The sequence below is a fragment of the Impatiens glandulifera genome, chromosome 6 (assembly GCF_907164915.1).
Source record: "Impatiens glandulifera chromosome 6, dImpGla2.1, whole genome shotgun sequence".
Classification (NCBI taxonomy): domain Eukaryota; kingdom Viridiplantae; phylum Streptophyta; class Magnoliopsida; order Ericales; family Balsaminaceae; genus Impatiens; species Impatiens glandulifera.
The window spans coordinates 3,417,638-3,489,726 of NC_061867.1; the positions used below are offsets into that span (position 1 = coordinate 3,417,638).

The following is a 72,089-nucleotide window of genomic DNA, read 5'->3' on the forward strand; positions in this document are numbered from 1 at the left end:
TTGATTCCACCGAAAATGATGATAAATACTGAAATAATAAAACAATATTTACATTATCTTACACTAGAAAAAGATTGAATTATAAAATGTAAAAACTGTACATCCATGATGTTTTAGTCAACAAAATGCAAAGTATATCCCCAAACCTAAACTGGAGTAGCCAATTTTCTTTATGTTGTCTTATCTCCAACTTTCGTCAGCAGAGCAGTAATTTATGATCCCAATTCCCAACAGCCCCAGAAATTTAAATCATATAAATACAAAATTAAATATATATTATATTTTAGATATAATTAATAGTTTAAATTATATAAATACAAAATTCATAAAGGTTGTCATTCATAGTAAAAGGTTGACAAACGCAAAGAATATTCTAGCTGGAAGGCAGGTGCTTGATTGACGGATCACTAATTGAGAGTTGAAAGGCATGTCCTTGATTAGAGCATCACTAATTGATACTTAAAGGAATGTCCTTAATTAGTCCATCACTGATTGACAATTAGAAAAAATCCCTAAATTAGTGCATCACTGATTGACACTTATAAGGAATGCACTAAATTAGTGTGTCATTAATGTAATAGCTAGAATTAGTCCTATAAATACATGTGAGGTATTACATTGTAAATCACCAAGTATTCGAGTAATATAATATTATTCTTTGTAAGAGTTACTCTCTCTCTAGAATTCTTGTGTCAATTCTATTAAACGCTGGCTGACTAGTTACTCGTTCTTGCGAAGATCGTAACTAGTGCCGCACGAATCGTCAATGAAAAGACTGAGCCCGTGACAATTGGTATCAGAGCTGAAATGACGAAGAGATCGGAAGAAAATTCAAAGGTCGTGGACGAAGTAGAGAATCTTCCCCTATAGGACCGGAGAAGATGGTAGGAACTCTCGCAAAGTTCAGGCGGGAGGAACCAAAGCTACCAAAAAAGAGAAAGATCAAGAGATGTTATCGTTGACATTATCGCCAGGTTGGAGAAGGTAGAACTCACCGTGGCGTACGGACAAGATAATGACGGAGACCTAGAGGAACTCATTACGAGCTTGAGAAGGAGAGAGACGAGCTTCTAGAAGGAATGCAAGGTGCCCTGAACGAAGGCTTGTTCAAATGTCAAGAGCAAACTCAGATCGTGGAGCAGGACCCTCCTTGGTGAAATCAATACCTTGACCGAGAATCTCGAGGTAATGACTTCTAAGTTACAAGCTACCGAAGAGGATGTGGCGTTACTCAAGAAGGCGGTTGCGCAAGAGTGCGGACGCGCGCCTGTAGGAGTCCCCAATCCGATAAGGATAGATGTTCTAAGGCCTAAAACGTATTTAAGCGAGAGGAACGCGAAAGAGATCGACAACTTCCTATGGAGTCTGGACCAGTATTTCAAAGCACTCGGCCTAGTAGAAGAGGCGAGGAAGATAGATACTTCCACGACATACATGGAAGACACCGCGATGCTGTGGTGGAGGCGAAGGAGTAGCGACATTGAAAAAGGTATGTGTTCTATCAATACCTGGGGTGAATTCAAGGAGGAACTCAAGAGACAGTTCTATCCTGAAAACGTCATTCGAGAAGCAAGGGCCAAGTTACGGCGGCTCTCACAAAGAGGGGGTATCAAAGAGTATGTCAAGGAGTTCATCGCTACTCTCCTTGAGATCCCTAACTACTCAGACGACGAAGCCTTGTTTGCCTTCACTGATGGTCTACAAATGTGGACGAAGTTGGAATTGGAACGACGTAGTGTCCAAGATCTAAGCTCCGCAATTGTCGTGGCTGAATCTCTTGTCGAGATGAGAAGGCAAGAGAAACCAAAGTCGACCTATGAGAGGAATGACAATGAGAAAAATGGTGGAGACCATCTCCATAACAATAAAGACCCAGTAAGTTTATCAAATCCAACGGTAAAGGAGATCGGGACGAAAAACGTGGAGAAAAATCCCGGATAGTGTTTCTTTTGTGAAGGGCCGCAAAAAGCAAGAGAGTGCTCAATGAAGAACAAACTATCAGCATTGATGGAGGAGCAAGAACGCCTTCACGATGAAGCTCGATTGGGGTTGTTAAACCTACTTAGTGCCGTTACAGCAAAGTTTGATGAGTCAAAGTCCGCGAAGAAAGGACGACTATTTGTGGAAACTAGAGTAAGAAACCACATGGTTAAAGATTTATTGGATACGGGAGCCAACAATAATTTTCTAGAGGTAAAGGAGGCGGGAAGACTGGGGATTAGGTACACTAAAGAGAAAGGGTGGCTTAAAGAAGTCAACTCGGTACCAAGTGCAACTTATGGGGTTGCTCGTAATGTAAAGATCAACTTGGGGGAGTGGACCGGCCTTCTGGATTTCTCTATTATTGACATGGACGACTACAAAATGGTTCTAGGCATAGAGTTCCTAGACAAGGTAAATGCCATCCTACTACCTTCTGCCAATATGATGTATATTCTAGAGCAAGGTAATACTCGCACAATACCTTTAACAAGAAAAGGCAAGAGAGAAACTAGGCACCTATCGGCCATGCAACTCTCAAAAGGCGCGGAGAAGACCGACCCATCATCTTTTGTCACTGTGAAAGAAGATGAGAAAACTGCGTCTAAAGAGAAGATACCTCCAGAAGTTACATATGTCCTAGAGAAAGGTCACGATGTAATGCTCGCGGGATTATCAGAGAAACTCCATCATAAGAGAGAGGTGGATTACAGAGAAGAGTTAGTCAAATGTACTAAACCATCGGTGGTGGTTCTTTATCGCATTAAACCTCCCAAATTGGAGGATTTGAAGAGGCAACCGGAGGAGTTTCCATTCAAGAAAGAGAAGTGCGAAATAGCCAAGACCGCCAAAAGAATGAAAAAATGAGAGAAAAGAAGAGAAGACACTTGGAGTTCGGAGGAACCGAGTGATAGTAAAATTTCTCCTCCATCAAGAGAGACAATTTTCAAAAGTTTATAAGGAGCTTGTGAGGCAATACAAAGGCACTTTCTTAGAGAAGAAATGGGTTAGAAAGCCAGCATGTCGCTCAAAACTTTATCTTATGTGGAGACATCATCCAGGCCTACAAGGAGGAAGCGACGAGGACGTCGCCAAATTGAGTGGGGGAGAATTTCACAGCCCAATCTTCCTGGCCTAGGAAGAGGAGGCTTAAGGAGAATGTCACAACCCAATATTCCTGGCCCAAGAAGAGGAGGAGGCTTAAGCCCGCTTAAGCCCAATGCAAGGAATATTCTAGCTGGAAGGCAGGTGCTTGATTGACGGATCACTAATTGAGAGTTGAAAGGCATGTCCTTGATTAGAGCATCACTAATTGATACTTAAAAAGAATGTCCTTGATTAGTCTATCACTGATTGACAATTAGAAGGAATCCCTAAATTAGTGCATCACTGATTGACACTTATAAGGAATGCCCTAAATTAGTGTGTCATTAATGTAATAGCTAGAATTAGTCCTATAAATACCTGTGAGGTATTACATTGTAAATCATCAAGTATTCGAGTAATATAATAATATTCTTTGTAAGAGTTACTCTCTCTCTAGAATTCTTGTGTCAATTCTATTAAACGCCGAGTGTTGCGTCGAGTAAGGCTGACTAGTTACTCGTTCTTGCGAAGATCGTAACTAGTGCCGCACGGATCGTCAGTGAAAGACTGAGCCCGTGACAATATGCTTGGGCAAAAATGTGTCCCTAAATGAATGTTTTTGTGTAGTGGAACCTAATTTATTTGTGGCAAATGTCCGTCGCCAAATATACGTCGGTTTAAATAGATGAACAGTGCATAATTTAAGCGACGCTAATATGTTCGATGCAAGTTCAACAACATTTGATTAGTGTCAGTAAATTCAATAAATATGTTTTGAAATTACCTTGAAACTATTGCCTCGTCGTTTTTTTTCCAATTTATATATGTTAAGATTTTCTTATTATAAAATATACCACAATTAATTAATTAGATAAACTAAGAATAAGTAGGGAAATAAAGATCCAAGTAAGGCGGTAAATGAGTCAAGCTAGTCGATCGTGAGCGGCCGCATAATCAAAACTCGACTTAAGTTTTACTTTGATCAAGTTTGAGCTGAGTTTGAGTCCACTCGTTTAATATTCGAGTCGAGCTCGAACTCATATAAGACTTACTCGATGACTTATCGTTATCTCTTTGTTCCTATAGACTTTGCCCGTATTATTATATTATATTATAAAAAATTCAAAAATAGAAACCATAATTCCTTAATCCCTCATAGTTATAATATATTATATATTATTATAATAAAATATATTCTTTAAATATATTCTACAAATATATTTATAAAAATATATTATATTGTACTAATAATATATATTATAACAATCATATATTATATTTGTACATATTTTTTTTTTCACAATTTTTTTCACAGATTCACATATTATATTTTTCTTCTTCCGCTTAAGAGGTGCTTAAGAGGTGGCGCCAGTCATATGCTTACCTGGGCGGGTCCACTTCCTTAATAGTAATATATTATATAATATATAATTAAATAACTTTTAACTTATTCATTTCAATATAATTAGTTCGAGCGCACCATACTGATATATAATATTTTTATTAATTTTTAAATGAATAATAAATAAATAAATAAATAAATAAATAAATAAATAAATAAATAAATAAATAAATAAATAAATAAATAAATAAATAAATAAATAAGTCACCAGTCAATACTAATATATTATATAATATATTTATTATACTAAATAAATAACTCACTTAATAATATATAATATATCCTTCCTTAATCAAATATCTAACTTATTCTTCTTAATTAAATAAATACAAGTTACCTACTATTAAGCTTTATATAATTTATTCAACATAATTAAAAAATATGTCTGACTAAGGACGGCTTAAATTGAAATTTATTCTATCACCAGGTTGGTATAATTTCAGTAATTTGTGTTTAGTTAATCGTTTTTACATTATTCATATTTCGATGATAATTTTCTTAGTATTTAATATATTACAGGTTGAGAATCTTGAAATTCAACAACTCTTTTATTGTCAAATTTAGAGAGAGAAAAAATAACATTTTATTTTTTAAGCCAAGAATTGATAATCCTTTCATTATCTGAACCATTCGAACCAAATATAGTAATTTTCAATGATAATCTAGAATCTTCTTCTAAATTTAAAAAAAATGAGTTTCATGAAACTAACCTTGAACGATGTCCTAAATTGTGTTTTTATGTGGCAATATCATGTAAATTATCATGATAAAAATAGACGAACTTACACTAAAATAGGGTCACATCAACCTATGTTGTCGGAATAGATTCAGATTCAATTATCGATGAATATTGTATTTCAAAAAATCGTAAATCTCAACTTCAATAATATATGTCATGTATTTTGTTTTCTTTGGTCTAAGATATTTATTTTTCCCTATTAAGTATTTTTATTTTTCTGATGTCATGTTTTGTTTTGTTCTGCTTAAATAATTCTTATTTTTTTAATATATCATGGACTATTTAAAAAAATAAAATTGTATTATATTAGTTTTTATGAAAATATTTTTAGCCCGGGTAATTGAAATCCTGGCTCCGCCCTTGGTTGAATAAGTATGAAAGTTTGATATTTTCGTTTTTTAAAATAAATTTTGGTTTGAGTTTGAGCTCGATTTCAAGCTCGAGTTTAGAAATTTAATTTTAGTTCAAAATTTTCGAGTCGAAACCGAGGTTTGTAGGTAAATAGTCTAGTCGAGCTCGTGCTAAAATTTATAAACTGTTTGAGTTTGAATTCGAACCGAACTAATAAATATTTAATAGAGTCAAACTCAAGCTCAAGTTGATTTAAACTCGACTCGGCTCATTTGCCGCTCTACACCCAAGTTTACTAATGATAACGACCCAATACCAAAAATTACAAATTAAATTAGGCCCACATATATGCAACCCTTTTTTTCTTTTTTATATACATATTCAAGTCTCTTCTAAACTAATCATCTTCTCTTTTTTATACATATTCACATCCGGCCTCCAGATTTGGATCTATTTATAAGTGAGTTCATGTGGGCATTATACATAAAACATTGTTTTCACCACGGATTGATTTTCGAATTTTTATTTTTCTGTTATATTATATATGTTATAATATTTGTAAACTTAGTATGCTATGTTTATAAATTAGGACTTTGGTTAATGTAAATAATGTGCATGTTAAGATAAATCAGCTTCTTTTTTAATATGCAATAGATATTTTAGAATGCTTTGTTGGCTTTTAACTGATATTTTTTCTTTTCTTTTTAACTTGGCATACATCCTATTTGCATGTCTGTGTTTGGTTTAGAGTATTCTGTTATAGGTTAATTGTTTAATTTCATTTTCTTCTTGCATTGTCCAGTCTATAGAAGATGGTGCAGTTGCCGGATGAGATTTTAGAAGAGGTTCTTTGTCGATTGCCTGTTAAGTATCTGCTATGTTTCAGATGTGTATCTAAATCCTGGCTTGCCCTAATCAGTAGCCCTTATTTCGTCAAATTGCATCTCAAACAATCAGTACAAGCGAATACCACTATTAACCTCTTCCAAAGGAACTTCAATCTCTTTCGGGTGGATCTTGATTCCCTCCATGACGGCGATCTTATTGGACTGATTAAGATCAATTCCATTCCATATAGGTTTCGAAATCTTGGACTTATGTCTACCTTTTCCTGTGATGGCATGATTTGCATGTCAAATGTCAAAAATGCCTTTTTGTGGAATCCATCAACCCGAAAGGCTATAAAACTGCCATATGAATCGATTGATCTTACAATTCATTTAGGTTTTACGAAAACCACTTGTGATTATCGAATCGGTTACGATAATATGAATGACGATTACAAGGTGGTGAGAATTGTGGTGTTGCAAGATCTTGATGTTGGTGTCATCGATTACGAGATTAAGGTTATAGTTTGAGATCAAATTCTTGGCATAGGCCAGAAAAATTTCCCACTGTCCGAATTTGAATAGTTTTGGAAATTCCATTGTTGGTGGAGCTCTACATTGGATTTCAACTGTGAAATCGGATTTAAAAGAGGAAAGTTTAATTGTTGCGTTTGATCTTAGGACAGATAAATACAGAATAGTTCCACAACCGGAGTATTGCAATCCTATTTATAAATTACATTTGGATGATTTAGGAGAATGTCTTTCGTTAAGTTGTCATTACACATCATCAACTATAGATATGTTTTTGCTCAAGGAATATGGTGGAAAGAATGAACATTGGTCGAGATTGATTACATTGTCACTATCTCCAAGAAATAATTTTGAGAAATGTTATCCTTTGAAACCTATTGTTTATTCAAAAAGTGGTAAGAAAGTGTTGTTGGTCAAGGGCATGGATAATATTACCCATGTTTTGTATAATTTAGAAGAGAAATCAGTTGAGGAAAATTGGGGTTTTTTATTTGGGTAGATTAATTCACCCTATACACTTGCGTTGAAAGTCTCGTCGTCTCTTTCGATGTTCCAGCAACAGATGTAAGTAACCAAATATGTCAAATATGCTTATTGTTGTGCTTCATTGATTTCTGAATTTAATATTTGTGTTTTGTTTTTACAGACACAAACAGGGGGAAGTGGTGTGTAAAATGGCTGTCCGAGAAGATAATGTCGGAGTAATGTTTTAAGAACATTTGGAGATATATAATATTAGATTAGACATTAATATATGACATACTCTTCTCTCTTGCATTATTTTTTTTTTTTGATTATTCTTCTTTCTATTTAGAAATACCTTTCTCCTTTTAAGTCATTTGAGTTTTGTTTCCAATTATAAATATCATTATATATGAATTTAATTTTTTTTTAAATTCTGGCATGTTCTTAGCCTATATGTTATAGATAATAGAGTCAAAACAACATTTATACACACTAAGAATAGAATCTATCACATTTTGCTTTTTCCAATGCCAAATTTCTGATTTCTAACCAAACATTTAAAGGATTCTTTGTCGATTGTATGTTAAGTGTCTGCTCCCTTGTTTAAGGTGCGATTTTAGACCAGCCTTCTTCCGCAATGGTACGATAACAACAGTTACAATTCGTTAAGGCGTCAGGATAATAGGACCGGTTTGGGGCGCTACAATGATGGATTGGTCTGCATGACATATACGCTGGACATGGTTGTTTTATGGAATCTGTCAACCAGTAAATCTATAAAACTTCATGAGGCATAAGTCAAAGAAATATTCTGATCACTATCGGATTTGAAGACATCAATAAATGCAATAGCTGGTGGAGCGATGCACTGGATGTCCGTAGGCGTGGATAAGAAACATTCCATTCTTGCCTTTCATCTCGGGACGGAGACATAAAGAGTAATTCAACACCTTATGTAATGTGATCTTGATTTCTCTTCATGTTTGGCTAACTTAGAAGGATGTTTGTTGCTAACTTGTCACCACAATTCGGGGATTGTAGATGTATGGTTGCTGACGGAATACGGTAGGGAGAATGAATCTTGGTCGAGATTGACGCAAAAATATTCCTATTCCATCACATCATGTGGTGAAATCTGTTGCTTATTCAAAAAGTGGTAAGAAACTACTTTTGAGGATGGATTATAAGTCTTGTTTGGTATGACTTAGAATTAGAGTCGCTTGAAGATATTATTAGCTAGGTTTCATGCTGGCGAGAACAACTATTCATTCAAATTAGAAGTTATAGACTCTTGCTTGGAAAGTCTAGCCTCTTGCATAAGGTGGATAACTATATGGTAAAGTAAAAGTATATAGAAAAATAAGTGATTTTAGTACATGATTGGTCAGGCTTGTAGTGCCAACTCACTTTCGGAGATGTAAAAACATTTCAAGAGATCTTATTAGATTTAGACATCTAAGGAATTATCCAATTGCAAATAAATAATACTTCGAAAATTGGGATGAAGAATGGTAACATATATAGGTCGGAAGATGATTTGTAGTTGAACTTCTTAAAGCCAACTTTTGTGTTTTAACTCTATTCAAATGAAGTGATTTCAAAGATCAAATGAGTTTTTTGGATTTGATATAGCTTAATTGCATTGATTTCATTTGATTTTGAATGATGAAAATGGATTTGGATGTTGTTGACAAGTTATCTTCAAACTAGACAAGAGATAAAGTTTTCAAACTATTTTGCTTAAGAAATAGTCTCCATTGCATGATATTAAACTTATTCAAAGCAAATCCTTTCAAGACTAAATTTGAATACAGGAATTTTAGTGGCGAATAGCAACTTATGAGCCGGTAACTATATACCGACGCTAAAATAGCAACCACTTATGAGCCAGTACTACACGACTAGTAACACTTTTTATTTTTATAATAGATAAATCACTAATTAATTATAATCAAGATAAAGTTTTTCAAAATTTCAGTCGTCAACAATCAACTATTTTCTATTGATTATCAACCAAGATATATTATATATTCCAATATTATTAACAATTAAATGATATGATTCAACAATATGAATCTTGAAAAACAAAAATTAAGAATGTTAATTTCATTATAAAATAAATTTTCTAATTACATCAATTAAATAGAAAATAAAAATCTAGATGTCTTAGTCCATGTGCCTCTAATTATTTGATATGGTGTCCTATATCTTAATATGAAAAATGATAAAATATTATATTTAACAAGTTAACAATAATTAAATTAGAAACAAAAGTGTTTTTTATTTAATTTGAGTTAATTGAATAAACCAGTTGAAACACTTGAAAATCATTATTTGTTTTTTTTTTTAGATTTTCGTACTCGTTAAAATTTGTTCTTTTTGTTTTATTATTGGTGAACAATTTTGTGTTGTACTTTTTCTAAATATTTTTTTTTTTAATTTTCGTAATTTTTTATTGTTCAACTTAAACGACTTTATTTATATCAATTTGCATAAATCATTTTTAAAAAAATTGTTATTTTTAAAGGGTCGTTTTCAAAACAAAAACACTCAACAATAATTATTTGAGAGAAAACACACAAATTAGATCTACTTTTTAATGGGAAGTTTAGTAGGATATCTCTCCTTAATTTGTCATTACTACTCAACAAGTTTAATTAGAGGTACCAAATTTAAATCCGAAAGCAAACTACATTTAATGAAATCAGAGATTCAAAATTATATGTAATGAAATGTTAAATTTTAATTTGAAACTACAAAATATCATTAATCATGTTATTTGCAAACAAACTAAATAGGCTAGTTATTTGTCCATATAAAGGCTAATTTATATTGTTATCTAAATCTATAAATAATTCCATAAAAGGAAGCTAACAATTATACAATATAAATAATACAATAATTTTATATCAAATAGAGTAAAAATTAGAAGAAAAAACAAATCTTTATTGAATCATAGTCTAAAAAAATATATATATTAACCTGAACTTTCAATAAAATCTTGGGGATGTTTGGTTTAAATGCTAGAATTGAAATGAGAATGAGTTTGATAGTAAGTTGTAATGAAAATAAGTTAAGTCATTTCAATATTTTTATTTGGTTCATAAGTTGAAGTGTTGAACTTAGGAATGATTACCAAGATTGATGTTTGGTTTGTTATAAGTTTTCATATACAAATGTGAATATGTGATCAATTATAAATTTACCATCAAAATAAATATAATAATCCTATATAAGTTTTATATATTTTCACGCCCAAATTACTTTATGAAATTTTGAAAAAAATCTTAACATAATATTTTCAATTTCGAATCACAAAATATATACTCAAAATATCGTATTATATCATAATTCCAACAATCGAACTAATCCAAAAAAAAATTATCTACATATTTGAGAAGTGGACGAGTAAGCTAACCACGTAATTTCTTAATAACTTGGAAGGAATATTGAATAACACATCAATTGTGTCCTTATCTATATAGTCAAGGACGGATCTATATAGGGGCTCGGTGAAGCCACCCCGGAAAAAAAAAATTACCGTTCATATTTTACAATACCCGCTAATTTCTTTAAAAAATTCAATATAATTCACTATTTTTTTATCTAATTATTAAAAAAACAGTCAAATTTACCTTTATATACGCGTTTTATTCAAAAACTTTCTTATTATCCTTGTTATGGTGAGCATATTAGTTGTTTTAAAAATATCATCACTAAAAAGACTAAAGCTCATTAGTTCATCCATTACACTGCATTAGGTTTATGGCTTAGGGTATTGGGGTAGAGTTTAGTATATAAGATATATGATTTGGATTTTGGGTTTAAAGTTTAGAAGTAGAAAATTGTTAATAGGTTTTTAATTAAAAAAAAAAGGCAAAAAAAAAATATCTTAAAATTGGTGATGGGTTTCTAAACCCAACATTTTAGGAAATTTTGTTATTCTCTAACAAATAGGAATGATTTTAAAGTAATTATTTATAAACTTATTAATCAAACACTTGTTATTTCTATCATTTGATTTCATTTCATCTCTTGATGCTCAAATCCAAAAATTATTATAAAATATAAGTTTATAGAAGTTTTAATTTTACTTTAGTTATATCTAGTAAAAGGGAAGTATTGACGAAGAAACAAGCAGATTTAGAGATGGTAAGTAAATTTAAAATTCATGTATATATAGAAAAATAACTGATTTTATTACATGATTTGATTTAATATATTTATAACTTTGAATTAGAATGAATTAGGCTTGTAGTGTTCACTTTTTGGAGTTGTAAAAACATTTCAAAATCTTATTAAGATTTAAACATTAATAATACATCAATTATATTTTTATTTGTATATTGTATCACAAATATAATATGATATAAATGATAATCGTTTAAACATAACGACAAAAACAATACAAAAACATGAGTGATCACCTCGTCACCAAACACGCTCAAAACATAACGAGATTGACCATTTATGAGCAACAATGAAAAATAAGTCAAAAATGTTTACCAACGAACAAACATAACATAAAATTTAGTGTTAACGGGGTTAAAGATCCTCAAAAAGATCAATAAGTTTACCAACATTTGTCACCGATTTTTCAGATCTCTCGTGCCGTCATAATAATAACGTTGGAAAGTAGACGTATCCGTCAACCGTAATAACTAAACGATATATGGTGCAACTCTTTTTTATTCTATCTATGATTTTCTAAGCCACTTTTATTAGTGAAATTCCCAAACTCCTTTCCCAACGTTATATAAACTCCAAAGTGCAACCATGGAAATGGTCTTATTTATATATCCATGTCTTATACCCAATGGGCTTATAGACAATACTAATGAAATGCACTTCATTTTGATTTACACCAGTTGCAAAATTAGTTAGACTTTTAATTGTGATGTATTTTCTATTTTAAAAATTAAACAAATTATTTTATAAATAAATATATATATATATATATATATTTATTGATACTTTAGTCATTTTATTAATAAAAAATTAAAATTATCATCAATTAACATTTTTTAAAAAATCTAAATATAATTTTAAGAAATACTATCCAACAAGCTTAACACAGCATTGGGATTGTGTTTGTGATCATGGGACGTTGTTCCATGGTCTCACTTAGTGTGGTCTACCAAAGTGATTCTCAAACACCAATTCATTTTTATGGCTCGCCTTCTGTGAGAGACTCAATACTTGTGATCAGATAAAGAAGTACATGAGCATCCCGGATCCTAATTGCCTTCTTACTTGGGAAATGAGGAGTCCATTGAACACCTCCTTACCATTTTGTCTCCTTGCTTTGGCGCAGATTCTTCGCATCAATGAACCTCCCCAGCTTCCCAAACGAATGGACCGACATCAAGGACTTCGCCATCATAAAGACCAAAGGCAACGACTTCAGCTCCAATACCTTCAAATATTTTTTCGCCAACATTGTTTATCATATTTGAATGGAGAGGAAACACTAGATCCTTCTCAGGTGTCCACAACAATGCGGATACAGTCTTGAACAATATTATCACCGACAGCAACTCCTTCATCCGAACGTGGAGACGTATTTCCACATGCGAGAAGAATTGGTTAATCTGTAAAAATTGAAACATCGCTTACGAAAAAGTCACCCTAACCACTGATTTCATTGCACTTTAATTCTCAATTCTCATTTGTCATCTTTTATCTCTTTTTTACCTCATTCAATTTGTTTTTACTCTGATTTCTTTTGAACTCATGCATTAGCTCTTTTGCCTTTTTATGGTTTTTATTATATTGACGTTACGTCGTCTTTTGGGAAAAAAAAACGCTGATCTCATAAGCAATGAATGTCCTTCAAATATATACTCAAATTTAATCTCAATTTTCATAACAATTTTTATTTGTTACTTTCAACTAATTTTTTAACTAAATTAAATAATATACAGCATATTATTATGTGCGAATAATTTAAAATATTTCTTTTGTTTATCTTCTTGCCTTAAATTTGCAAATAAACATGAAGCTAGCTAATTAGTTGCATTTCATGAAAATTAAATTTCACTCCTTATCAATTAAAATTAGACAAATACATGATGATATATCTTAGGTTGGAAAAATAGTTAATCATTGTCTTTTTATTTGAAATCAGACTTTTCTCAAATTATTTTTCCAATTAAGTTAGTTAAAATATATATATATATATATATATATGATATTTTAATTGTTAATCTGATTGATAAATAAATATGAATTAAATTATTTTTTTAAATAGTACAATTGTATACAAATATATGAAAATCATAGTATATAATTAAAATATTTAAGTTAAATGCACCGTCCTTTGAATTATACTGTCATGCTATTCATGGAAGTCGACATCAAATTAAACTTTGTTGGCCTGCAGCTAAGCTATTGTCATAATTCTCTTATTTTATTTTATTTTCAAACTCTCATACATCAAAATTATTATATTACTCTATACATCTTATTGGATAAATGCTTATATAATTTTCATAGTTTTTAATTTATTTTAATTGTTAAGATTAATTAGTTCAATCTAAGTATAATCCTTTAAAATGACTAATTAAAACAAGATCAATAGAGAAATGGAATTTTGTGTGTTTATCTGAAATTTGGAATAAATTCTATATTTAGATAATACATAATTTGTTTATAATATACTAAGTTTTAAAGAAATTGTTAATTAATAATTTTATGTTATATATATATATATGGACTGATGAGTTATTAATTTTTTCTTTTTCTCAGGAACCAATATCAAGTGATCTTGGTTCTAGACTCTTCATGAATTGCATAAGAGACGATCGTGGCTAACATAATTTATAGTTAAGAAATATTTTTTTTTTGTGAAATACTCTTTTAGATTTTTTTTTTCTTACTATATTTAAATTTTAACTTAAAAAGTAAAAATATTTCAATCTAAAGTTTTTCATTTTAATTTTTTTTTTATAATTTTTATATATAATATACTTATAAAACCAAACGTGAATACAATAGTGTCATGGCACGTCTCCATTTTGCCGTGTTCGTACTGAGATATAAAAAAATGACACGGTTCGTAATCTCGTGTTATGCTGTGTTGACTGTTGTTCGTGTTTGTGTAATAACACTAACAAAATAGATTTCATATTATTATGAAAAATTATAAAGGCTCCAAAATTCTAAATGATATAGTGTGTCTGTATTTGAATCACAACATATGGTTTGATTTTGTTTATCAGTGATAATTTGTTTGTTAAAATAATTATAATAATTTATTATTTTTAATGAAAAATCTAGATGAGACTATATCTATAGTTAACCACATACAATTATATTTTGTCAGATGAGGTCTTATCTATTTAAAATGATTAAAAAAAACATTAATTAATTGTGACATGACCATCTATATTCCAATCACTCCAATGTTTTATTAAAATAAAATAAAAATACTAATTCATTGGAGAGACAGTGGAGTTAGCTCGAATTGAAAGATTTCTATTGTTTAATTTATTGTTTAAAAATATTATTATTATATATATATATATATATATATATATATATATGAGTTAATGTTAAATGAAAATAGTTAGTTTCACATTTTATGAATTGACTAATTATTGTCATTTAACAAAAAAAAAAAACTACATTAATATTCATGGACCAGGGGTCCAATTGATAAGAAGATCAAATGGCCTTTGAACTTCTAATTAATTTTGGCCAGAATTACTTACGAATTAAGACTTCTTATTTAGTGTTAATTGTAATATCGGACCTCTTATTTAAAATCTCACAAATTGGGGCTTTTTATTGCCAATTTTTATAAAATAAGGCCTCTCACTAAGGAAATTGTTGTCATTTAAAAATAAATGATGTGACATTTATATTTATAAAAAAATAAAGGCATATATACGTGACAATTTAATTTTACTTAATAATTGTTATTATCAAAAAAATTTATTCTTTCAAATAAAAATAAAAATAATTTTCAATCTTCTCTCACAATACACACGTCTTCCTTCAGGTAAACCCTCATCTCCATTTCTCCAGGTAAACCCTCGTCTTCATTTCTCCATTATTTCTCAGTCTATCCCATTCTTTTCAGTAAGTCGCCCGCCTCCCGCAACCTGCCTCCGTCATCGACCATTCCTCCAGGTAAACCATCATCTCTTTTATGATTCGTGTTTAATTTTTCACGTTTTTCACATTTCTTCCTTTCTTCAATCTCTTAATCGCAAAAGCAAATGTAGGTATGTATGATTTCTAATAAGTTTGTACTTTTTTTACAACCTGTCATAATTTTTGGTGTTATAAATAGAAGAACCTTTATTTAATAGCACATTACTTTAACATAGTACTAACATGTATAGAATTTAAAATAAAATTATTTTGCGATTTAATATATAAAAATATAAGACAAAAAAATATCCGATAATTTTCCTTCATTAGATAAACTAAAGTTAGAATTCATAAAATTAAATGAAAATTTCAAAGGTACAAGTCTAAAAATCAAAACCATTTTTTTTTTAATTTTTTTTTACAAATTTGAAATATTATGTCTTTTCCAAATATAAAATAAAACTAATATTTAAAACCAATTTACATGGGTTGTTATTTTCCATATGTGAACTCATCCTATTATCCGACTAGATATGATTATTCACTTTTTATCGATTACCTTAGATTTTACATACCCATTATAACCAATCAACCATGTATTATGATTAACTATATTGAGTGAGATTGTACAAATGAAAACTTTTGATGAGACTATATATATAAATTAACCAATCAACCATGTATTACATGCAAAACTTTTGTCATTTCTCAAGTATTTAAACTGAATAAAATAATGAAAAACAAACAAACATGAGTTAATTGTGACATGATAATCTATATTTCAATCACTTTCCAATGTGTTATTAAAATAAATAAATAAAATTCAAATCACTAGTTGGTGGTACTTGAGTTAGCTGGAAGCCTGGAATTGAAAATCAACTTCTATTATTAATTTGTTATTTAAAAATATTATTATTATTATATATATATATAATGAATGTTAAATGAAAATAGTTAGTTTCACATTTCATGAATGGACTAATTGTCGTCATTTACAAACATTGCATTAATATTCATGGCCCACGGGTCCAATTGATAAGAAGATCAAATGACCCCTTGAACTTATAATTAATTAATTAATAAGGTTCTAAGCTTGTGAAAGTGTAATTTAACCCTCAACTATGGATATTAGGTCATATAAATCTCAATTATCACTTATTTATATAAGGTTTTAACACATCAAAATGTTATGTTATTACTAATACTATGCAGTATTGCAGTTCTTATTACTATGTACAAATTCATAGATATATTCATTCAAATTCATAGATATATTATCATTTAAATTCAAAAAGTTATTTTATCTTTATTCATATTCACGGACATCACTACTAGGGTGAGAAAAATTAACGATATTAAAGATATATCAAAAATATCATACCCTCATATATCAAAAATATCGATTTTAAAGGTATACCGAAAAAAAAGTAATGTATGATACCGATACAGAAATTATTTTTACGATAAAGGTATGAGATTTTTAAAATTTTGGTATAAGTTAACATATAATATATATATATATGAAAAAATATAATTATACTGAAATATTATTCAATATATGCAATCTCTATATTACCGGTGAGATTGATTTTTTAAAGTTAATATAGTTTTAGGTATCAAATGTATAATATCGATACCGTACTGAAATTAAAGTATACCGAAATTAAGGTAACATAAGGGTATGAATTTTTTGTATACCGAAATTAAGGTATATCGAAATCAAGGTATATACCGAAATCAAGGTAGGGTAAATGTATGCATTTTTTGCATACCGAAATTTTTGGTAAGGTATGAATAAAATATTAAGGTATATTGTACCGATCCACCCCTAAATTGAGTAGATATTGTACCTTGGTTTAATTAATATTTAAGGTAGTTTTAATAAATTAATTTATTGAACAAAAATGAAAACTTTTGCTTATTTGACATTTGAATTTATATGTATATGCCATATGTATTGAAATAAGAATGACCTAATAAACTGGATTTTCTTTTCACACTCAAATTAGTTTGATTCTATTTTGTCCGTTGTGTTATTTAATTTTATTTAATTTAAACAGATGAAAGATATATTTTTGTCGAATAATACTCACAACAGTTAATGAGTTGTTTTTTATTAATATCTTCTCATTTGTGTTGATAATTCTTTCTGTATAGGACTCTTTCTTAGAAAAAAAAAAATGAGAACTCAACAAAATTTATATGAGTTTCTCATTATTTCAGTCATATATGTAAACGACGATCAATTATCATTTGACATTATAAAGGTATGAGATTTTTAAAATTTTGGTATATCGAGATATAACGAAATAGTATTTATAAGTTAAAATATAATATATATATATAATACAATTATACTAAAATATTATTCAATATGCAATCTCTACCTTATCGGTGAGATTGATTTTTTTTAAGTTAATATGTTTTTTATGTATCAAAGATATAATACTGATACCGTACCGAAATTAAGGTATACCGAAATCAAGGTAACATAAGGGTATGAATTTTTTGTATACCGAAATTAAGGTATATCGAAATCAAGGTATACCGAAATCAAGGTAAGGTAAAGATATGCATTTTTTGCATACCGAAATTTTTGGTAAGATATGAATAAAACATTAAGGTATATTGTACCGATCCACCCCTATAAATTGAATAGATATTGTATCTTAGTTTAATTTAATACGTAAGGTAGTTTTAATAAATTAATTTATTGAACAAAAATGAAAACTTTTGCTTATTTGACATTTGAATTTATATGTATATGTCATATGTATTGAAATAAGAATGACCTAATAAACTGGATTTTCTTTTCACACTCAAATTTGTTTGGTTTTATTGTGTCCGGTGTCTTATTTAATTTTATTTAATTTAAACAGATTTTTGTTCGTATATTTTTGTCGAATGATACTCACAACGGTTAATGAGTTGTTTTTTATTAATATCTTCTAATTTGGGTTGATAATTCTTTCTGTATAGGACTCTTTCTTAACAAAAAAAAAATGAGACGAAATTTCAACAAAATTTATATGAGTTTCTCATTATTTCAGTCATATATGTAGACGACGATCAATTATCATTTGACATTATTTTTTTCTACGTTACTTATTAACCATCGATTAAAAATAATTTTAACTGTCGCTCATAATAGTTTGTAGAAATTTTTCTGACATTGTTTTGTTAGTTCGTTCGAATTTTTATACTTTAACATTCATTGTTTAGAAATTCAAATGAGTTCTTCTTTGGAGTAACCTTCAACAAATTATATGACTGTTGAATTTTTTATTGAGATTTTTTATTTTATAAATTGTTCATATGATTTGATATCTAAATCATCAATTTTTTTATTGATTTTATAGGTATTATTATGTATTATTACTAATTAATTTTTTATATAACTCTCGATTAAATTGAACGAGAGTTAATTTTTTATAAAAATATTTATATAAATTTGATTCACATTAAGAACGCCTTAAATTTCATAAGGAATAATTTTCTAAGCCGAATTCCAGAAGGTACGAGAATTCTCAATTTTATTAACAATGTGCATTTCAATGATAGTAGAGATTCTCGTGATTGGATTGTTGAGCATGATGATAAATTTGTTTCAAACTTAGCTTGGGATTCTATTCGTTCTAGAGGGGAAATAGTTTGTTGGTCACATGTTGTTTAGTCCTCTTGAATTATCCCTAGGAGTCAAATTATCATGTGGTTATTATTTTGGGAGAGACTCTCAATAAGGGATCGTATTAGAAGGTTTATGGAAATTCCGAAGGTTAATTGTCTCATTTGTGTTGTCCGTTTGCATGAGAGTTGTGGAAAAGATTTTCAAAGTCCATGGAGCTTCTTAATTTTCATATGGATTGGAGGGACATCAAGGAAGTGACAATTGTTAAGGCAAAGGGTGATCGGTTATTTTTAAGTGTTGTTTTGCCTTCATCCATTATCATATTTGGGTTGAGAGAAATACAAAAGCCTTCTTTAGAGTTCGAAGGGATATTGAAGCGGTATGGAGGGACATTATGACGGATGATGATTCTCTCATGAGAACGTGGAGGAAAATTCCCACGTGTGAGCAAAGTTTGAACTTATGCAATAATTGGAGAATCTCATATCATGAAGTCACTCAAATTATTCCTTAAAAGGCGCAGTAAAAGATTGAAGACTTGTCTTGTGTTATTTCCATTTTACTCATTTTTGTAACTTAAGGCTCGATTATGTTTTTTTATTAGCTTTCTTTTAAAAAATAAAGTTTAGGGTTTGTCTAGCTTTATTCAAATAACTCGTGTCGATTTTTTTCCTTTTAAGGTTTTTTAAATAAATGACGATAAGTCGTTTTCCAAAAAAAATTAACGCCTTAAATTAAAATTGGGATAATGACATTGTGATCGTGATAACTTTTTAAATTATAAATAAATATTTTTTAAAGAGTCGTTCGATGTGTATCATTAATAATATTGTTGTTTTGATGTTTTTTTATTTGGAAAAGTCGGTAAACTAATCTTCTTTTTGAAAATCTATGATCTCGATAATCTTTTGAGCGGTGTTTTTTTCTTCATATTTTCATGTTTTGTAGTTTTTTATTTTCAATCGTATCAAGTTTGTGTCGCTATGATTAAACGATTTTCATCATTTTCTCCTTATCATTAAATATATTACTGAGAAATTTAGCATTATTATTTGCGTTCATTTCTCTCGTACTTTCAATTTAACTTTGGGACATTTTTATTTGAATGGGATATGATTGACATTAAGGACTTTTTTTTCACTAAAATTGAAATAATAAAACAAAACAAAAATGTTATAGTTATAATGCAGTCAAATCACTCATTGAAGCTAAATCAAATTTGATTATTTTTTTTTGGAAGACTTTTTGTAAACCTTATTTAAATTTAATATAGAAAGATTTTTATATATATTATAACCCATGTTAGAATTTAGATAAAAATGATTTTAACAAATATAACATTTTTTTAACCAAGTTAAAAATACAATCCACCAAAAATAAGAAAAAATCATGATAATTTTCAACATATCATCATTGTTCAAGTCAATAAAACTCAAAGTAAAATAAAAGTTTGAAACTTTCAAGCAAAAGCAATAAAGAAGGTAAGTCCCACTTCACCTTAATATTGCCAATAAGGTATATTTTCTATAATTTATTTATTTATATTAAATAGTTATTTTTCCTCTGTTTAATTTATTATAAATGAGTTGAACATTATATCATTTCATATTTATTTTAAAAGGTTATAAATTAAATCTCAAATTTTATTACAGATTTTTTTAAAAGACAAAATTATTATAACAAATAAATTGATGTCCCACACCTTCAATTTGGGGTCCACTTCACCTCCAACTTGGGAGGAAATTAAAAAAAAAAATGAGAAATAATGCTATTAATTATTAAGTGAAATGACTTATTATGACATATGGGTTGCTTGACTTGACCCACAATTTTAAAAGTATCTTACATAATTTAATAATATTTTTAATTCAAATTTAATTCTATTCCAATTCTAAATATATTTAAGCAAGCTAATAACTCATACAAAGTGACTAATTAAAGCAAGATCAATTGAAAGAACTAAAATTTTATGAGTTTTATTGAAATTTGATAAAAATGTTATGTTGAGATAACACATAATTCATTTATATAGATATACTATTTTATAAAGAATTTATTTTATATATATATAGGATTTCCAAATTGAAACTTGTAAGGCATGGCTTAAGGATTTAGGGGATAAGACCTTAGAGGTAACTTTTCCCTTAAGGCTTTGAGATTTAGTTTGGAGTTTATAAGATTTGAAGGTCGTTTAAATAATTTTAACCAATAAAAAATCATAGGTTTGAGAATTTCTTAACTATTAAGAAAAATAATAAAATGATTTATGTTGTTTCATATCATTCATAATATAAATAGATATCATTAGAACTTATTATAACACCAATTTTTTTATTTTTTTTTTAAATAATAATGAGCTACACTACCAATTTGCAAATACTCTTAATTTGGGCATGGACAAAATAAATTTTTAATTTTTTTTTATATCTTATTTAAATAAAATAATATTTTAAGTATGTATAAAAATCTCAATCAAATACGGTCCAAATAAAGTGTTTAATTTAAAAATTATTTTATTATATATTATTTATATATACAATTAATTATTTTATATTTAGTTAATATTAAAATTTTATATATTTAAATATAAAATTAATTTAAAATTAATAATAAATATCACAAAATAAATATATATATTTAAAAAAAATATTTATTTATTTAAAAATTATACTTTTTTATTTATTTGTTTTTAATGTAAAATAATATAAAATCTAAAATTTAAATTGTTTATAAATTCTTAAAATCTTATTATTATAAATTTAAAATGATAAAAATTTAAAATCATTTCTTTCTCAATTTTAATTGACTCATTTATTTTCATTTAAAATAATTAAAAATATTCACAATCTTACCATATTATAACTAATTTATACTCAATTTAGTTTGTACATGTACTTAATTAATTTTAACTTCAAACATTATTTACTTATAAACAATCAAATTAAAAGTAAAAAGTAAAAATAAAAAACTTAACATCTAAGTTCACATTTGAATTTATTTCTATTCTCAACTTTCACCTAACTCTTCATACCAAAATTTGTATTTCACTTAAAATTAACATTTTTTTAATAAAACCTAAAAGTGAGATTTTTATTTTTATTATTTATAATAAACCTCAAACTAAGATACTCTTATAATTAAATATTCAATTTTAGTTAATAAAAAATAAAATAGTAAACAATTTACATATTAATATTAATACCCTGTTTGATTCATTTCATAATCTGATAAATTAGGTTTAGCTGAATCCAGAGGAAGAAGATGAAGATGGAGAAGAAGCTGTTATCTTCATCAATGGAGATTTTACTTTTTTTTCCAAAAATACAAATTCAAATTCAAACTCCAAAATCATACAAAACAGCATAATAGACCTAATATACATGGCCAAATATGCATTATATATATAATCTATTACAAGTATACTTGTTTGAAGATTTCCAATTTCCAATTCTTCAATTTGTTATAGTAACAACACTGATTTCTAATTATCTAACAATAGTAGATTTCCATCATCATCATCATTATCATTATTAAGCAGCTACAGCACCAGTGCAGAAAGGATAATCACCTTGATCTCTATTCGGTGAAGTCGATTTCCTCTGTCCTTTCCTCAACGATTTCATCGACGACGAAGAAGAAGAAGGATTCCAGATCTTCTTCTCTTTAGCTTCATCTAAATCGATCTGTTCTTGTCTACAATCATCGCTACAGAACGGTACATCACCTCTGGATTAACAAAACAAACAGTTATTATATAGAATCGATCGAATCGATTGATTTAGAAACAGATCTGGAATTGAAGTAACCTGTACATGTAGATATCGATGTTTCCGCGGAGAGATTTTTGACAGAGGAAACAAGCGTCTAGGAAATGAGGATGAATCTGATTTGTTTCGTTATAGAATCTGTTGAATCTAGATGATGAGTTTGATGATAGGTTATTGCGTCTGTTTAGAGTGTTATTGTAGTAGATTGACCTTGAAATGCCGGAGAATCCTGGTTCGTCGTCGTCTTCATCGGTAAAGCATGATCGATTAATGGCGGTGGAATCCATGAATGGAGAAATCTAGAGAAATTTACAGAGAGAGAATTGGGAAGAAGAAAGGGAAGTTATAAAGAGGGAGAAAAACCACGGCTGGTATGGAGAATCCCGTGTAAGTGAATCTATTGGCAAAATTAAAAATTGGTAATGTATTTGCCACTCATCTTGCTTTTATTTACAAATATGCCATTATAACAATAACTTATTGAAAGAATTTAGAGAAATGAATGAATGGGAGAATAAAGTATAATTATATTAGTTAGAAAAAGGAAGAAAACAAATGTGAGAATAGATAAAAAAAATAAATAAATTTTTAACAAATAATATTATGCTACGTCATTCTCTCCTACAAATTTAATATTCTTCTTTAGTTAATTAGTAAAGTAATTGAGTTGGCATTTCAATGTCAGAAATAGGCTTATTTGATTTATTTTGACTAAAGTCGTAAAAAACTAATATAAAATATGAATAAATTTATTTGGATATAATAAGTTTTGGGACATTTAAGTCCCATTGTCATTAAAAATTACGGAGCATGTCACTAGATAATAGGATTTAATAATTTAAAATTTAGAAAAATTGATAGAAATAAAATGGTATTTTAAATATATGAATAAAATGAGTGAAATTATTGAAGGGACGAAGAGAGGAGAAAGAAAAATTAAATTTAATCTAAAAACCCAAATAGGAGAGACTCTTTCTTGATGTATTACAGCTTATGTCATAGTTACAATTTTATTGGTGAAAATTACAATGAAAGTGATTTTGTTATTTTAATATATATGTAATTTTATTTAGATTATGACATGTGTTATTTTGTAAAGTAAGTATTAATATTAATTTTAATCTATATTATATATTTTTTATTTTTTTTATTTTTATTTTTAATTACTTTATAAGCTAATTATTTTTGGTGAATTATTTGGTTCGAAAAAAAATAGTATAATATTAGTGATTGCGATCGATTAGTACGTTTATTCCACAATACTATTTTTATAATGAGATAGTAGATTTTTTTGAAAAATCGGTGGAGACGGTCTCGTTAAATTTATTAATCTTCTTTATTATCTTTGAACTTGATAATGTTGAATTTTATGTTGGGTTTATTTATTCGTTTTTTAACATTTTTTGCTTATGTTTTTATTAATGTTCTTAAATAGTTAATCTCGTTGTGATTCGGATATTTTGGTGACAAGGTAACACTTGTTTTTTTTTTTTTATCGTTGTGAGTAGACTATATTTATATTATTGCATAAATTTTAAAATAAAAATATTTATTTTTAGACAAAAATAAATAAATAAAAAGAATGCATATCACAACAAATATAGTATAATTTAATTCATTTTTATTTTTTTAATATAAGAAGTTAACATGATTTCATAATCATAACTACTATTTTAAATTTAAAACGTTTTAAATAAATTTTTGATTGAATTTAGAGTTAATATTGAATCTTAAAAAGAGGAAATTATTCTATTCAAGCGCATGGAATGAGTGTTTTCATATGATGGAATGAGTGTTTTTATATGGATCGATAATTACATTTTAGCTATCTTAATTAGTTACTAATTTAATTTATAATTATAAATAAGTTATAATTATACAATAATTATTACTTTAATTTTAAACATATTAAACACGGCTAATATATATATATATATATATATATATATATATATATATATATATATATATATATAATTAAATATTTATAAAAATTAAATAAATTATTCTATAATGTCCATTAACTATGTAACTAAGGGTAAGCAACTTATACTCAAATTATCCCCTCAACTTATTTAACTTATTCTCAGATATATTTAATAAAATTTAATTTATGTTTAGTTTATTTATTCAAACTTATTAAGTTACAAGACAGAGAAGTAAAGAGAAAACTATGTTTAAATCTAAAATATATTTAATTATAATATTTTTTTTTCATTTATTACGTAAAATTACTGTAACATTTTATTACGCAAATGATAAACATCCTGTTCAGATTCCAAATAAACCCCGATAAAACGTTAATAAATTGTTGGCGTCAACGGCGGGGAGTCGTAAAAAGAAATGACCAGGGGCATTTTTGTGGTTAATTTGAAAAAGAGGAAATATGCGGTGCGGTGGTCCGGCAAGAATTGGGACCGCTTTATGGGACATGGGTGTGTGGTCCCCACTCACGACCTAACGGCACATGAGATGCCTTTCTTTATTTTCTCCAAACTTTAAGGTGTTTGGAATGGTGGGAGCTTATAATACCCTTTTTGAACTTAAATAATCACTTTTATTACGTAATATTTTTTTTATGAAAAGAAATTATGCAATATTTATATATCTTTAAATTTAAATATAAGAAAGTTGATAAGAAATTTTTAAATAAAAACTCAATAATAATAAGAAAAAAGAGACTTTTTTAAACATGTATCATGGCTTGTCCATTTATTATTGTTTGGAGTTTAAAATAAATTAACTAATCTAAAATTTCTTACTATTCAAATAATAAGATTATTATTAAATTATTAGAATTATTTATATATAATGAAAAACTATAAAGTAATTTAAACCAAACAATACAGTCACATAACACGAAATTTTTTTATATAAAAGTTAAATAAAAATAAAAGAAAAATAAATAAATTTATGAAAAATAATATTATATTATAATAATATAAAAAATTTAATATCTTATCATCATTTTTTCAATAATAAGAAAATTGAAAACAATAATTTTAAATAGGTGAATGTGAGAGTGTTTCATAAATGAATTTGAAGAAAAATCTCACATTTTTTTAAGTGGATGTTAAGATTGTTAAATTTTATATATCTTTTCAAAAATAACCCACCAAGTAAACAAATTTGTACAAAATATTTTTACTTTTAATAAAGTTAAACTATTAGCTTTACTTATTTTAATAAAATATTTTTTTATAATAAAAAGAATTACTGTAAAGAATTTAATCGTGCCTTAGACTATTCCTTATTTTTATTATCAATTAAATTTTCACCATAAATGCTTTATTATTTTCCCCAACCAACGTCTAGAAAGTCCTCTACCATGGCCCACGTCAATGAAGGTGCTGTTTGGAGTTTAATGATAAAAAAAAATATATGTTTATATCATCTTGAATGTTCTTAACATTTCTTTTAAAAAAGAAATACATATTTTTCAAAATTATAACTACAACAAGCCTATTTGATTATTAATTGTATAAAATTTTGAAGTGATACAAATAAAGCATGAAAATATGTTTATTCAAGTTGGATAAAATAACAAGAACATCCTAATTAAAAAAAATATACATTTTAACACTAAAAAGAAAACTCTATAATTCCATTATAATATATTTTTACATTTAAAAAAATTAAAAAAATAAATAAGACTATATCAAACAAGGCATAAATAATTTTGATTTAAAATTGACTTGCAAAACAAGACCGGTATGGTAAAGTCACGAGAGTTACATGCACGCGCACATAATCAGAGTGGCCCACAGTTTTTGTGCTTGTTTTTCAAACTAAATAAAATATATATATAAAAAATAAATAAATATAAATAAATAATTAAAGTTAGAGAGAGAAAGTGATCGTACAAAAAGCTAACGTCATTACTTACTTTTAACCCCACCACTTCTGTTGCTACCCAAATGGCATTATTGTGATTTGTGACTTTCTATAGTCTTGCCTTTTTACTCTTTTTTTAATAAAAATATAGCCCCCATATTTATACCATATAATCACATCAGCCCTTAAATATGTTCTTTATACATAATAGAGCACCATTTGAGAATGGATTAAGTTTGAATTTTTTCTCATCAATTACATGAAATTGTTTTTATTTTGTTTGAATTTTTAAATGTTATATTATTATTATTTTTTTATGAAAGTCTAATTATTATTTTTTTTTTGTTGAAGACACTTCATCATGTGGTGTAGGAGGACAATAGAAATAGGGTTCGGTATACGGCTAAGCAAAGCAATTGAATTCGATTTATTTAATAATTTGTGTCAAAATATTTATCAAACTTGATATATTTATTTGAAATTAACTTAATTAAACCCAATCGACCTAACTTAATCATAACTCATTTTGATTTGTATATTTCAAATTAAAATCATATCAACAAAAAAATTAATGAAGTCAAATTATAAATTCGCTTATTAATTGAGAAAAAAATGTAATTATGTACAGCGATGTCAACTATTCCGAGCAACTTCGATGGTCAATGATGGATCGACTGCTACACATTAAATATTGACATTGAGAAGAAGTGAGAAGTTTCGAGACAAATGGTTGAAAGTTGGAACAGAAAAGAGAATGAGTTAATTTGAAACCTAATCAACATTTTAAATGTTTAAGGGGAAATGAGTGAAGAGTTTAAATGACAAACACAAGACCATATAAAAAAATATATAGACAAATTGACAAATCTATTTTAGATAATTTCAAGTCTATCTGTTTTTGATATATTTATTATTTAGGTTAAATATGAACATCTTATCGAAACCCAAAAATAGATAACTCAAACTTTATTTTTATTTTGTTTGTGTTCGATGTCTGAACTTATATTTTCCTAATCATATATGATCAATCCTTTAGTTAAAGTAAGTAAATGAGGTGAAAATGTATCCTCATTATTGAATGAAAGAAAACATAATTTCAAACTAATTGAAAATGAAAGTAATCTAGCACTTGGACAAAAATAATCTAAATGCAATTGATATATTTTTTAAAATGATTTAACATTATTTTATTAAAAAAAATCAAATATCTGCCTAAGATCATATATTAAAGCAAAACCACCCAACAAGCTTACATACAAACAATTTGATTATAAAATTTTAAAAAGAATTAAATATTTTAGAATTGAGATTTGTGTTGATATATAAGTCTTAAAGTCCAATTTGAGACATGTATAAAACATTAGGGAGTAAACTTATAAATTTTGATTTTCTTAATGTAGAAGATATTTTTTTATTGAAGGAATAAATAAAGAGTAATAAATGGGTGGAGTGAAATTTGGGAAATCGCAGTTCACGAGGAATTTTATATTTTAAATTATCAACCGCTCTCCCATAAATAATATTTATTATTATACACTTAATAATTGCCACGTCACCTTGTTTCTTAATAATGGGTACACGTGTACGCTACCACCTGCTAACACAGCAGCTGTTGCTTGCCACGTTGCATTTCATACAAACTAACACGTCACTCTTTATTAAAATTCTTTAATTTTTTAATTTTATTAGATTAAAAGAAAATACTATTATTTTAATTATCAAACGAAGAATATGTCTTTAGTCTTTTAAACAAGACTATCGAATTGTTTAAACCATTTTAATAAATTAATTATAAGCTAACACGTCATCTTTACAAAAAAAAAAACTTTATAAAAAAACTATAATTTAATTATCAAAGGAAGAATATGTTATTAAATAAGACTATGATGGTTTAAACTATTTTAATAAATTAATTATAAAATTTATTTAATATATATTAAAACTTAACAAATTCAACCCTAATCAAACATTCTTCATAAACTAATCATTCAATTAATTAATTAAAATATTAAAATATTAAAATATTTTATATTTTAAAAAAATATTATTATATATTAATACAATTTAAATATTATAAAAAAAACATTATTGTCTATCAATATTATTTTAAATAAATCAAGATTTTAAAAAACAAAAAACCAAACAAGCTTTTATTAACAAATATTTATATTTTTCTATAAAACAGATTTCTAATATAAAAATATTCATTATAACATTTTCAATTCAATTCACATTCAAACACAATAATTGGATTTCTTTTTTAAAATAATATTAAAACCAAATATATATATATTTTTAATATAGAAAGATATACGGTTTTGTTTTAGCCCATAGAATAGTTTGTTTTTTATTTTATTTTAGAAAGTAGGACTATTCAAATATTTTAAAATAAATAAATAAAAAATGGTTAATGATGAAATAAAATAATATGATTAATAGGAGGGAGAGAATTAATTATTATAAAAATAAATAAATAATTATGTGGTGAGAATTGTAGCATGTCGCTTTAGTGGAAGAATAGGGATTAAAATAATAAAATAATAGTAATAATAATATTTAAATTAGGAGGAGAATTTGAAGAAGAGGCTGTCGAGATATTTGATTCTCTTAGAATCGAGATTATTTGAAAACGACAATCTTTTATTAGTAAATTAGATAAATAAAGTACGATTCCTTTCTTGAAATTAGTGCATCTTTTCCTTTAATCATACTTTATTAATCTAAATTATTATGTGTCCCTCGATTTCAGGCATGATTTCATATTCCCTAACACTTGTTTGGTTTGAAAACCAATTCCAAGCTTATAAAAGTATATAGTTGTTTTTAACGTTAGGTTCATGTTTTACTTCGGAATACGATTAATTTCTGCGGATTAAACCCACATAGTTTATAAACACACTTAACCATTAATCAGGCGAACGAAACTTATCGTCTGACAGACTCAAATGTTATGGATAGAAAAGGAGATAAAAGTATAGTTTTAATCGCAACTGAATTTCAAACAAAAAAAAACTTATTAATTTACTTTAAATTAATGAAACTTTAATTTAAGAGTAATCATGAATTTAGCTCATAGAAATTGCTATAAACTGCTCTTCATATTTCCAACTTTTTAAGTATTTTATTTCAATAAATCTTTGTCATAAAGCTTTTAACACTTAGCCCTTGTTTGATTTTTAAGTTTTCTTTAAGAAATTTTTACTTATAACCTAACTATCACTCCATCAATTTGAGAAAATAACCCCATTTTTTTTAATTTTTAAAAATATACAAAAATTTACGCTAATCTATCGATTTCATTTTTAATTTAAAAAAAAAAATTCAACCGCCCAATTAAAAAAAAGGATATAAATAATATTTAAATCTTGTCTAGGTACTCACGAGGTCAAGTTACTCAAGTATATACGTCATTCTTAGTGTCATCATCTCTTCTAATTCAATAAAAATAAATCTATGTTATTTATTATTATTATTATTAATAATTTTAATATATAATAAGACATGTTTGACATTCCTTGTGTTATGATCTATGTTAATTATTTAAGATTAATTAAGATACATTGCACCCAATAGGAATAAGGTATAACACATTTACACTCAATCTAAATTTTAACTTCATTTTTTTATTTTGGTAATTATTCACATTTATAACTAAATAATGTTACTTTAATTAAAACATTAACAGCACCCAAAAAAAAGTAAAAAAATAATAATTATATATATATAAATGAGAAAGTATGTGAACTAATAATAAAGTGACTAAATATGAGCAATGTTCTTTATTTATATAACCACTCAATTCTTTGGAATGGAATTATAAAAAAACAAATTATTTAGTAGAAAAATTAAAAAAAATATTAATATATAATGAAAATATATTTTTAAAAAAGAAATAAAACAAATTTTGATTGATGAATTAAAGATAATTAATTATTTAAATAAGCCAAAAATATAAAATGTCTTCCATTAAACAAACATTCTGCATTTACCTGTCAAAGTTTCATTCTTTAATTAGATTAATTCAAATTGCCTACTATTTAATCTAGCAATTTAAACCTAACCCCAGGACAAAATAACCTACTTTATTTATAAGAAGAAAACAATTTTCATTTATAGTTATACTTCTAATGCCAAATAACCCCAAAAATCTGATATTCAAACAACCCTAGATCAAACAAGACCTAGGATTTATTATACAAATGGAATTACCACACCTTTCTTGGTAATACTTTCTTGAAGGAAGTGGACTTTGAAAGTTGTTAAAGTGGGCAAAATTGCTAGTAAGTTTCCTTTGTGTGAACTCCTGTAGGTTAACAAGAAACTGAAAAATTGGAAGTGAGTAGAAAATATATTTTGTTACAATTTTTTATACCAAATTAAACAATGATGTTGGTTCATTTTTTACATGAAATTCTGAATGTTTTAGGGTGAAAATAATCCTTGTGTACAAAAAGAAGAAGATTATTATCTAAAAACAGATCATCATAATCCAAATGTTTGATTCCCACAAAGAACACTCTAAGTTGAAGCGGCGGACGTGCTAAATTCTTAAAATAAAAAAATACACTTTCAATTTAACTTTGACAATTTTAAATGGAATCGTGATTATGAACAAAATAACAGCTTTCGAAATAGACCCAAGTGATTGTCAAAAGAAGACCCTAAGGAGGATGAAACAGAGAACAACTTTGAAGAAACATGAAAATGTATATACTAATTACTACCTAGATGGTAAGGAAAGGTGATAAATTTCAATCAGTTTAATGAAAGTAGATTACAATTTCCTAAAAGCTAAAACAATTTAAAATGTTAGATGTTTGAAACAACAATTTTATACCCATAGATGGCAAAATAACAAAAAAGACTAAATAGACAGGTCATTCAGAACATGAAAGTATGGCAAAGAAACATTTATCCTACACTCAGCATGATTAATCAAATGATTCAAATCAAAAGAAATAAACTACACGCACCCGTGAATTCTGGGCTTCATCGCAGCAGCTTTCGCATGATTGGTAAGGACACCTGTTTAAAGGGCAAGTTTTTTTCCTTCATTCTTAATATGTAAGATAAAATGTAACGAAAAATTAAGTCCATACAAACAGTAACTCACTAATCTAACTCTTCTCTGTAGTTTTATGTAAGAGATTTACAGTCTTCAAATAATGTTATCATCATATAAAGCATTCAGCCAGTCTCTCAAATGGACAAATGAAAAAGGCCAAGACTTTTTCCTTTTTGGTGAGCAGGGTTTATTCCCCGGAGAGGTAGCACGACGCTCACTGCCATGACCTCCCTTTAAATTAGAGGATTCTTAGTGAGATCAAACCTGTAAAGGCACTAAATTTGTTATAAAGAAATTATGGTTGTCAAATGAAAGGAGGCCATAGGAAACTTTACCTAACATAAACTAGTTGTACACAAAATAAAGACAATTAAATTAATATTTGAATGAGCTCGGCCAATTAACCTTAAGTATAGCCTTATGATAAATAAAAAAAGGAGGTTTATGTTGACTATGATTTATGGTGTAAAATGATGTATACATCGTAAATTGAAAGTAAAATACTAAAATTTATGGTAAAATGATAGAAGTAAGATTGATCTTTAAAAAATTAACAAGGAATGTGTTACTCTATGGTTTAGAGTGTATGATATTGTGCTTCTCTGCTTTAACACAGTAACAATACAATGGAACTTGTTTGTTGTCTCTCCCTTATAATTCCCTATGATTTCATCCTTCTTTCCCTCCAAATCCCAATGAACTTCAGTGAGACCTATCAAACCAAGCCATTAATACCTTTCCTTAATCAAACAACTCCACACTTTGATCATAATCATTGTTCATCCAATTCAAGTCCATCTTCAATTATTTTCAAAATGAACAATTGTTTTTAGGAGCTGTCTCAGATTGTCTAGTACTACCAACGAAGAATCATATCCTGCAAGATAATGATCAATGGGTTCATTCAAAATGGACAAATTGGATATCAAGTGCATTGTGGATCAGTAAATGTTTAGAAGGAGTATAGCAACATGGAATGTGTTGGTTGAAGCCTCATGCCATGACCCAATTGGACTTTAATAAAGATAAACTTGAGTCAGTTCTCATCAATACGTTTAATAGGTATAATTGGTTCACATGAGTATGATTAGAGCAGAGCTACTTAGTTCTAATTTTCTAAATATTTCTACCTTTCCCTAATAAAACCCTTGATCAATGTGTGATATAGTTGATTTTTTTTTTATAGAAAAATATCCCTCAAGGAAAAGTGATCTGTTCCCTAAAACCGCATGAAAGTTCATTACTAATCTCATCTCAAAATGTTCAGAATAATGTAGGATAAATTTGTGCCTATATAAATCAATAATGCAGTAATTACTTACACAATATCTTCACCAATAATCACCACACGAACATTTCCCATCTTTGAAATGATGAAATCTGCTAGAATCCCTCACAATAATTTCTCGGTTCTTTATCAGAGAAATATACTTGATAGCTACATGACAATCACCACACACCCGAAGATTCTTCATCACCCTAATAGGTAAGCCCTCTGGAATAATCATTAAAGCAAAAACGATTGCCAACTTTTCACTATGATGAGCCAAACTATATTCCTTCTCCTCAGAATCCATATCGTGTAAAACCGAGCCTTCTATATCTGGTACATATCCCTTCAACTTCAACACCGCAGTCAACTCTTTCAAATAACTGTCAATCTCAACCAATCGTTTGTGGGATTTATCACCCATAAGGAATTGATGGATCTGGTTTCTCCACTCAAACCAACTCACACCTGGCTCCTTCTTAACACTCCTATCTCTCATAGCTTTCCTCACTTCAGAAACATCATTCCATCTTTTAGCATTAGCCTGAGTGTTCGCCAGAAGAACGTAAGAAGCAGAATCGTAAGGATCGATTCTCAGAACTTCTTCAGCTATTCTTTTGGCCATATTCGGATTTTTGTGAGTTTTACATGCAGATAGTAAGGTCTTCCATATGATAGCATCCGGCTTGATTTTCATACTTCTTATCAACTCTTCTGCTTCTTCTAACCGGCCAGATCGTCCTAAAAGATCAACAACACACGTATGATGTTCTACTTGCGGTGTGATTCCATACTTATCTGACATCAATTTAAATATTTCCATCCCTTTATCTTTCAACCCACAATGACTACAAGCATAAAGTAAACTAAGAAACGTAACATCGTTTGCCTCCAAATCATCCTTCACCATCTTATCAAATAACTCAACAGCCTCCATTCCTTTCCCATGGAAACCATAAGCAGCTATCATCGAGCTCCACAAAACAACATCAGCTTCTTCTCTCTCGGTGAAAGCTTTTACAGCCTCATCCAAACACCCGCATCTTGAATACATGCTTATTAAGGAGCTAACAACACCAACATCTGTCCAGGCACCACATTTCATTGCATCTGTATGAAGTTGTTGACCCTGTCCTAATGTTGCCAATTCAGAACATGAACTAATAACACTAACCAACGTGATCTTATTAGGCATAAAACCAGCCATCCTCATTAAGCTGTATTGATCCAAGGCTCCTTCGGCACATCCATTTTGAGTCCTTCCAGCAATTAATGTATTCCAAGAAACCAAATTACGATCCGGCATTGCTCTAATCACTCGTTCCCCATCTTCCAAACACCTACATTTCATATACATATGAGCCAAAGAGCAACCAACAACCATATTGAATTCCAAGCCAGATTTTACAGCGTAACAATGAACCTGTCTACCTGCAGTCAAACACTTCAAACCAGCACAACCACGAAGAACACTACCAACAGTAAATTCATCTGGTTTGAAACCCAAAACATGCATTTGAAAGAACAAATTCAATCCTTCTTCATTCAACATAGATTGGGTCATGCTAGCAACCATAGCATTCCATGTTGCCACATTCCTCTCAGGCATTTCGTCAAACACCTCACGCGCACCATCCAAGTCCCCAACTTGAACGAACCCATTGATTAAAATGTTACAAGACATAATATTTCTATTGGGTAGTACACGGAACAACCTGGTGGCAGTTTCTAACAGACCCAATTTGGCGTAGCCATTGAGTAAATGGTTGTAGACGAACTTGTATTTGTAGGAACCAGATGTAATAATTAAAGAATGAAGTTGTCTGATTAGAGAAAAAGATCGATTCTGTACACATCCTAAGAGAAGATGAGAGAAAAGAGCTGGGTCTAACCAAATATCTGATGTATAACTCTCGAATGCTTCCTTAAGATGACCTTTGGTACAAAGAGTGATGAATGAGTTTGGAATTTCCGCATAATTTGAATAGAAAGAGCAATAAATGTTAACCCTTCGGGATTTTAGGGAATTGGCTGCCGATAAGAGCTGTTTAAACATCTGGGTCTTTCTTTGTTTAGCTCTAGACTATGGAGAGATAAAAATCAACTTGAACGCGCGACATTGGCTCACTTGAACGCGCGATGGAGATATATATTTGGGTTTGGACGGAATTGGTGCGGCGACGGTGGCGGGAGAGGCGGCGTTCGGAGTATTTGATAATGGAGTAGTGTTATTTAGGGCTGACGTCGACGCCGCCATTGATAGTTCTACTGGCTGTTGTATTTCTCCCGCCACGAAGCAGCGCCGTAATATTTGGTTCTGTTTTTTTTATTATAAAACAATTATAACATATAACTAAATTACTAATTTTTTTTTGTCCAACTATTATTATTATTATTTAAAATTAAAAAGTTTGATCCTTCTAACTTCAATCTAATAATAAAAATATTAGTGAAACAAAATTGGATAAATGTATTAATCAATATCTCATTTTTATTCAGAACTTTAAAGTGTGTAATGGGAGACTCGAAACTATTATCACAATTTTAGTTATTGACTATGCTTTCAACTAGTGCGAATATTCGTCTCGCTTTAGAGTAATCTCACTTTAATTTTTATTATTAAATTAAAAACATAAATACATTCAAATTGATATATCCTATACAAGTTATATAATTCAAAGTGATAGTAAAAAATAAATACCAAGTTTATTTTTATTCAAATTTTCTTAAATATTTTCTTACTCATATATTATTTTGGTCATTCAAATCACCTCCAATAAATTAAAATACTTAAATTTCAAAATATAATTTTATTTTAAAAAACTTGATAAATTAATATATTAAGACAATCTTTTTATCCATTTTAAAATTAGTCTTAAATTATAAAAAAAAAATGTGATAATGCAAGTCCCTTTCTTATAGCACATTTGAATATTGGAGTTTCATCACATCAAAAATGACTAAAGTTTGAAACACAAATATCAATTGGGTCGTTAAATAATTATTATAAGACAAATCAAATAGTTATTTTTTATAAATGAATTTGGGTCTTATTTTTTTAAATTTATCTATAATCAAATATTTATTGTCTTATCAATAAAATGACTTAATTCATTAATTAAAATATTTTATATTTAAAAATAAATAAAATAATTTTATAATTAGAGTCTTATATATAAAAAAACCTTCTTTAAAATTATCACTAATTAATATTATTATGAACTAAAATTTATTTCAATAACTTATAACTGACATGCAGTCACTTTATTTTATAAATCAAATATTTGCTTTTGAAAGAATAAAAAATTATTATAAAGTGAATCCAGATGCACCCAAAATATTATGATAAAATTGACGAAATACATTGAATTAAAAATGTTGATTCATGAATATCCTAAGTGTCAATAGGTGGCCATTATTTTAATAATGTATACAGATATTTGGATTTAAGGGTCATTCCATTTTGAAATCGAATCATTTTCAGGCTTTCATTATTAATAATTGGATACAAAATATTAGTTTTTGTATAGTTAATTATTTATTCATTTCTAAATAATAATTGAAATTACTAAATATGGTTTCAATGTTTAATTCATTATTATCTCTAAATCTTATATTATCATCTGATTATTTTGAAATTGTTTGTTTATAATTTCAAGTTATTAAATACAAATCATTTTTTAAATGATGAAATCATTCATTAATCTAGATTTAGTGAATGGTCTTAAATTTTTTATCAAAATATTTATAATATTTTAGTAATTTAATTAGAATAATTTAATTTTAATTAAAAACATATTATTTAAAAAAATCAAATCAAACCAAACAAACACTAGTTGTCTATTTGTGTCGGTGGGAATAACTTCTTTAGATTTGGCTAAGAAAATATTAAAGTTCAAAGATTTTTTGATGCCTATTGATTTGATTGAGATTAACTTATTTTTTAACTTAAAGTTTTTTTAGGATTAATTCAATAATAAATCTCAATATTTAAAATTTGTATTAATTGAAAATTATAAAGTAAAAAAATTAGGCAAATGGGTGACTGATTTCTTGTCTATTTTGAGTTATGATTGATATAAGTAAATGATTAATAAAAAAATGTAGAATGGTTGGAAAGTTTAGATACAAACTATGAGATCGGTTAGATTGATTTGATAAGTCTCTATTCCGACTAATTTATAGTGGACCATTTGACTCGAAATTAATTGTATAACGTTTAGTGATCGCGATCGATTAATACGTTTACTCTACGACACTTATTATGATAACAACAGAGGTTTAATAAAAAAAATCGATAGAGACGGTCAATAAATTCACTAATTTTATTGAGGAGAGACTCGTTATCAGTTTTTTTATGTTTTTGTTTGAACATTTTTTTATGTTTCTATTATTGTTTTCTCGTAATGTTTTAGTATATTTTGTGATACTTTAGACACTAATATTTTGTATTATTTTTTTTCTATGATTTTAAATAATAATAATAAAATAAAAAATAATTTAATTTTAGGTTATAAAAAAAGAAGTAATAAATAAATAAATTTAAAAATAAAATAAAACAGCCCACATAAATTAATAAACAAATTATTGAGAATTGAATACAACAAATACACCAAAAGAAAAATACTATTACTTACCAAATATACAATGAACATACCATACAAGTACTTACATAAGCAAATTCATAAACAAATTAGAGCATTACAAAACATTTCAATAATGCTCAAACAAAACCAAAAGCAATAATACAATTACAAAACACCCATCAATACAAAAACAAATTGTTCAAGCTTCCTCATACTCATCTTCTTCAACCTCGCCTCCGGCTACCGCCTCCTGATATTGCTGATACTCCGACACGAGATCATTCATATTACTCTCCGCCTCCGTAAACTCCATTTCATCCATTCCCTCGCCCGTATACCAATGCAAAAACGCCTTCCTTCTAAACATAACCGTAAATTGTTCAGACACACGTCGAAACATCTCTTGAATCGAAGTAGAATTCCCCACAAAAACAGACGACATCGATAAACCAGCAGGAGGAACATCACAAACACTCGATTTAACATTGTTAGGAATCCATTCAACAAAGTACGATGAATTCTTGTTTTGAACGTTGATAAGTTGTTCGTCAACTTCTTTTGTACTCATTTTACCACGAAACATTGCCGATGCGGTTAGGTAACGACCGTGGCGAGGATCAGCTGCGCACATCATGTTCTTGGAGTCCCACATTTGTTGGGTGAGTTCGGGGATTGTTAGAGAACGGTATTGTTGGGAACCTCGGGATGTTAGTGGGGCGAATCCGAACATGAAGAAGTGGAGACGAGGAAATGGGATTAGGTTTACGGCTAGTTTGCGAAGGTCCGAGTTTAGTTGGCCGGGGAAACGAAGACTGCATGTTACTCCGCTCATTGTTGTTGATATTAGGTGATTTAGGTCACCAACTGTTTCAATAAGATTAATTATTTTAGTAAATTAGTATAAAAAATTGTCTTAAATGTACCTAAAACTTAAAAACTATACTACTTGTATATAATTTTACCTATAATATGTCTCAAGTTTGGATCCTTTAGATAGTCTTCATTAAAAGGTGTCATGGTTAGGGAAGAGAATAATTCATATTAGGTTTGGAAGTGCATTTACCATCCTCGTTTTATTTCAAAAATTTTCTTTTACAACCGATTATCTCACCCAATTCAATTTCGAATTTGTGCGAGTCAAGGTTTATATCATATTTATTAAATTTTCTTATTCTTTTTTATAGTATATAATTATTTTTTTATAAACAAAATAAACTTAAAACTATTAGAGCTCGTTTAATGTTACTTATTTAGGAATTAAACTTTTTTTTTAATAAAATATCTTGTTTGGTGTAAACATAAACTAGATTTTAAAAGGGTTATTTAGATGATGGGATATTTTAATATTTTATCTATTTAAAATGACCATTTAATTGATGAAAATATGGTAAATGAGATTTTGGGTTAATTTCTTAAAAAAATAGACACGAAACTAGTCTTAGTAAGAAGAATGAATAAATATAATTAATTATGTTTATTAGTATTTAATGTGGAATAAAATAAACAAATATCATCCTGTCTCATTCTGATCAAGATCAAACCGACAAAAACCTACCCCAAACAATGAAATACGGATCGAAAACGTAGGTATAATATAATTGTCCTCCTTAGACATTACTAAGGATGACAATTATAATCCGATCTATTCTCGGGACCTTAAAAAAAATACCCCACATATGTTCGATTCGAATTGTCATATTATGGATTATGGATTCGATTAATAGTTGATCGAGAATGAAGGAAAGGATGATAGATATTTGTGTTCTCACCCACAACATTAATAAACATACTTAAATATATAACATCAACCAAACAAAATAATTAAGAATTAAACTCGAATTAAAAAGAAACAAAAGAAAAGAAGACTTACAGCTAGGATTGGTGAGTTTGAGAGTCCGAAAACAAATATCATACAAAGCTTCATTATCCAACACCATACACTCATCAGCATTCTCCACCAACTGATGAACCGAAAGTGTAGCATTATACGGTTCCACAACCGTATCCGACACTTTCGGCGACGGAAAAACCGAAAAAGTCATCATCATCCTATCCGGATACTCTTCCCTAATCTTCGATATCAATAAAGTACCCATCCCCGATCCCGTTCCACCTCCCAAAGAATGACAAACCTGAAACCCCTGCAAACAATCACAATTCTCCGCTTCTTTTCTAACAACATCAAGAACAGAGTCAATTAACTCTGCCCCTTCTGTATAATGTCCTTTTGCCCAATTATTCCCCGCCCCATTTTGTCCAAAAACAAAATTGTCGGGTCGGAATATCTTCCCGTAAGGTCCGACCCGAAGACTGTCCATGGTTCCGGGCTCGAGATCTAATAAGACAGCGCGTGGCACGTAACGACCACCACTAGCTTCGTTGTAGTAAACGTTGACTCTTTCTAGTTGGAGTGGGGAGTTACCGACATAGCTGCCGGAGCCATCGATGCCGTGCTCGTCGCAAACGACTTCCCAAAACTTGCCGCCGATTTGATTCCCGCATTGGCCGGCTTGGATGTGGAGAATTTCTCTCATTTTTTTTATTGGATTGAGATCGAACAAGATTGAATTGAGATCGAGATTGAAGAAGTAGTGAAGGGAGATTTAATTGAGATTGGTTTATGTAGAGGAGGATTGGTTTATTATTGGACTTGATTGAAAAATAAATTAAGTTTTGTATAGTTTGTGAATGTTTATTTAATTGAATTGTATTTAGTTTTATAAATAAATTATTAGGAATTATGCTTCATGTGGATGGGGGACATGGCAACTGCCTAAATAAGACTAGTGAGCTGGATGGGAATGTGACAACTAGGTGCCTCCGAGCTTTCATCTGTCTCATTCAATTAATTCATTTTAAACTAATATATTTTTTTTTTCAAAATAATTTAGAGAAATTTTTTTATTGATTTAAGTTCAACTATTTTGTTTGTTTGTGTGGTGTATTTTTCTCAATTAAATAACCATATCATTCGTAAGAAGTGCAAAATGTTTAGTATGAATGAAGAAACATCTATGGGAAATATTGTCGTTATTAGCCGATTACCGTTGTTATAGATAAATAACCATAATTTTTGTTTGCTTGTTTGATTATTATCTTTTTAGCCCGGATAAATTTTGTGAAGGTTTTTTTAAGCTGGATAGATTTCAAATTCTAGTTTTGACCTTGATTGATGGAATACTCTAATCGGATTGGAGTCGTGGGGTTAGGTTTGAGTAGTTGAAGTCTAATCGTGACTAAGAAGTAGGGTTTGTCATTATAGGAATGACAAGGTGAATAATTCATTTATCATTTTCGTCATGTTAGAGAATTGACTGTTTATATTGTATTCTCTAATAAAAAAATCTATTAGACGATGTTATTATGTAATATATATAATCTAATATGTTTATTCATATTATTATAAAAAAATAAATTCAAAACTTTTATAAAATATCAATAGTAAATAAATATGTTTGTGATATTATATATTTAATCGTGTTGATGGGTGTTCGTGACAGAATCATGGTAGAATCTCCGAGTGAAGGACACAAGTATCATATACACAATTAAACACCTCATTCTCAATCGACTATCAATCAAACTGGAGAAAAATTATTTCAAACGAGACAATTCGGTTATCATCCTTACTCGTTACTTGTCACAAGTAAGTTATCATCCATACCTAACCATTGCAACACCAGTAAACATTATATGTACTAAAATCATTGATGGACTCATTATTATGATCTCTCGTTTTCATAGGGTTTCATATGAAATAATGATGAAGACTTATATATATAAAGTATGTAATAATTTGAGGGTTATATTATAGGAATATGAAAATCATATCTTATAAATTTAGATGGATATTGATGGGTTATCTAACAAATTTATATGAAAATTAAAATGAATAGTAAAAATATTATTATAAGTTATTTAACATAGGCCATTGCATCTTAGCTAAATATATTCCCATTATGGCGTTTGATTTGATTTCCCATCTTTCCATTAGGTAGAAGAGAAATAACAATCAATTTGATTCTCTTGTCTCCATTATTTATTTATATATACATAATATATCATAATTAGTCAATAGTTTTTTGTATTTATGCAATTATAAGACAACTTTTTTCAATATTTTAAGGAAAAAATACACAAATTTCCCTCAACTTTGACTATATCTGAACATAAGCCCCTCAACTTTAAAAACATATAAAATAGCTTACTTTTATGTGTATGAAAATGATACAATCCATGCTCCACTAAATAATTGTCGCCCTTCTAGCAAAAATAAAATAAATTTGTCACTAAATACAAAAACGACTACTAATAGTATCAAAAGAATCCTAAAATATGTCAAATCGTAATAAGATCTACAAGTTATGTTGTTTCGTGAAAATATATATTTATTGAGTAATTCGGCAGATTTACTTTGTTCATCCATTTGGCATGACAAGAAAGAAGATGGTATGCCGACAACTTAAAATATTGACGGTGAAGCTAAGTTATAGAATCATTTTAAACAAATATAGATTTCTACATGTCAACCAACAAGGGTATTTTGGTCTTTTTGCCATGAAGATGTTTTTATGTGCATTATTAATCTGTTCCTAGATTTGTTTATATAGATATATTATGTTACCCACTATAAGTGACTTATTGTCACTTTAAGATATTATATTCAATTCTTAATGAAAGTATTTAGGTTGAAATGATGAATTAAAACAGGAAGTTATTGTAATAGATTAATTGAGGCATCCTAATCATACATATATTGTATGTTATGTTATATTTTCAATGTACATTAATATTAATTGATCTTTTTAGTAACATGGGGAGAGGAGGAAGCAACAATAATTGAAGATGATCATATGGTGAGAGATTGGTCGGTCTTCATCAACAATCAATATGTCTCTATGGACCCTAATTGTAGATGGTTGGTGTTGGAATCCAATGCCACAAAATATTGTATTTAAACCAATATCAATTATGATAAACTTTGACAAATTAAATAGGAAAGTAGCTGGCTTGGTGACAAACACGCACAATTAGGTCTTCCTACTTCGGGGAACAATAGCTGAAAAGCTGCTAATACCCCCGTAAGCTAAGGAGCAAAATGAGGAATTCGTCCGAGAAAGGGCTCGCGTCTGATTAGTCAGTTGGTGTGATATTAGCTTACCAAGCCCTGTAACTCTTCCTCAGCCAGGCTTGGACATAATAGAAATACAAGTGTTAGTAGTATAAAAAAAATACCTTCATATAGTTTTTTGCGGTAATTATGACCTCTCGGATCGATGACCGATGCACTGCTAGTACTAGACTAAGTCTATGCACATAAATCATAATGATATATATTTAAAAAACGGTTCAAGTTCCTTCCTATATAATCATCGCAACATCTTTGTTCTTGTTCCTGAGAGAATGTGAGAAGTGAAAGGATCTTGTCTCAATCTCTAATTTCTCTAGGCAACAAAAGAAAATCATGACAAATGCTCTTGATATGGAAATGAATTGAGCTTAGATGTACATTTGTAACTATGATCAACTAAGTTGATTTGGATACATGAATCATAATAAATACTACCTTTCCGTCCTCAGGTTAATTCTATATATTTTTTGTATTGTGATATTATTCCTGATAGTTAGAAATGTAAAAAACTAGCTTAATCACAATGAAAGACAATTTCACAAGGGATTGATTGATGCACCCATTTTATAAGAGGCAAATGTATGTATGGTTTCACTGTGATTTTTATTTTACGGTAAAAATACAACATAATTCCTTAATTTTTTAAAACTTCTCAATTTAATTCACTAATTTATATAAAATTGAGATAAAATCTAATTTTATTCATTTATTTTATTCATAATTTCCTATAATTTTTAATCACACCTCATTTTTTTTCAATCACACCCAATTCAATTTTTTTTTGTAATGATGTGTTCGGAAGGATTTTTTTTTTAACTACCACTCTCAAGTTGATAGATGAAATCTCAAAATGAATATATAAAAGTTGCTCCATTTGAGAAATGTTCTTTTTAAGTTAACAAATCATTTAATATATATATATATATATATATATATATATATATATGTATATGGTTATTTGTTTACAGATTCATTAATTTAGATCTTACTATAATAGTAACTCTCACTTAATATATATATACATATTAATTCGTGTATCTTATTAATTAATATATAAATACACAAAATTATATAATTTAATCATTAAAATTCTCAAAATCTATATTAAAAAGCATCGTTCAAATCATATTAGACCCTTTTTTTTAAGAAATTAAAATAAAATTATGTAATAAAGTAATGATTTTATATGTGAGAAACTCATTTTTATTTTTTTTATTTTTGAATAAAGAAGAACTAGTATGACACTCTCATAATTATCACCTGCTTAAACTCAAAACGCTTTATACGTAGAAACTAATAACTTAATTGATAACTGAAATCATTATTCAGGGATAATTTGAATAGAACAATTCACGACAAAATGTGATATTTTGAATGAGATGCTTAAATGTCATATTATCTATCGGCTACTCTTCATTTGAATATTAAATGTTTATTAGACAGTTATCAATCTTTTAAAATTCATATAATTTCAATGAACTCAAAAATTGAATGTTACACCATTGTCTAAGATTATTTATTTCCATTGTCATTTCTTTTTATTCTACCCTTACTTTTAAATCAGCTAGTCTGTAATGACTTTATATATTAATAATATTTTATAATACTTTTATCAAATAAATAATAATAATAATAATAAATAAAAATAATAATGAATTAATACTCATGTACAATAGAAATAAAAATTGATATCTTTAATATTGTCCTCTTTGAAAACCTTATGGATCTATAATTTATTTTATTTTATTTTTCTAATATCTAGTTATATATTGATACAGATGAAATAATATTATAAAATATTTTTTAATTATATATATTAACAAATTTAATAATATTTTTTTATTTAAATTCAATTTCAATCCATCTTGTGTTCCAAATATTGTTATATTTCAATATTTGTATTTTATTAACATGTGTGTATATTTTTATTTTATTTAAAAGATCCAGTTGGATTTGGAGGTAAAATATAGTAATATAATTTATGTTTAAATATTTTTGTTATCTCATTTAAATACAATATTTATTTATTTATTTTATTATTTAAACTCAATTGTATAATACTATTTTTTTATTGTACCTTATATTATAAAATTTGTTGATAATTATAATTTTTAATTTTGTATTGCATAGTACATCATAACAACTAACTTCAATTAATTTATTTAAAAAAAAAATAATGACATTTAATTCACTAAAATAGTTTAAGTGAGAATAATACAATATATAAAAACCGTGATCATTCTAATTTCTAACCTAAACTCACCATTATTGTGACTATATGTGATTATTTAAATTATAAGAATTTTAATTTATTAAAGGACTTTCTCTTTTAAGCTACAAATATACCTATTATGACTTTTTTATTTTATTTCTTTATCTACTTTTTGTGCTGATTTATTTCACAATTTTAATTATTCTTCAAAAAATAATATTATGAAAATAAAAAAACAAGAAAAAATAAAGACTCTTCTCGATATAAAATAAAAATATTAATGACGGCAGGTCATCTTCCTTGAAGATCCAAAATTTTCAAAGTCTTTTTCTCTCTCTACATCCGATCCAGCCTGAAAGATCGGAAATTTTTCAAAATCTGATTCAGACGACAGAAATCCGATCATCAAGGTTCATTTCTGATTCGACCCTTTTGCTTAGATGGCTCCGGTTTCAGCTCTTGCTAAGTATAAGCTCGTTTTTCTTGGAGATCAATCAGTTGGAAAGACTAGTATAATTACTAGGTTCATGTACGATAAGTTCGATAATACATACCAGGTAACCAAATCGATGTTTTACTTTTCAGATTATGATATCGTCTGTGATCTGATCGACAACTTGTTTCTTGTCTTTAACCAGTATGGTGATTGATTACATGTGCTCTTCGATCTATAGTTTCTTTAGTGTTTTGGATACTAAATGACCCTAAACTCCTAGTACTGATTGTATTCAAAGTCATAGAAAATTTAGGTATTACTTTGAATACATTGAGGAGAAAAGTTTGTCTGATTGATTCTATGAGAATTGAGGATTAATCTGGTCCTAATAGGTTAAACAGTTTGATAGATTAATGGGGTTTCTTGTATATTTTGGTTGGTAAACTATGGAGTAGAGATAGAAATCTGGAGTGGGCTGCTGGTATCGACTGTTCTTGAACTATCGTGATAATCTATTGTTGTGAAACTAACTTGGATGTACATATATTGTCTGAATTTTGACTTGTTCAAATTATATCTTCATGAATATGTCCTGGTTGTATAACTAGAAGCTAATCTGATGCATTTTTTTCAGTTTCCACTTTAATGTTTGGGATTGACTGAATAGTAATTTCCCCTTTTCAGGCTACAATAGGTATTGATTTTCTGTCGAAGACAATGTATCTTGAAGACCGGACAGTTCGTCTTCAGTTGTGGTAATATTAAACCTCCATTATCTGAATCTTTTGTATCAACAAAGTGAATGTCTTAGTTGAAGTTTGATAGTTGCTCATGCGTGAATATCTCTAAGTGGCTTCTATGTGAACATCAATAATATCTAGGAACTGGGATTTGGGATTTTCTTGTTTCATAACATTTGTATCATTCTCTATTTATTAAGGGAGGTATGTGAGGAGTGTATCAAGAAGAGATAAGACTTTCAAGAAAAGAGAGTTGAGAGAAGAGTAGAAGACTCAGATCGAATTAGGCAAGAGAACTAGATTTTTCCACCTTTCATTTGTATCATCACTTGATTCCTTTTCTCTCTATTTATATGACTTGGCTTTGACTATTACCAGGCCATTACAGTACTAAAAGACTTGGCCTAATTGCTACCAAACTGTACATTAGTTTTATTCTAATTATTGCCTATCTGATACCTTACTCAACTTATAGTGTATCCTCTTATCCATACGCACAAGGTCATCCTTTTGGTAAGCTTAGTCACTAATTTGCTTACTAGAGTACCCTTAATCCAACTTCCAAAAAACAACAAGAAACTAAATTATTAGTTTGTTTCTTTCAAATTCATCTTTGAAATATTACACATTCTTCATTTTCTCTTTGGACATTGTGGTGATTGTCATCTTCTACATTTATTTAAGCCGCAACACAAGGCCACACTTAGGCCTTTTTGGATGAAAGGTTAATCCAAATAACCCTTTATCCCATCATCAACCAAAATATTAAATTACCCTTACTTTATTTCTATACAATTTAAATAGTAATAGTACAAATGATACTTTTAATCATTTAACATGATTTTTTTTAAAAAGGTCAACTTTTCATTAAAAGGAACACGAGAGGTGTTCGGTGGTTATGAATTTTTAAACATGAAAAGTGAAAACGTTAGCAACAAGTGGATGAATTTGATTCCGATGAGGTCTAAGTAATCCCATCAAGTGCAGATGCTTCTTTTCTTGATAGAAGCAAACTTATGAAGAGGAGCAAGAAGCTCTTAGCTTTCTTTGGACAATGTTGGGAGTCTTAGCTCACTTCTTGAAAGGTGTTTGAATTTGGAGTGAGTTGCAGGGTGTAATGACCTGTGAAATTATACTTTCACCTCTTCTGTTAAATCTTGAGGTCTTAAGTTCAACTCCCACTGAAAGCACCTTCATTGAAGTGGGGTTAAGGGGGTGGGATTCTGTTCTAGCATTCCCATGAAAAACAAAACTGTTTAATTTTTTGTGTTTTGCTTATAAAATGTATTTTATATTCAGGGATACTGCTGGACAAGAAAGATTCAGGAGTCTGATTCCAAGTTATATTAGAGATTCATCTGTTGCTGTCATTGTCTATGATGTTGCAAGTATGTAAATCTCAAAGTTCATTTCCAATGATTTAATTTTGGCATTTCGAATAAAGTCTTAAACTACTTCTGTATTTGGCTTCTCTTTTAGGTAGGCAATCTTTCTTAAACACAATAAAGTGGATAGAAGAAGTTCGAAGCGAGAGAGGTAGTGATGTTATCATTGTTCTTGTTGGTAACAAAACTGATCTGGTTGATAAAAGGTACATTATATAAAGATTGTTTGTTTGGGCAATTGATCCGTGTTTTTTATAACCTTAAATAACCAGATCTATGTGTTGCTGTACATATCTTCAGACAGGTTTCAATAGAGGAAGGAGAGGCAAAAGCTCGTGATCTCCACGTCATGTTCATCGAGACCAGTGCAAAAGCCGGATTCAACATAAAGGTGCGTTTTATTATTACAAGTGAAAGGCGCTACCAACTTTTCAAATTCAAAATAAAATTAACTTGTTATATAAAATCCATTGGATCATTTTAAACAGGCATTATTCCGGAAAATTGCTGCTGCATTGCCAGGAATGGAAACACTTTCTTCGACAAAACAAGAAGACATGGTTGATGTGAATCTGAAGACGAGCAATGGCAGTTCATCGCAGGCACAAAACCAATCCGGGGGGTGTTCATGCTGATATTCTCTTCTTAAAGTTTCTTTGTTTGTCGAAAGATATAAAATTCTTGTTTCTGGGGTGCCCTAATAGTTTGAGGATTATTCGGCATAGTATGAAAGCTCTTGAGGTTATCTTTAGGCCTGTGTTGGGATTTTTTTGACTTGCATTTTAATTTGGTTATTTTCTTAGTGGATGAAGGTATGTCTTAATATAAAATCTTGGTCTGTTCTCAATTTTTTGGATTTTTTTTTATTATTATTAAAACGTTCTATCTGTTATTCTGTTATTTTATAATACAATATTTTTAGTGTATGTTTATTCTTTGTTCTTGTGTTATTTTTTTGAATAAATTTAAATGATATTTGATTAACCGTTTGATAATAATTTGAATATTTATCATATATTTAATAATTTGTTTTACACATAATTTATTTCATTTATTTGAATACACTGTACATCATAACCGATGGATTAAATATTTTTATTTGAATTAGCATGTATCCCGTGTAAATGTACGATAATAATATAAAAAACAGTGAAAAAATATTACGGTAAAAATATTTATGACGGGTCAACCCACAATTCGACCCAAATATTCATTTACTCTCACATATATATTCAAATTAACCACAACTCTCGACCCGACAATTCAGACACTTTAAAAATTAAGCATCATTATATATACTAGCATCTATTCCGTGCAAATAATAATATAAAAAACCGTAAAAAAATATTACGGTAAAAATGTTTATGGACGGGTCAACGTAGAATCCGACCCAAGTATCTATTTACTATCAAATATATTTCAAATTAACCACAACTCTCGACCCGGGAATTCGGACACTTTAAAAATTAAACATCATTATATATAAATATAGATTAGGTAGTTAACGGTTGAACATTTTATATGAGTTAAAATTTTCGATTTCAATGTTCACTAAGAATATGTTTGAATAAATGAAATTAGAATTGAAATTGATATTAGAATTTTAATTTTAATTTTATAAGAATTAATATTGAATTTCAAATAAATTATATTTTTTATAATTTAATTTCAATTTCTATATCTAAAAATGAAACAATTTGAATATATATTATCTATATTATTAAAATATCAATTTAACCCATTTTATTAAGATAGTTTAAGTGTTAAAAATTGTTTACAATTTAATTTTCATTACAAAGAAAATATATGTTTGATATTTTAAATTCCTAAACTCAAAAAATAATAGATATTTAACCTTCTAAATTCAAAAATTAAATATTGACATGTTATCTTTAATAAATAAATAAAAAACTAAATATTTGTTTGACTCCTAAATTAAGAATACATATATTCTTATTAAATTAAAAAATATATAAATATATCAATTCAAAATATTAACTTATTAAATTAAAAAATAATAATTCAACATTTTAACTAATAAAATAATATATTTTGTTTGAAAAACATAAAAATAAATAAATATAATAACTACAATTACTAGGCTAAGAAGAATGAAATTAAAAAAAATCATATTTGTTTAAATTTATTTGTAATTATAGTTTTAATTTTAATTTTAATTTCTATGTTCAACCAAACTTAAGAATTAAAATTAAATCTCTCAATTTTAATTTAATAGTTACCAAAACACAATCATTAAAATAAATTTAGATCATCCCAAAAAGAAAATCATTGTGAACATTATTGTAGGTTTCGTTGTAAATATTTAAACTTATATAGTTTGGTGGACATAAATATAACGGGTTGTCTGTTGATTTTTGAGGCAAAATAATAATTTTTACTTTTATATTATAAAATGATTGTTTTGTCCCTTCATATGCATGCAGAATAGAATCCTTAATAACATGTAACTGAACTCAATAAGATAGTCCAATTTTCAGTATGATTACAAAGAAATAACTCTTTGTGTTTCATTTTCAATAACAAAAAAAAGTTGCAATTGAATGATTGACCAAATTTCTCGTTTTCATGTTAACCATTTACCATTGTCGAAGAAGCTGCTACTTTTTACCATTGTCTTTTCATGGTAATCATTTGTCATTGTCGAAGCTGCTACATTTCTTCCACCACTCGATATTAATGTCAAGAATATTCATGTTTTCTGGAAGAGCATAGAAAATTGAAATAAGCAATTCTCTTGCCATTTTAATCTGATATCAAGTCTAGGGCTTCAAATGTGTTGAGATGAGTTTAAACTAGCTTGAGTTTGAGTTCGACTCAACTATTTACCCACAAATTCGACTCGGTTCGAAAAGTTTGAAGTAAAATTAAATTTTCATTATATATCCATATTCAAAGTTCATATGTCAGGCCACATTATTATATTATATTACCCCAAAAATTCAAAATTATCAAACTTAATTTCATAATCCTTCATCATTAGAATATATTATATTATTAATATATTCGAAATATATCTATGGAATATATTATATTATAATAATAATATATTCTAGCAATCATATCATATATTTCTATCGGATTCATTTTTTTTTACAATTTCTCTCACTTATTCACAAATATTATTCTATTTTTATTATTTCTTTCATTTATTAACAAGCATTTTCCATATTCACCATTTCTTTCACTTATTTACAAACATTATTCCCCCTTCCGTCATTTTATTTTTTCATATTATTTTATTTGAGATTAGTAAACTCAAGTTACTCCACCATTATTTTCGTTGAATAGGTATGGAAGTTTGATAATTTGTTTTGAAAATAAATTTTTGTTTGAGTTTGAGCTCGAATTCGTGCTCGAGTTTGAATTCAATGATAATTATCAAGCATCCACTCAAATTATTAAGTACATTTGTTGCATATCTTACTCACTTGGACATAGATATCGTGAACTTGCATTATATCTTACTCTCTTGGACACATCTTTGTTTTCTTCAGCTTTGGAATCCTTAGTAACTTTGGATTCCTCTATATCAACCTTGATTCTTCTTGATTAGCCTGAGTATATTCCTCTCTGTTTTAATCAACAACCACTTCAACTTGATTTGACTGAGAATCCTCAACTATCTCTTCAACATAATTAGGTTGAGATTTCACCTCCTTCTTCGTACTGCTTTCTTCTTCTACAAAATTTTCTTTATCTTCTGTTTCATAATCTTTAACCACATTTTGCTCTTTGTAATATGCACTTCTGTTTCATTTTCCTGCATCCTTACTTTCTGGTCTTTAATTATGAATTTTTTGATCTTCTTCCTTAGCCAAATCACAATTCGGACTTGCATGTAGGAAGGTATTGTAGAAAGTGCATCTGTATGACCTCCACTCATAAGTGATTTTCATGATAGTATATTTTCCTTTTCTGTCTAGTACTGTCATATTATTTGGTAGTGTGTTTCTAGGATGCACCTCAATGGTAATTCTAGCAAATGATAGGTGCACTCCTTCTTCAGTAATTGAGTCCACGTATAATGGTGTACTCAATAAACCTGCAAAATGACTAAGAGCTTCTACATTATACATGTGTGCAGGGATATTTAAAGTTTGAACCATATCTGAGTTATTTCCTTAGGCTTGCTTAATAGGTTCAAATCTTTAAACCATCTTTCCAACTTCATGCAGTTGGATCCAATATATGTATGCCCATTTTTCAGAATTTCATCCACATTTGATCCCTTCTTAAATTTCAGAAAGTAGAGATCATGTACATTTGCTGAAATTTTCTCCAATCATTTTTTCTTCCATTGTTTCATAGGTGCCTCTTTGATGACTATGAAGGAAACTCTATTATTTCCTATGTAGTTTTCCACCACTACATTTTCCCATTCTTTAACACAATTTTCTTCTATTATAGCTGACAATTTAAATTCAAAAGGAGAATTCAGTACCTCCACTTTTGTCTGTATATTGCCAAAGTAGATTTTTCCTTTGTATGCATGATCTTCAGTCTTTTTCTCAATGTTGTTTTTTTCAGACTTCATTGATTTTCCATGTAGAATTACTTCTGATAGTATAAGTCTTTGATTTAAGAACATTCATTAACTCCCTCATTGTTGTAACTGACCATTTTACTATCACTTCATATTCATCCTTTTTGAGTAAATTTCAGTCTTGGAGATAGTGAATGTTAAGCTAGACTATTGTGCTTTGTATTTTCTCCTTGCTAAGTACAATCTCTCTTTTCTTAGCATGCATCAGGAGTTTGGTGATTTAGTTTTTTAGTCCAAATAAATTGGCTATTTGATTATACCATATCATCCAAACTCCTTCTTTCTTCTCCTTGATCCCTACATTATTTTCCAAAGGCTTTTGGGCAGCACTTGAGTTTTTTTTTTCTAATTTCCTATATTTTTTTGTTAATAACTTCTTCATCTATTTAATTTGTTGATCTCCTTCTCCGCAGTTTTTTGACTCATATAAGAACAAAGTCCTGCAGTTCTTTGACCTTGTTGTTTTTGTTGGGAATTTTGAAATGAAGATTAATTTTATACTGTAATCTAGCAATGTGAGATGGGTAAATGCACAGGTTATCTAAGTCTAAAACAGAAGATCAAGTACAGAACAAAAGAATACCAGATTTACGTGGAAAACCCTCTCAACCTAGAGGGTGAAAAACCACGGGGCCAACCAACAAATTTCACTATAAGCAAGAAACAAATACAAATGTTCTTCTCAACTTTAAACCCAAAGTTGAGGTATACAAAACAAAGAAAACCATATTCATTCAGACTTAAGCTAGTCTAGATATAAGATAACAAGAGATTGAAACCTGAAGGTGAAAATGTAAAAGATCTACTTCTCCTTCTCTTCTTCTTACTCTGTTTCTTCTCCTCTGTTTTTTCTCTTTTTTGCAGAATATCTTCTCACTCTAGAAGTGATAGAATGAACAACATTCTTAGGTTTTTCTCATTTAATTAACTGCCTGTTTGGGCTGGACCCAAAGGCCCAACAATCCCCCCCCTCCAGCCCACGGAGAGAGGTACACCGATCTTCAAGTTATCACTTGGTATTCATGCCGACAAGCCGACAACAGAGCTCGATCTTGTCTTTTGGAACAATCTTCGTAAACATGTCTGACGAGTTCTTATCCGTGTGGATTTTCTTCAACTTCATCTGCTGGTTTTCTATTACATCTCTTAACCAATGAAACCTCACATCAATATGCTTAGTTCTGGAATGATATGTAGCATTCTTGCTCAAATCTATAGCACTCTGGCTATCACAGAAAACAATTGCATCTTCTTGTTGCATACCAAGCTCTAGGAGAAATCTAATCATCCACAATAACTCCTTATCAGCTTCAGTTGTTACAATGTATTATGCTTTTGTTGTTGATAAAGCCATACATTTCTGCAACTTGAATTGCCATGACACGGCTCCCCCTGCAAAAGTAAACACATAACCCGAAGTGGATTTTCTGTGATCTAGATCTCCAGCCATATCAGCATCTGTGTAACCTTCTAACACAGCTTCACCATTTCCAAAACTCAAACACAAATTGGAAGTGCCTCTTAGATATCTAAGAATTCACTTCACTACTTCCCAATGTTGTTTTCCCGGATTAGAGAGGAACCTACTTACCACACCGACTGCATGCGCTATATCTGGCCTAGTGCAAACCATTGCATACATCAAACTCCATACAGCTGAGGAGTATGAAACACTTGACATTTCATCATTTTCTTTCTCTTTTGATGGACACATCTTCTTGCTCAATTTAAAATGGCTAGGAAGTGGACAACTTACTTCCTTTGCTCCTTGCATGTTGAATCTTTCAAGCACCCTTTCAATGTACTTCTCTTGTGACAACCAAAGTCTCCTAGCCTTTCTGTCACGAGTAATCCGCATTCCCAATATCTGACGTGCTTGGCCCATGTCCTTCATATCAAATGTCTTGGACATCTCCTTCTTCAACATTGCTATTTTCTCAACAGCATGTCCTACAATCAACATATCATCAACATAAAGTAAAAGGATCAGAAACTTTCCATTAGAAAATCTTTTGAAGTAAACACACAGATCTGCCTTAGTTCTCTGGTACCCATGACTCATCATAAAAGAGTCAAATTTCTTGTACCACTGTCTCGGAGCTTGTTTCAAACCGTATAGACTCTTCTTCAATTTGCAAACCATGTTCTCATTTTCTTTCACTTCAAATCCCTCTGGTTGCACCATGTAGATCTCTTCTTCCAAGTTACCATGAAGAAATGCAGTTTTTACATCAAGTTGCTCAAGCCCAAGGTCTAAGTTAGCTACTAGACCTAACACTGTACGAATGAAAGTCATCTTTACCACTGGTGAGAAAATCTCCTCAAAGTCGATGCCCTGTTTCTGTCCAAAACCCTTTACAACAAGTCGAGCTTTGTACATCATAATATCTCCATTTTCATCTCTCTTTAGCTTGAACACCCATTTGTTTCTCAATGCCTTTCGGTCTTTAACAGGTCATATGTGCCCATTTCTTGCAATGACTTCATCTCATCTTTCATTGCGTTCTGCCACTTAACTTTGTCTTTATAAACTTGTGCCTCCTGAAAACATTTTGGCTCTCCTTCTTCTGTCAATAGTATATACTCTGAAGAAGGGTACCTTTTAGAAGGTTGGTGCTCTCTCTCAGACCTTCTTAATGGGGGCTCTTCTGGCTTCTCTTGATGATATTGTCCCCCCTGCTCAGGAACATCATAAACAGTCTCATCATCATTACTACCATTCATGTTAGAGGTTTCCTCAGTGACTTCTTCATTATGTTCATCTTCATCTGTTACTGTTGACTGTACATGTGAAGGAATTGGTATGAGTTCTATGGACTCATCAACTCTCTCCGACTTCTCAATGATTTCTGGATTTATCCCATTCTGACTCTCGAAGAACACAACATCTCTGCATCTAACAATTCTCTTCTTTTCTGGGTCCCATAATCTGTACCCAAATTCCTCATTTCCATACCCAAGGAAAATACATGGAATTGCTTTATCATCCAACTTGGATCTTTGCCCCTTTGAAATATGCACATATGCTTTGCATCCAAACACCCTTAGATGCGAGTATGAAATATTCTTCTTAGACCATACACTTTCTGGTATTTCAAACTTCAAAGGAACAGAGGGTGACCTGTTTATGAGATAGAAAGCTATGCGAACTACTTCTGCCCAAAACTGTTTTGGCAACTTTGTCATCTTCAACATGCATCTCACCTTTTCTACAATGGTGCGATTCATTCTCTCAGGCACACCATTGTGTTGTGGAGTTCCAGGCACTGTTTTCTCATGTCGAATTCCATATTTTACACAATATGCTTTAAACTCCTTGGAGGTATACTCCCCCCGTTATCAGAGCGAAGACATTTCAGCTTATTGTTTGTCTCTCTTTCTACCATGACATGGAACTCTTGAAAGTAATTAAATACCTTGTCTTTCGTTCTCATGAAATAAACCCACACCTTTCTAGACGCATCATCAATAAATGTTAGAAAGTATCTATTGCCACCCAATGACTCCTCCTCAAAAGGACCACACACATCAGAATAAACCAAGTCCAGCACATTCTGTTTCTTTTCTGATGTTTGACTAAAAGAGACTCTGTGTTGCTTACCAAAAGTGCAGTAGTCGCATAGATCCAAAATCTCATCTTTGGTTGAGGGGATGTGAAGCTTCCTCACAAGAATTCGTAACCCTTTCTCACTCATGTGGCCGAGACGTTGATGCCACAGATTTAAAGAGCTTTCATCTTGTACTGCATTCAAACCATTCTTGAGTATCTTCACATGGGTTCGGTATAAGGAGTGCCATGACTTCCCTTTTGCTACAATCATTGATCCCTTACTGAACTTCCATTCTCCACTACCAAGATAATGCTTGAATCCATCTTTGTCCAATGCATCACCTGATATCAAGTTTAGACGTAAATCAGGAATATGTCGCACATCTTTAAGTGTTAACTGATATCCCAGCTCTGTCTGCAAACAAATATCACCAATACCCACAATGTTTGAGTGACTAGTATTACCCATCTTCACTGTACCAAGATCTCCAGCCTTGTAAGTCATGAAGAACTCTCTATTTGGTGTAGCATGATAGCAAGCACCTGTATCAACTATCCACTCAACTCCTTGGTGACTTTCTACATGTAAATATTGTTTTTTTCACAAGAAAGAATCACTACATCATCTGCAGTTACTGTGGCTGTGGTATTTCTATTTTCATCATCTTTCTTCTGATTTTTATCTTCATTCTGAAGTCTTTTCCAGGCTCTATAATTTTTCTTTATGTGACCTTCTTTACCATAGTGATAACACTGTCTTCCCTTAGATTTTGATATGCCTCTGGACTTGCTATGCCTCTTGATTGTTGTCGGTATTCAGCTCTTCCCCTGTTCTCTGTGACAAGGGCCTGTGCACTATTTGTATTAATTGAATTCCTTCTTGTCTTCTCATTGAACAAGCTGCTAGTAAATATACTCATAGTAAGAACACCATTCGGAGTTGCATTACTGACTGTCATAATCAATGTCTCCCAACTGTCGAGCAATGATCCCAAAAGTAATAAGACTTGCAGTTCATCTTCTAAGGTCATCTCCATCACTGCCAATTGATTAATCAAGCTCTGGAACTCATTTAAATGCTCAGCAACACCTGCACCTTCTTTGAATTTCAGATTTACTAACTTTCGAATCAGAAATGCTTTGTTACCTACTGTTTTCTGCTCATACAATTACTCTAGCTTCTTCCACAACTCATGTGCACTCTTCTCACTTGCTACATGGTGATACACGCTATCATCAAGCCACTGTCTGATTGTGCCAACTGCTTTCCTGTTCAATTTTGTCCAATCACCGTCAGACATATCTTTTGACTTCACACTATCTCCTTCAACAGGTTCATACAAGTCTTTACAGTAAAGGATATCCTCCATCTTGGATTTCCAAATCTGCCAGTTATTATTTGTCAACCTGATCATTGTGCTATTGCCTTCCATTTCAACCTACAAAAGCACTCTTCAAAAAATAAACCTAACAACTATGATACCACTTGTTGGGAATTTTGAAATTAGATTACTTTTATACTGTAATCTAGAAATGTGAGATGGGTAAATACACAGGTTATCCAAGTCTAAAACAGAAGATCAAGCACAGAACAAAAGAATACCAGATTTACATGGTAAACCCTCTCAACCTGGAGGGTAAAAACCACGGGGCTAACCAACAAATTTCACTATAAGCAAGAAACAAATACAAATGTTTTTCTCAACTTTAAACCCAAAGTTGAGGTATACAGAACAGAGAAAACCAGATTTATTCAGACTTAAGCTAGTCTAGATTTAAGATAACAAGAGATTGAAACTTGAAGGTGAAATTGTAAGAGATTTACTTCTCCTTCTCTTCTTCTTACTCTGTTTCTTCTCCTCTGTTTCTTCTCTTCTTTGCAGAATGTCTTCTCTCTCTAGAAGTGATAGAATGAGCAACATTCTTAGGTTTTGCTCATTTAATTAACTGCCTGTTTGGGCTGGACCCAAAGGCCCAACAGTTTTTCCTTTTACCCTTATTTCAATAAGAATTCAGAACAGGTGATTAAAGTCAAAACAACAATCTTGAAACGACCTTATTCAAACCTTAGACGATTTCCCCCGATGTGCTGAACGTGCCAGATGTACTTGTCGTGCCGATTGTGCCGAACGTGCCAGTCGTGCCGATAATATTTACTCCGACCACGTTTCCCGTAACCGATTATTAAATCAACTGAATCACGCGACCGAGCAACTATGCCAAAATTGCCAATGATTTTGATTTCTGCACGATTCTTGATTGAATATGAGAAAGTGCACGTATTTGAAGAAGAAATTTAAGATTTCGTCGCTAGAAAATTCTCGCCGAAAATTTCTAGAGTTTTTCTCTCTGATATTTTATTATTATTTTGTTTTTTAATTGATTTTACTAAAAGTGTTAATAGATGAAAATATAAGCTATTTGAGTTTTTAATTGTTTAAATTATTATAATATTTTTGTATTTAAAATTTATAAAAAAAATTAAAAATATATTAATATTTTGACTGATTAATTGAGTAATTTAATGATTAAGAAAAAAATGATAGTATTGTTGAATTTAGAAAAAAAAAAAAATCTCAAAAATTAAAGCATTTGACGACCTTAAATAAATTCTACCGGCGCATCAATAAGCGTCGCCATAACTTGATTTTGCTACAAAACTTTCGGAAACGCTTTTAAGTGGTGAAAAATGTACTTTATGCATAGCCGATTTCAGTATATTTTGGTTGTAGTGGTATAGTCATGAAAAGGTAGAGGAGATATAACACCATATAATATGCTTTAATTAAAGTTCACCACGAGACACCAACTAAAAATTAATACTCAATGACACATAAGTAATTAATTGTCAAAAGTATAGGTAGGTGGAGTTCAACTTTATAATTTAAAAATATACATTTTTTATTATTCTTGTTGATCCAAAATCATATGATAAGTTTAAATATAGGTGAGTGGAGTTAACTTTATAATTCTTAATGATGCAAAAGTCTTATGATTGAAAATTAACATTTTTTTATTATTGTTGATGATCCAAAATCATATGATAAGTTTAAATATAGGTAAGTGGAGTTCACTTTGTAATTCTTAATGATCCAAAAGTCTTATAGGTGAGTAGACTTCACTTTATAATTTGAAAATATACCATTTTTTTTATTATTTTTGATGATCCAAAAATCTTATGACTTAGACATATAATTTGAAAATATACAATTTTTTTATTATTTTTGATGATCCAAAATTCTTATGACTTAGACAGGAGAAATTAAATATTAAAATATAGGTGAGTGAATTTCACTTTATAATTCTTAATATCCAAATTTTTTATTATAATTATATATATATATATCGAAAAATTCGTAGCAAATGAGGCAACAAACGTGGAGCGGAGCGCTGATTAGACTTGGTATATGTTTATTTTTTTTCTTTTACGTTAATAATTTTCTCTCTTTCCACTACTTACCTTTTCTCTCTCTATTAAATAAGACACATTCAATAAAAAATCAATTATTATTATTATTAAAAAACACTTAACAATTTTTATTATTATAAATATTCTTTTTTAAATTATTGTATATGTCACTATAAACACGCATTTTAATTATTTATCTCTTTATTTTCTTTTATTTATATATAAGAGAACTAGATGAAGATGGGTCATGATGCACATCATTTTTGTTATCTTTCATTTTAAATTGGACCACTAGGAGATAAATTTTTAATTACTAACATGATTCAACTCAAACCACAAATTACTAATATTCAAAATAGATACAACTCAAATCACAAACAACTAATATTCAACATAAATAAAAAAAAACCACGAATAACTAACATGATGTGCTATTAGTTGAATGTTGTTGAGTGAACTTTTGTAGTTGATTGACCATTATGTAGTTAATTGAGCTTCAATAATTGATTGAGTTTCTAATAAATCATAAAAGATGAACGGACATAAAAAGAAAGAGGCTTTTAAAGAGAGAAAAAAGATAAACAATAATTAAAAATCAATCAGTTGATTAAAATGATTAATAATTTTATTAATATATATTATTAAATTAATTGAATCAATTCGTTAGTTAATTGAATTAAAAAAAATATTTTTTATTCTCTTATATATAAATTTTAAGTAACACAATGATTTATTATTTATTTTAATTTGAGTTTTTTTATTATTGATTTTTTTTTTTAATTTTTTTAATAAATAAAAGAAAATAAACTATTATATATCTCCCTCAATAGTTTGTTTTCTAATTGGACAAATATTTTTTTACACTAGAAACTTAAAATTGATGAATCATAAGATGGTCGGCTTCAATTATAAATAATTTTTCATATGTATATATTACATTTGAAACTATGTGTTAATTAACTGTATATGTTGAAAAATATTTATGTTAATTGTATTGCGATGATTGTGGTCATTTTTGTTAATATCGTGAATGATATACGTCAAATTTGATTGTTTTTCAATTTATATTAACTCAAACGAGTCAATATAACAAAGCAATCTAGCTATATTTTCAATCGATAAAATCGTTTGCGAAATGGCTAGCGTTTCTAACTATCAAAAGAATTAAATGACAAAATTATTGTCTTGTCACTTAAGTGATTGTATTCTATTACCCTTAAACTTCTTATAAGGAAATCAACTAACTCTAACTCTTCTTTCTCTGCGGTGAAAAAAATACAATTGTCTTAATTGATGATTTTTTAATATTTTAAGTACCTAATCGAAAAGAATAATAATTTAAATCTGAAAAAGGGCTAGTACTTGTATAACAAACTCATTTAAAATGTATTAAATTTTTAAATTTCATTTTATCTGAGTTATTTATTAAAATTAATTAATTAAATTATCCATACTCTCTCATGCCATCCACGAATCTTCTTTCCTCACTTTATTTTCATCTTGACTCATAGATATACAAATTCCTTCGAGCTTATAGCTAGTCAATATCCATGGTGTCCTCCAATCGGCTTTCCATCATTCAAACCATCTATTCTCGCATGCACTCTCCTCCGTCAAGATTCAGAGGTCCCTCGATGGCTTCATACGAACTGTCCGCTCCAAATAATACTAGAGAGACAAATCTTGCTTTGTAATTGATATTTAAAACTCAAACTTTGAATTGTGTATGACACTCGAATTATTAAAATTTGAGACTTTTCACAAATATAGAAAACGTATGTAGTCTTATTTTAATATATCATTTTTTTCTAATTAATTTGTCATGTTTTTAAATGAAATGATATTTAAAGACGTTTTGAACGTATTTTTTTTAATTAAGAAAATGACAATAATGTGTTAAAGTAATAAGACTGATGTTTATTCGTTTGTGAAAAAATATTAAATTACTAAAATTAAAATTATGATAATTAGAGTGCTGAAAATTTAAATGTTCTTAATCCCAAATAGCAATTGAGTCTTAAAGAATAAGAAAATTACAAACAACCAACAATCCTTTCCAAATAAATAAATAAATTATAATCAAACTATTATGAAATCTGCCTTTAATTGATTTTACTAAAAGTGTTAATAGATGAAAATGTAAGTAATTTGAGTTTTTAATTGGTTAAATTATTATAATATTTTTGTATTTAAATTTTATAAAAATATATTAATATTTTGGCTGATTAATTAGGTAATTTAATGATTAAGAAAAAAAATAATTGGATTGTTGAATTTAGAAGAATTTTTTAAAAAAAATTAAAGCTTTTAGCGACGCTTAAATAAATTCTACCGGTGCATAAATAAGCGTCACCATAACCTAAATCAATTTTGCTGCAACGCTTTCAGAAACGCATTTATGTGGTGAAAAATGTACTTTATGCATAACCAATTTCAGTATATTTTGTTATTATTAGTTTCTGATTTCAAAACTTCTTTAATTTTAAAGCTTGGTCCACATATATATGCAAGCATACTAGAAAAACTAACAACAAATATTTATAAAAACAAATATAAAAAAATAAAATCACGGGTTAAGCATATAGCCGCAAACACATTTAACTATTTAATTATACACAGAATTTATCGTCTGACGGGCTCGAACTCAGGATCTCAGGGAGTTTGAGAATATTCACCTCTTGTTACCGCTAAAATATAAACAACACGCATATCAAGATATTAGAATATGCTGAATTGATATTTAAAACTCAAATTTTGAATTATGTATGACACTTAGAACTATTAAAATTTTATAAATTTAAGACTCTTCACAAATATACTTCACAAATATAAAAAACGTCTGTTGTCTTATTTTAATGCATCATTTTTTTCTAACTAATTTTTAATGTTTTTAATTGAAATGATATTTAGAGACGTTTTAAACGTATTTTTTTAATTAAGAAAAAACAATAATATGTTAAAGTAATAAGACACATTTTTATTCGTTTGTGAAAAACCATTAAATTACTAAAATTGTGATAGTTAAATTACTATATATGAAAATTCAAATGTTTTGAGTCCCAAATAGCAATCGAGTCTTAAAGAATAAGGAATAAAATTGCAAACAACCAACAATCATTTTCAAATATATAAATAAATAAATTGTAATCAAACTATTATGAAATCTGCCCTTAGAGTTTGTTTGATATCGGTTGTTGGTTGTGTGAGGGTTTTTACTAAAAGTGTTAATAGACGAAAATGTAAATTATTTGAATTTTTAATTGATTAAATTATTATAATATTTTGTATTTAAATTTTATAAAAATAAATAAATAAATTGTATTAATTGAGTATTTAATGATTAAAAAAATGATTGAATGGTTGAATTTAGAAAGAAAAAAATCTCAAAAATTAAAGCATTTAGCGACACTTAAATAAACTTTACTGGCGCATAAATAAGCGCCGCCATAATCTAAATCGATTTTGCTACAACGCTTTTTTGTGGTGAAAAATCTCCTTTATGCATAGCCTATTTCAGTATATTTTGGTTGTAGACTTGTAGTGGTACAATCATGAAAAGGTAGAGAGATATAACTTCATGTGTAATAGAGTTATGGCCTTTAATTAAAGCTCACCACGAGATATCCACTCAATTGCATAGGTAATTAAATAACAAAAGTATAGGCAGGTGGAGTTCAACTTTATAATTTAAAAATATACGGTTTTTATTATTCTTGATGATCCAAAAATCATACGATATGTTTAAGTATAGGTAAGTGGAGTTCACTTTATAATTCTTCATGAACTAAATGTCTTATAGGTAAGTAGACTTCATTTTATAATTTGAAAATATACAATTTTTTTTATTATTCTTGATGATCTAAAAAATCTTATGACTTGACATGAGGAATTAAATATAAAGATATAGGTAAGTGGAGTTCACATTATAATTCTTAATGATCCAAAAATCTTATAATTTTATATGAGTAAATATTAAAAGTATGAGTACTTCACTTTATAATTTAAAATTATATATTTTTTATTTTGAAAACAATCCATTTAATAAAAAATATTTATGTATAACATAAAAATATAAAGTTAAGTACAAATTAAAATATAATAGAATAATTAATTGACTTGAAAATTTTAAAAAAAAGAATAAGATCTATATATATGAATTCACAGGTTTTTCGAATCAATCTCTAACATCATCCTGACATTGTGAATAATCTTTAACAGTTTATTTTTGGTGGGTAAATGTTATTTGATTTCTTTGCAATCAAATAGTCCACTATAAAATTAGTCGTCTCAATCTATGCATCCCAATGTAAAATTCCACAAAAGACTTCATATACTTACAAAAACGTGACAATGTAAAAGTAGATGAAAAGTCGTTTCAACATGTTTGTAATACAATAACGACTCGCAATAATTATGTATTTTCTCAAACATCTATCGTTAGTGAGAATTTTACCGTGAATAACACTTCAACCAGAAAAGAAATTTTATTACGCATCTTAGACACCCACAAATTTCCCAACAAAGATCAATCGGGCTAACTTTATTGAAAGAAAATATAACAATATCCCAAATAAAAGCTATTCAAATCATGAATAAAATACTGTAAATGATACTCCAAATAAAAAAAAATCTTATTAGGCATTTTAGACACATATAACTTATAAAGATCAAAATGTAATTATGTCTCAAATGAAAGTTATTCAAATCATGAATGAAATTTACATTTTTCTATTATTCTTGATGATCCAAAAATCTTATGATTTGATATGAACAATTAAATATCAATAGTATAGGTAGATGGAGCTCACTTTATAATTTGAAAATATACTATTTTTTATTATTGATGATTGTGATGCTCTCTTTTATCTTTTATTTCTACCCGTCAATTGCGCTCCATTATGCATATCTGATGCTTTCAATTTAATTAAAAATTAAAATAATTCATGAGTCACATAATTGTTAGATTTAATTTTATGACAAAATCAAAACATTTTGACTAATCAATTTATCTTACAAATAATTTATCCTAATTATTTTTTAATGAATTATATAGTTAGAGAGAAATCTCGAACTTTTAATGAATTATCTAGTTTGAGAGAAGTCGTTGAATTTTTAATGACTGTGGTCGTCTGATCATGCGTATCATTTATAAAGTTATTATTATATTTTCTGTGATACGTTTCGGAAAGTCGATGGAATTGGTCGAGGAATTAATCGTTATTCTCAGAAAATAACTATCTCCACAATTTATTATATGACGTGGTTGTATAATAATTAATAATTAATATTATAATATAATAGTAAAAATAAAGAATGAAGAAGTCAATGGAAGAATAGATGGAAGAAAAAAAAGAATAAAAGGAGGAGAGGAGAGGAGAGGAGAGGAGAGGAGAGGAGAGAAAGAAAGGAAGGAAGAAAAGAAAGAAAGAAGAAACATCGATAAACAAGGTACACAGTCGATTAAATTATATCTTCATGATTTTAATTATGAAATTTCAATATTTTTAATAATTATTGTTTGAATATCTAAAAGTTAAAATTGTTAAACAATAAAATTATAAAATTGGTCAAAAATATAGAGTGGAGACCATCGGTGTTCTGACGGCACAAATTTTTTTTTGAGTGTAATAAAGTCCCGAACTGAAATAGATCATATAAAACGCGTTTAATTACATAAATTATTTTTCTAATTTTTTTGAAAAATTAGGTAGTGACTCTATAGTTCAAACCTTTACCGATTATAAATAAATATTTTATATTATAAGTTAAAAAACATTGGTTGGGACAAATATCCTTTTACACTATTAGAACTTAAAACTAATATCATTAAAGACGATAATAATGGCTTCAATTATAAACTTTTTTATCGAAATTGTTTTCTATATATACATATTAAATTTGAAACTATATAGGTTAATTAACTGTATAAATAATATGTTTTATATTAATTGTACATTCACGATTGCGGTTCATTTAGTTAACAGAATTGAATAATATATTGTCAAATTTTCAATTTATGTTAGTCAACAAAGCAAACTAGTTTTATTTTTTATCGATAAAACCGTTTATGAAATTACCCGCGTTTTTAGCTATAAAAAAAGTATTTTCAAAATGACAACCGTAAATGACAAAATTATTATATTATATCAACTAACTCTTAACTCTTTTTCTTAGTGTGAAAAAATATAATTGTCTTACATAATGGTTTGTTAACTCACAATAAATTAATAAGGATCTAATTGAAAATAATAATAGTTTAAATACTATATTTATTTATAATCTAAAAATATATTGTTAATATGTATATCGGTGTAAAATTATTTATGTTTAATATAATGTATTATCTTTAAATAATACATTATAATTTATTTAAATTTAAAAATAAATAATTAAAATATATTATTTTCAAAAACTTTAATAAATTTTTATATATTATTTTAATTTTTAATATATATATATATATATATATATATATATATATATATTATTTTACATGACTGAAATACTTAATTAATAAATTTAGATGTTATAAGATTTTTTAAATTAATTTTTTTTATCTAGTTATATATAATACTTTTTTAAATGATTTATGTAATTTAAATAAATATAAATATATATATATATATATATAATTGAATTGAATATCCAAAACATCAATAATATTCTCCAAACAAATTATTATTATTTTTAAAAATATTTTATTATTATATATTAATAATATTTAAGTCTTTTTAGTTAAAATATCATATATTTTTAAAATTTAATCATAAAATATTTAAAAAATCATTAATCCAACAAAAACTCAACTATTATTGATATATTTTTAACATAATTATATATATATATATATATATATATATATATATATATAATATTATGAATTTGTATATAGAAAGTAATATTTTATATAATAAAAATAAAGAACCGGTTAATATTACATGTGGGAATATTTGTTTTTTTTTACACATAGACCTCGTTTGATTTGGCGTTTATAAAACTTTTATGGGCGTTTTGCGTAAAAACTGTTACATGCTACAATACATTAACTTTGCGTAATAAGCTCGCGCAAATAATTATAATCAGTTTAAACTCAATTTTCTCTCTACCCCTCATCATTGTTTAAGATTATAATCTCATAGTTTTTTCTCTCATCATTTTTAAATATTTTTTATTTATTTCCTCTTATATATTTCATTCATTTCTAATTATTTTATTCATTCTTTCTATCTATTTAATTTCTTTATAATTATTTTATTCATTCTCTCTAATTTATTTTATATATTTATAATAATTTTATAAAATTATTATAATAAAAAACATACATTTAAATATATTTTTATATTTAAATATATTTTTATTTATTATTTATAATATATGTATCTTAATATATAAAATAATTAAACAATATATAAAATATAAATATATTGTGATTTTTTATTTATAATTATAGTTTTAGAAATTAAACTAGCCTTAATTAATTATCTAAAAGTATCGATTACAATTGAGAGATGAATCAAAGTGACTGAAATAAATGATAATAAGAAAATGGTGAGAGAATCCGAAAATGAAAGATTATGTTAGGGAGGGAGTGTGGAAATGTGAAAAATATATATAATAGTAATAAACTATTTTCTTTATTTATATCATTTATTTTAATATAAATTATTCTTTAATTTAAGTCATTCATTTATTTAAAATTATATATTAAATTTTTTTATAAAAATTAATATATCAATATAATTTATTTTCAAATATATACTATTTTTTAATTTAAATAATGTATTAATATTTAAAATTAAATTAATAAATATATAACATTATATATATATATATAATATTAATTATTAAATAATATTAAAAATATAAAAAATAAATAAGTTGAACGTACAAGTTGAATCAACGTACCAAAACTTATAAATAAGCTGAATCAAACTGCTCATAAATTATTGATTGGAAAATTAAAACTTTAATTTGGTAATGGTATGAATATATGAAGTGTAAATAACTAAATATCATCTAAAAGTTCCACCATATATTATATTGCAATTATTAGTCTCTGACTTCAAAACTATTTTAAAATTGTTCCACATGCATGTGGTTGCATAGTAGGAAAACTATACATAAATATTTATAAAAATTATTAAAAACATTGATTTAGACAAATGTTTTTTCACACATTATTAGGAAAAATAAATATTTTATCCAAAGTAAGAGTCTCAAATTTATTTATAATCTAAATATATGTTTTTAATATTTATAACTTTATAAAAGTGTACATATTTATTCAAATAAAATCAAACAAACTTCAATCACTCGGATAAGAATGATTTTTAATAAAATTACTAAATTATTGAAATATAACCTTTTAATAATAACAGAATTATTTATGTTTACTATAATGTATTATCTTTAAATAATTCGATAATTTACTTAAATTTATAAATTAAATATTTAGAATACATTATTTTCAAACACTCTAATAAATTTTAATATATTATATATTATTTTATATGACTGAAAAAAATAATTAATAAATTTAGATGTTATAAGATTTTTTTCTCTAGTTATATATAACTTTTTTTAAATAATCTATGTAATTTAAATAAAAATTTAGTTTAAAAAAAAAAAAATATATACAATTAATTGAGTCCAATATTCAAAAGGTTTGGGCCGCCTAATAAATATATATATTCTAATTTAATGAGTATTTAACGTTAGTAAAGTTTCTTCATTTTCATATATATAAATTAATTTTTTTATTGGTAAAACAATAAAACAATGAGTTAGATTATAAATTTAGAAAAATATTTAATTTATCCATAAGATTCAAATTTGGAATTTATAAAATTTGGGACAATAAACCAATTCCATATTGTTAATATGGATTGGACGCTCCAACTCAATAATAGTTTGTTAGACTTATTTAAGAGTCCGTGAGTTGTTGAGATTGATTTTTTTTTAACTATAAGAGAGAAAAATGTAATGATATAGTGATAATTTTAAATAAATAAGTATATTTTTTTTATTTAAAAGATATTAATATATAATAATAATAAAAACAATATTTTATTATTTTAGTTAATAAATTTAATTATGTAATGGATGAGTACACGAGTAAAATAGTGTTACAATCCATTTATTTTTATACATAAATTATTGTATCGTACAATTCAAAATTTTAGTTTGACAACAAAGGATAATAAGTTAAGATAAAAAATGCATAAGAAAATATAATTTATGAATGTAAATATCATCTAAAATCCTACCATTCATATTTATATTATTAGTCTCGAATTTCAAAAGTTTCTTGGTACTAGTTTAATTTTTCTACAACCACTTTCTTTATAACTTGGATCACATATGAAAGTTGCATCAGAAAAGATGAATTTATGAATATAAATATCATCTAAAATCTTACTATTCACATGCCTATTATTAGTCTGGGATTTCAAAAGTTTATTTTTAATTTTGACACATAAATTATTACCTGGAAAATTAAAACTTTAATTTGATAATGGAAGGATAAAGATGAATTTATAACGTGTAAATAACTACATATCATCTAAATGTTCCACCATTCATTCATATTATATTAATTTCAAAAATAACTTTAATTTTAAACTTGGTCCACATGTATGTATGTGGTTGCATAGTAGGAAAATTATACATAAATATTTATAAAAGTTATATAAAAACATTGATTTAGACAAATATTTTTTCACATTATTATGAAAAATAAACATTTAATTCAAATAAGAGTCTCAAATTTATTTATAATCTAAAAATATTATTTTAATATTTATACATTTGTAAAATTGTACATAATTATTCAAATAAAATAAAACAAACTTCAATCACTGGGATAAGGATGATTTTTAATAAAATTAATAAATTATTGAAATACAGTTAATTAATCTTTTGATAATAACTGAATCATTTATGTTTAACATAATGTATTATCTTTAAATAATTCAATAATTTACTTAAATTTATAAATTAAATATTTTAAATATATTATTTTCAAAAACTTTAATAAATTTATATATATTATTTTAATTTTTAATTCAGTGATTGAAGTAAATAATATATATATATATATATATATATATATATATATATATATATATATAATTTTATATGACTGAAACACTTTAATTATCTTATAAGATTTTTTTAATTTAGTTATACATAATAGTTTTTTAAAATGATCCATGTAATTTAAATAAAAAAAATAGTTTATGAAAAACGATTAATTAAAATGATATATATATATATATATTTATTAAAAAAATTGAAAATATCATATTATAATTATTTATTTTGTAAATTAAAATATATTTTAATAATTTATTAAATTTAATAAACAACTTTTTTGTGTGATTCAAATGTTTTAATAATTTTTCCGTCCATATAAATAAATATGATATGAATTTACTCTCATGTAAGATGTTGTGTAAATCTAATATTTAAGAAAATAAAAATAGTATCTCAAATATCAAAAGATTAACGTGTACAAATTTCTTTGGATTTCAAATGCAATAATAATAAATATCATTATGATTTTAAAAGAATGATCTCGCCTAAATTTAAACAAAAATTATCAACATGTGTTCCGGATTTCAAATTCTGATACATTACAATCAAATTTTCTTTGGGTCCATATTATATACTGGCAAGTAAGAGTTGCTGCACTTTGTATCTGATTTATTAATTCCATTTCGATTCTCAGATTTCATTTGAGAGAGAGAAATTAACCACCATGGCTGATCCAGCAACTCTGATCAGTGGTTTGCTTTCAAATTTGGCACCTCTGATTAAGGATGAATTCTCGTTGTTTTGGAATTTTAAGAAGGATCTTGAAAACCTATCCAAAACGCTATCTGCAATTGATGCCGCACTTGAGGATGCTGAGATAAAGAACGTGTGGAAGAAGGACAGACAAACCGAAGGTTGGTTGCGGGAACTCAAAGATGTGGCATACGAGGTTCGAGACATCATGGATGAGTGCACCTTTGAAGATCTTCGTCTTCAAGTCAAAAGGCGTAATGCCTCCTCTTCAACCCGGAAAAAGGTAACCAACTTTATCACCCTTCCTCTTAGCAACACTTGGTCACGTCATGAAATAGGTTCCAAAATTAAGGATGTCCAAGAGAAACTGGAACAGATTTATTCACGGCGCAACAATTTACAATTGCGTGAACCTATTCATGACTCGAAAATAAAAGAAGACAAGTTTGCTAGTAGTTGGCGTGAAACCATGTCTCTTTCTAGTTCTAGGAAAGTATACGGGAGAGATAAGGAGAAGAAAGAGATTATTGATATTCTACTCAATAATAATACATCTGGTGCTGCTAAAGAACTATCTGTTCTGCCCATTGTTGGGATGGGGGGTCTTGGTAAAACAACACTTGCCCAAATGGTCTACAATGACCATGAAGTTTCTAAACATTTTGATCTCAAATTCTGGGTTTGTGTTTCTGATGAATTTGATATTAAGGTGGTCATCAAATCCATTTTAGAAAAAAAGGGAGCAAATAATGAAACTTCCTTAGAAGACTTGCAGAAAAAAGTTAGAGGTGAATTGGGAGGAAAAAGATATTTGATTGTATTGGATGATATCTGGAACGAAAATGAAGAGGCATGGGCTAAGCTGAGATCTATATTAGATTGTGGATCAAATGGTGCGTTCATCCTTACTACGACACGTAAACCAAATGTGGCAGAAATCATGAAAACGATTAAATCTTTTGAGTTACAGTCACTCTCTGAGGATGATTGTTGGCTACTAATCAAAGAACGTGCATTTGAGGATGGAAAACCAAAATGCAAGTATGGCTCAAACTTAATTAATATTAGTAAAGAAATAGCTAGAAAATGCAAGGGTGTTCCTTTAGTTGCCATGACACTGGGAAGTCAATTGAGGTCTTGTGATGGCGAAAATGAATGGCGTAGAATAAGAGATAGTGAGTTATGGGAGATATCCGAAAATGAAAAAGATCTCTTGCCTATTCTAAGGTTGAGTTACTATGACCTCCCTTATTATTTGAGAAGATGCTTTGTGTTTTGTGCTATATTTCCCAAGGATACTGTAATAGAAAAGGAGAAATTAATCCAATTGTGGATGGCTCATGGTTTAATTTCTCCAGTTACAAAACAAGAAGTTGAAGATGTTGGGAATAGAATTTGGAAGGAGTTGTGTTGGAGATCCTTTTTTCAAGATGAAAAAGAGAACAAAAATATGTTTGGTATTGTTTATACAACATGTATGATGCACGATCTTATGCACGATCTTTCGCAATCTGTTATGAAAGATGAATGCTATACAATCGATGCTAAGAGGTCAAGTGATGTTTTAGAACGTGAAGTTCGTCATGTAACAATATTGGTTGATGAGTTAGAACAAACATCTGTTAGTTCTCTTAAGAAAATTGGAGGGTTACAGTCAATAATGTTCGATGGTGAACCAGATTATGATGGAAATGTCACAAAAGAGATTTTGAGTGTTTTGAAGAAATTTCTGCCTTTACGTGTCCTTGAAGTAAGACACCATGTGAAATATCAAGATTTGAGTCATGTGAGACGTCTAAAACATCTTAGATACTTGGACATTTCTCATGGTGAGATAACAACCTTGCCTAATAGTATTTGCGAACTCTTCAACTTACAGACTCTGATACTCAATTATTGTTCAAAGCTTGAAAGTTTGCCTAGAAATATATGGAACCTTATTAGCCTGAGGCATCTTTATTTGAAGAATTATTTTGATTTAAAATATATGCCTAGAGGAATGGGGCAATTGAAACATCTCAAGACGTTAAGCTTGTTAGTGATAGGCAAGAAGGAGAGAGATTGTCAACTAGATGAAATAAGAGAATTGAATATCGGCGGATCATTGAAAATTAATAATCTTGGAAGAGTTAGTGATGCATCTATTGCAAGAGGTATAAGTATGGCTAAAAAGTCGTGTATAACTATCTTGGAGTTGAATTGGGGACGTTATACATATGATGATGATGCTAATAGACATGAGA

At 28.1% G+C, this 72,089-nt stretch overlaps 6 protein-coding genes across 8 annotated transcripts in view; 3 read left to right on the forward strand and 3 right to left on the reverse strand.

Moving 5' to 3' along the window:
* The first annotated feature begins 6,370 nt into the window (after positions 1 to 6,370).
* LOC124942928 (F-box protein CPR1-like) lies at positions 6,371 to 7,632 on the forward strand. Its single transcript, XM_047483500.1, has 3 exons — positions 6,371 to 6,904; positions 7,419 to 7,483; positions 7,566 to 7,632. The coding sequence occupies exons 1-3, from the start codon at positions 6,371 to 6,373 to the stop codon at positions 7,630 to 7,632; spliced, it is 666 nt and encodes a 221-aa protein (XP_047339456.1).
* A 14,794-nt stretch (positions 7,633 to 22,426) lies between these two features.
* LOC124942532 (FCS-Like Zinc finger 3-like) lies at positions 22,427 to 23,238 on the reverse strand. 2 transcript variants are annotated; one of them, XM_047483059.1, is made up of 3 exons: positions 23,087 to 23,235; positions 22,916 to 23,014; positions 22,427 to 22,835 (listed from the first exon to the last, which is right to left on the reverse strand). In XM_047483059.1, exons 1-3 carry the CDS (start codon positions 23,161 to 23,163, stop codon positions 22,640 to 22,642), a joined length of 372 nt encoding a protein of 123 aa, XP_047339015.1. In that variant the 5' UTR covers positions 23,164 to 23,235; the 3' UTR covers positions 22,427 to 22,639. The 2 variants fall into 2 exon arrangements, with proteins under 2 accessions (XP_047339015.1, XP_047339014.1); XM_047483058.1 differs by having other exon boundaries at positions 22,916 to 23,238.
* A 7,706-nt stretch (positions 23,239 to 30,944) lies between these two features.
* Positions 30,945 to 35,383, reverse strand: LOC124941970 (pentatricopeptide repeat-containing protein At2g41080). Of its 2 annotated transcripts, XR_007099651.1 has the most exons (3): positions 33,098 to 35,383; positions 31,684 to 32,039; positions 30,945 to 31,031 (listed from the first exon to the last, which is right to left on the reverse strand). XR_007099651.1 is itself a non-coding variant. In XM_047482362.1 (2 exons), the coding sequence occupies exon 1, from the start codon at positions 35,099 to 35,101 to the stop codon at positions 33,107 to 33,109; it is 1,995 nt and encodes a 664-aa protein (XP_047338318.1). In that variant the 5' UTR covers positions 35,102 to 35,383; the 3' UTR covers positions 32,184 to 32,652; positions 33,098 to 33,106. The 2 variants fall into 2 exon arrangements, 1 of the variants encoding a protein (XP_047338318.1); XM_047482362.1 differs by lacking the exons at positions 30,945 to 31,031; positions 31,684 to 32,039 and adding an exon at positions 32,184 to 32,652.
* A 2,286-nt stretch (positions 35,384 to 37,669) lies between these two features.
* Positions 37,670 to 40,259, reverse strand: LOC124941971 (tubulin beta chain-like). The gene is made up of 2 exons (XM_047482363.1): positions 39,502 to 40,259; positions 37,670 to 38,495 (listed from the first exon to the last, which is right to left on the reverse strand). Exons 1-2 carry the CDS (start codon positions 40,163 to 40,165, stop codon positions 37,831 to 37,833), a joined length of 1,329 nt encoding a protein of 442 aa, XP_047338319.1. The 5' UTR covers positions 40,166 to 40,259; the 3' UTR covers positions 37,670 to 37,830.
* Positions 40,260 to 45,267: 5,008 nt separating this feature from the next.
* On the forward strand, positions 45,268 to 48,461 carry LOC124942828 (ras-related protein RABH1b-like). The gene is made up of 6 exons (XM_047483393.1): positions 45,268 to 45,531; positions 46,095 to 46,165; positions 47,450 to 47,538; positions 47,630 to 47,741; positions 47,836 to 47,926; positions 48,024 to 48,461. Exons 1-6 carry the CDS (start codon positions 45,415 to 45,417, stop codon positions 48,168 to 48,170), a joined length of 627 nt encoding a protein of 208 aa, XP_047339349.1. The 5' UTR covers positions 45,268 to 45,414; the 3' UTR covers positions 48,171 to 48,461.
* A 21,296-nt stretch (positions 48,462 to 69,757) lies between these two features.
* Positions 69,758 to 72,089, forward strand: part of LOC124942929 (putative disease resistance protein RGA4) — a 3,633-nt gene continuing 1,301 nt past the window's right edge. Inside the window, exon 1 of the mRNA XM_047483501.1 lies at positions 69,758 to 72,089. This exon is cut by the window's right edge and continues 1,301 nt beyond it. Within this exon, the coding sequence (XP_047339457.1) occupies positions 69,818 to 72,089 (2,272 nt within the window). The 5' untranslated portion in view covers positions 69,758 to 69,817.

What these genes read in the sequence shown, in the direction of transcription:
- LOC124942928 (XM_047483500.1), top strand. Translation starts at nt 6,371, where the DNA reads ATGGTGCAGTTGCCGGATGAGATTTTAGAAGAGGTTCTTTGTCGATTG. An exon ending in TCATCGATTACGAGATTAAG is followed by an intron (nt 6,905 to 7,418) that starts GTTATAGTTTGA and finishes TTATTTGGGTAG; the next exon opens with ATTAATTCACCCTATACACT. An exon ending in TCGATGTTCCAGCAACAGAT is followed by an intron (nt 7,484 to 7,565) that starts GTAAGTAACCAA and finishes TTGTTTTTACAG; the next exon opens with ACACAAACAGGGGGAAGTGG.
- LOC124942532 (XM_047483058.1), bottom strand. Translation starts at nt 23,163, where the DNA reads ATGGATTCCACCGCCATTAATCGATCATGCTTTACCGATGAAGACGAC. An exon ending in ATCGATATCTACATGTACAG is followed by an intron (nt 22,836 to 22,915) that starts GTTACTTCAATT and finishes TTGTTAATCCAG; the next exon opens with AGGTGATGTACCGTTCTGTA.
- LOC124941970 (XM_047482362.1), bottom strand. Translation starts at nt 35,101, where the DNA reads ATGTTTAAACAGCTCTTATCGGCAGCCAATTCCCTAAAATCCCGAAGG.
- LOC124941971 (XM_047482363.1), bottom strand. Translation starts at nt 40,165, where the DNA reads ATGAGAGAAATTCTCCACATCCAAGCCGGCCAATGCGGGAATCAAATC. An exon ending in CAAACTCACCAATCCTAGCT is followed by an intron (nt 38,496 to 39,501) that starts GTAAGTCTTCTT and finishes TTATTGAAACAG; the next exon opens with TTGGTGACCTAAATCACCTA.
- LOC124942828 (XM_047483393.1), top strand. Translation starts at nt 45,415, where the DNA reads ATGGCTCCGGTTTCAGCTCTTGCTAAGTATAAGCTCGTTTTTCTTGGA. An exon ending in ACAGTTCGTCTTCAGTTGTG is followed by an intron (nt 46,166 to 47,449) that starts GTAATATTAAAC and finishes TTTTATATTCAG; the next exon opens with GGATACTGCTGGACAAGAAA. An exon ending in CATTGTCTATGATGTTGCAA is followed by an intron (nt 47,539 to 47,629) that starts GTATGTAAATCT and finishes CTTCTCTTTTAG; the next exon opens with GTAGGCAATCTTTCTTAAAC.